Source organism: Oncorhynchus tshawytscha, unplaced genomic scaffold (assembly GCF_018296145.1).
Source record: "Oncorhynchus tshawytscha isolate Ot180627B unplaced genomic scaffold, Otsh_v2.0 Un_contig_2793_pilon_pilon, whole genome shotgun sequence".
NCBI lineage: Eukaryota > Metazoa > Chordata > Actinopteri > Salmoniformes > Salmonidae > Oncorhynchus > Oncorhynchus tshawytscha.
The window spans coordinates 1-65,000 of record NW_024609181.1 but is presented as its reverse complement, the minus strand read 5'-3'; the positions used below and the strand labels follow the sequence as shown (position 1 = coordinate 65,000).

General features: G+C 46.9%; 2 protein-coding genes and 1 pseudogene across 3 annotated transcripts; all 3 read right to left on the bottom strand.

The window, feature by feature from the left end:
• Window positions 1-20,281, bottom strand: part of LOC121844393 — a 44,610-nt pseudogene extending 24,329 nt beyond the window's left edge.
• Window positions 20,282-33,312: 13,031 nt separating this feature from the next.
• samd1b (sterile alpha motif domain containing 1b) lies at window positions 33,313-41,612 on the bottom strand. Of its 2 annotated transcripts, none has more exons than XM_042314424.1 (6): window positions 40,177-41,612; window positions 38,502-38,765; window positions 37,743-37,803; window positions 35,671-35,779; window positions 34,650-34,764; window positions 33,313-33,684 (listed from the first exon to the last, which is right to left on the bottom strand). In XM_042314424.1, the coding sequence occupies exons 1-6, from the start codon at window positions 41,440-41,442 to the stop codon at window positions 33,544-33,546; spliced, it is 1,956 nt and encodes a 651-aa protein (XP_042170358.1). In that variant the 5' UTR covers window positions 41,443-41,612; the 3' UTR covers window positions 33,313-33,543. The 2 variants fall into 2 exon arrangements, with proteins under 2 accessions (XP_042170358.1, XP_042170359.1); XM_042314425.1 differs by having other exon boundaries at window positions 35,671-35,776; window positions 40,177-41,610.
• A 5,301-nt stretch (window positions 41,613-46,913) lies between these two features.
• On the bottom strand, window positions 46,914-58,408 carry LOC112241966 (cAMP-dependent protein kinase catalytic subunit alpha; the record flags this gene model as incomplete). The annotated part of the gene is given in 4 exon segments (XM_042314422.1): window positions 46,914-47,137; window positions 50,371-50,535; window positions 57,859-57,981; window positions 58,313-58,408. Coding segments are annotated over 4 exon segments (510 nt in total), but the record flags the coding sequence as incomplete, so codon positions are not given.
• Window positions 58,409-65,000: the final 6,592 nt, after the last annotated feature.

Genomic DNA, 65,000 nt, shown 5'->3' with positions numbered 1-65,000 from the left:
TCTGATCTGGTGGACTCACTAAACAGAGAACATCCCTGATCATCCCTACTGCCTCTGATCTGGTGGACTCACTAAACAGAGAACATCCCTGTTCATAAGTACTGACTCTGATCTGGTGGACACACTAAACAGAGAACATCCCTGATCATCCCTACTGCCTCTGATCTGGTGGACTCACTAAACAGAGAACATCCCTGTTCATCCCTACTGACTCTGATCTGGTGGACTCACTAAACAGAGAACATCCCTGTTCATCCCTACTGACTCTGATCTGGTGGACTCACTAAGCAGAGAACATCCCTGTTCATCCCTACTGCCTCTGATCTGGTGGACTCACTAAACAGAGAACATCCCTGATCATCCCTACTGCCTCTGATCTGGTGGACTCACTAAACAGAGAACATCCCTGATCATCCCTACTGACTCTGATCTGGTGGACTTACTAAACAGAGAACATCCCTACTGACTCTGATCTGGTGGACTCACTAAACAGAGAACATCCCTGTTCATCCCTACTGCCTCTGATCTGGTGGACTCACTAAACAGAGAACATCCCTGTTCATAAGTACTGACTCTGATCTGGTGGACACACTAAACAGAGAACATCTCTGATCATCCCTACTGCCTCTGATCTGGTGGACTCACTAAACAGAGAACATCCCTGTTCATCCCTACTGCCTCTGATCTGGTGGACTCACTAAACAGAGAACATCCCTGATCATCCCTACTGACTCGGATCTGGTGGACTCACTAAACAGAGAACATCCCTGTTCATCCCTACTGCCTCTGATCTGGTGGACTCACTAAACAGAGAACATCCCTGTTCATAAGTACTGACTCTGATCTGGTGGACACACTAAACAGAGAACATCCCTGATCATCCCTACTGCCTCTGATCTGGTGGACTCACTAAACAGAGAACATCCCTGTTCATCCCTACTGCCTCTGATCTGGTGGACTCACTAAACAGAGAACATCCCTGATCATCCCTACTGACTCTGATCTGGTGGACTCACTAAACAGAGAACATCCCTACTGACTCTGATCTGGTGGACTCACTAAACAGAGAACATCCCTGATCATCCCTACTGACTCGGATCTGGTGGACTCACTAAACAGAGAACATCCCTGTTCATCCCTACTGCCTCTGATCTGGTGGACTCACTAAACAGAGAACATCCCTGTTCATAAGTACTGACTCTGATCTGGTGGACACACTAAACAGAGAACATCCCTGATCATCCCTACTGCCTCTGATCTGGTGGACTCACTAAACAGAGAACATCCCTGTTCATCCCTACTGACTCTGATCTGGTGGACTCACTAAACAGAGAACATCCCTGTTCATCCCTACTGACTCTGATCTGGTGGACTCACTAAGCAGAGAACATCCCTGTTCATCCCTACTGCCTCTGATCTGGTGGACTCACTAAACAGAGAACATCCCTGATCATCCCTACTGCCTCTGATCTGGTGGACTCACTAAGCAGAGAACATCCCTGTTCATCCCTACTGCCTCTGATCTGGTGGACTCACTAAACAGAGAACATCCCTGATCATCCCTACTGCCTCTGATCTGGTGGACTCACTAAACAGAGAACATCCCTGATCATCCCTACTGACTCTGATCTGGTGGACTCACTAAACAGAGAACATCCCTACTGACTCTGATCTGGTGGACTCACTAAACAGAGAACATCCCTGATCATCCCTACTGACTCGGATCTGGTGGACTCACTAAACAGAGAACATCCCTGTTCATCCCTACTGCCTCTGATCTGGTGGACTCACTAAACAGAGAACATCCCTGTTCATAAGTACTGACTCTGATCTGGTGGACACACTAAACAGAGAACATCCCTGATCATCCCTACTGCCTCTGATCTGGTGGACTCACTAAACAGAGAACATCCCTGTTCATCCCTACTGCCTCTGATCTGGTGGACTCACTAAACAGAGAACATCCCTGATCATCCCTACTGACTCTGATCTGGTGGACTCACTAAACAGAGAACATCCCTACTGACTCTGATCTGGTGGACTCACTAAACAGAGAACATCCCTGATCATCCCTACTGACTCGGATCTGGTGGACTCACTAAACAGAGAACATCCCTGTTCATCCCTACTGCCTCTGATCTGGTGGACTCACTAAACAGAGAACATCCCTGTTCATAAGTACTGACTCTGATCTGGTGGACACACTAAACAGAGAACATCCCTGATCATCCCTACTGCCTCTGATCTGGTGGACTCACTAAACAGAGAACATCCCTGTTCATCCCTACTGACTCTGATCTGGTGGACTCACTAAACAGAGAACATCCCTGTTCATCCCTACTGACTCTGATCTGGTGGACTCACTAAGCAGAGAACATCCCTGTTCATCCATACTGCCTCTGATCTGGTGGACTCACTAAACAGAGAACATCCCTGATCATCCCTACTGCCTCTGATCTGGTGGACTCACTAAACAGAGAACATCCCTGTTCATAAGTACTGACTCTGATCTGGTGGACACACTAAACAGAGAACATCCCTGATCATCCCTACTGCCTCTGATCTGGTGGACTCACTAAACAGAGAACATCCCTGTTCATCCCTACTGACTCTGATCTGGTGGACTCACTAAGCAGAGAACATCCCTGTTCATCCCTACTGCCTCTGATCTGGTGGACTCACTAAGCAGAGAACATCCCTGTTCATCCCTACTGCCTCTGATCTGGAGGACTCACTAAACAGAGAACATCCCTACTGCCTCTGATCTGGTGGACTCACTAAACAGAGAACATCCCTGTTCATCCCTACTGACTCTGATCTGGTGGACTCACTAAACAGAGAACATCCCTGATTATCCCTACTGACTCTGATCTGGTGGACTCAATAAACCGAGAACATCCCTACTGCCTCTGATCTGGTGGACTCACTAAACAGAGAACATCCCTACTGCCTCTGATCTGGTGGACTCACTAAACAGAGAACATCCCTGGTCATCCCTACTGACTCTGATCTGGTGGACTCACTAAACAGAGAACATCCCTGTTCATCCCTACTGACTCTGATCTGGTGGACTCACTAAACAGAGAACATCCCTGTTCATCCCTACTGACTCTGATCTGGTGGACTCACTAAACAGAGAACATCCCTGTTCATCCCTACTGACTCTGATCTGGTGGACTCACTAAGCAGAGAACATCCCTGTTCATCCCTACTGCCTCTGATCTGGTGGACTCACTAAACAGAGAACATCCCTGATCATACCTACTGCCTCTGATCTGGTGGACTCACTAAACAGAGAACATCCCTACTGCCTCTGATCTGGTGGACTCACTAAACAGAGAACATCCCTGATTATCCCTACTGACTCTGATCTGGAGGACTCACTAAACAGAGAACATCCCTACTGCCTCTGATCTGGTGGACTCACTAAACAGAGAACATCCCTGATCATCCCTACTGCCTCTGATCTGGTGGACTCACTAAACAGAGAACATCCCTGATCATCCCTACTGACTCTGATCTGGTGGACTCACTAAACAGAGAACATCCCTACTGACTCTGATCTGGAGGACTCACTAAACAGAGAATGTCCCTACTGCCTCTGATCTGGTGGACTCACTAAACAGAGAACATCCCTGATTATCCCTACTGACTCTGATCTGGTGGACTCAATAAACCGAGAACATCCCTACTGCCTCTGATCTGGTGGACTCACTAAACAGAGAACATCCCTACTGCCTCTGATCTGGTGGACTCACTAAACAGAGATCATCCCTACTGCCTCTGATCTGGTTGACTCACTAAACAGAGAACATCCCTGTTCATCCCTACTGACTCTGATCTGGTGGACTCACTAAACAGAGAACATCCCTGATCATCCCTACTGCCTCTGATCTGGTGGACTCACTAAACAGAGAACATCCCTACTGCCTCTGATCTGGTGGACTCACTAAACAGAGAACATCCCTGATTATCCCTACTGACTCTGATCTGGAGGACTCACTAAACAGAGAACATCCCTACTGCCTCTGATCTGGTGGACTCACTAAACAGAGAACATCCCTGTTCATCCCTACTGACTCTGATCTGGTGGACTCACTAAACAGAGAACATCCCTGATTATCCCTACTGACTCTGATCTGGTGGACTCAATAAACCGAGAACATCCCTACTGCCTCTGATCTGGTGGACTCACTAAACAGAGAACATCCCTGGTCATCCCTACTGACTCTGATCTGGTGGACTCACTAAACAGAGAACATCCCTGTTCATCCCTACTGACTCTGATCTGGTGGACTCACTAAACAGAGAACATCCCTGGTCATCCCTACAGACTCTGATCTGGTGGACTCACTAAACAGAGAATGTCCCTACTGCCTCTGATCTGGTGGACTCACTAAACAGAGAACATCCCTGATTATCCCTACTGACTCTGATCTGGTGGACTCAATAAACCGAGAACATCCCTGATTATCCCTACTGACTCTGATCTGGTGGACTCAATAAACCGAGAACATCCCTACTGCCTCTGATCTGGTGGACTCACTAAACAGAGAACATCCCTACTGACTCTGATCTGGAGGACTCACTAAACAGAGAATGTCCCTACTGCCTCTGATCTGGTGGACTCACTAAACAGAGAACATCCCTGATTATCCCTGCTGACTCTGATCTGGTGGACTCAATAAACCGGGAACATCCCTACTGCCTCTGATCTGGTGGACTCACTAAACAGAGAACATCCCTACTGCCTCTGATCTGGTGGACTCACTAAACAGAGATCATCCCTACTGCCTCTGATCTGGTTGACTCACTAAACAGAGAACATCCCTGTTCATCCCTACTGACTCTGATCTGGTGGACTCACTAAACAGAGAACATCCCTGATCATCCCTACTGCCTCTGATCTGGTGGACTCACTAAACAGAGAACATCCCTACTGCCTCTGATCTGGTGGACTCACTAAACAGAGAACATCCCTGATTATCCCTACTGACTCTGATCTGGAGGACTCACTAAACAGAGAACATCCCTACTGCCTCTGATCTGGTGGACTCACTAAACAGAGAACATCCCTGATTATCCCTACTGACTCTGATCTGGTGGACTCAATAAACCGAGAACATCCCTACTGCCTCTGATCTGGTGGACTCACTAAACAGAGAACATCCCTGGTCATCCCTACTGACTCTGATCTGGTGGACTCACTAAACAGAGAACATCCCTGTTCATCCCTACTGACTCTGATCTGGTGGACTCACTAAACAGAGAACATCCCTGGTCATCCCTACAGACTCTGATCTGGTGGACTCACTAAACAGAGAACATCCCTGTTCATCCCTACTGACTCTGATCTGGTGGACTCACTAAACAGAGAACATCCCTGTTCATCCCTACTGCCTCTGATCTGGTGGACTCACTAAACAGAGAACATCCCTGATCATCCCTACCGCCCCTGATCTGGTGGACTCACTAAGCAGAGAACATCCCTGTTCATCCCTACTGACTCTGATCTGGTAGACTCACTAAACAGAGAACATCCCTGGTCATCCCTACTGACTCTGATCTGGTGGACTCACTAAACAGAGAACATCCCTGTTCATCCCTACTGACTCTGATCTGGTGGACTCACTAAACAGAGAACATCCCTGTTCATCCCTACTGACTCTGATCTGGTGGACTCACTAAACAGAGAACATCCCTGTTCATCCCTACTGCCTCTGATCTGGTGGACTCACTAAACAGAGAACATCCCTGATCATCCCTACTGCCCCTGATCTGGTGGACTCACTAAACAGAGAACATCCCTGTTCATCCCTACTGACTCTGATCTGGTGGACTCACTAAACAGAGAACATCCCTGATCATCCCTACTGACTCTGATCTGGTGGACTCACTAAACAGAGATCATCCCTGATCATCCCTACTGCCTCTGATCTAGTGGACTCACTAAACAGAGAACATCCCTGTTCATCCCTACTGACTCTGATCTGGTGGACTCACTAAACAGAGAACATCCCTGATCATCCCTACTGACTCTGATCTGGTGGACTCACAAAACAGAGAACATCCCTGATCATCTCTACTGACTCTGATCTGGTGGACTCACAAAACAGAAAACATCCCTGATCATCTCTACTGACTCTGATCTGGTGGACTCACAAAACAGAAAACATCCCTGTTCATCCCTACTGACTCTGATCTGGAGGACTCACTAAACAGAGAACATCCCTACTGACTCTGATCTGGTGGACTCACTAAACAGAGAACATCCCTGTTCATCCCTACTGACTCTGATCTGGAGGACTCACTAAACAGAGAACATCCCTACTGACTCTGATCTGGTGGACTCAATAAACCGAGAACATCCCTACTGCCTCTGATCTGATCTGGTGGACTCACTAAACAGAGAACATCCCTACTGCCTCTGATCTGGTGGACTCACTAAACAGAGATCATCCCTACTGCCTCTAATCTGGTTGACTCACTAAACAGAGAACATCCCTGATCATCCCTACTGCCTCTAATCTGGTTGACTCACTAAACAGAGAACATCCCTGTTCATCCCTACTGCCTCTGATCTGGTGGACTCACTAAACAGAGAACATCCCTACTGCCTCTGATCTGGTGGACTCACTAAACAGAGAACATCCCTGATTATCCCTACTGACTCTGATCTGGAGGACTCACTAAACAGAGAACATCCCTACTGCCTCTGATCTGGTGGACTCACTAAACAGAGAACATCCCTGATCATCCCTACTGCCTCTGATCTGGTGGACTCACTAAACAGAGAACATCCCTGATCATCCCTACTGACTCTGATCTGGTGGACTCACTAAACAGAGAACATCCCTACTGACTCTGATCTGGAGGACTCACTAAACAGAGAATGTCCCTACTGCCTCTGATCTGGTGGACTCACTAAACAGAGAACATCCCTGATTATCCCTACTGACTCTGATCTGGTGGACTCAATAAACCGAGAACATCCCTACTGCCTCTGATCTGGTGGACTCACTAAACAGAGAACATCCCTACTGCCTCTGATCTGGTGGACTCACTAAACAGAGATCATCCCTACTGCCTCTGATCTGGTTGACTCACTAAACAGAGAACATCCCTGTTCATCCCTACTGACTCTGATCTGGTGGACTCACTAAACAGAGAACATCCCTGATCATCCCTACTGCCTCTGATCTGGTGGACTCACTAAACAGAGAACATCCCTACTGCCTCTGATCTGGTGGACTCACTAAACAGAGAACATCCCTGATTATCCCTACTGACTCTGATCTGGAGGACTCACTAAACAGAGAACATCCCTACTGCCTCTGATCTGGTGGACTCACTAAACAGAGAACATCCCTGTTCATCCCTACTGACTCTGATCTGGTGGACTCACTAAACAGAGAACATCCCTGATTATCCCTACTGACTCTGATCTGGTGGACTCAATAAACCGAGAACATCCCTACTGCCTCTGATCTGGTGGACTCACTAAACAGAGAACATCCCTGGTCATCCCTACTGACTCTGATCTGGTGGACTCACTAAACAGAGAACATCCCTGTTCATCCCTACTGACTCTGATCTGGTGGACTCACTAAACAGAGAACATCCCTGGTCATCCCTACAGACTCTGATCTGGTGGACTCACTAAACAGAGAATGTCCCTACTGCCTCTGATCTGGTGGACTCACTAAACAGAGAACATCCCTGATTATCCCTACTGACTCTGATCTGGTGGACTCAATAAACCGAGAACATCCCTGATTATCCCTACTGACTCTGATCTGGTGGACTCAATAAACCGAGAACATCCCTACTGCCTCTGATCTGGTGGACTCACTAAACAGAGAACATCCCTACTGACTCTGATCTGGAGGACTCACTAAACAGAGAATGTCCCTACTGCCTCTGATCTGGTGGACTCACTAAACAGAGAACATCCCTGATTATCCCTGCTGACTCTGATCTGGTGGACTCAATAAACCGGGAACATCCCTACTGCCTCTGATCTGGTGGACTCACTAAACAGAGAACATCCCTACTGCCTCTGATCTGGTGGACTCACTAAACAGAGATCATCCCTACTGCCTCTGATCTGGTTGACTCACTAAACAGAGAACATCCCTGTTCATCCCTACTGACTCTGATCTGGTGGACTCACTAAACAGAGAACATCCCTGATCATCCCTACTGCCTCTGATCTGGTGGACTCACTAAACAGAGAACATCCCTACTGCCTCTGATCTGGTGGACTCACTAAACAGAGAACATCCCTGATTATCCCTACTGACTCTGATCTGGAGGACTCACTAAACAGAGAACATCCCTACTGCCTCTGATCTGGTGGACTCACTAAACAGAGAACATCCCTGATTATCCCTACTGACTCTGATCTGGTGGACTCAATAAACCGAGAACATCCCTACTGCCTCTGATCTGGTGGACTCACTAAACAGAGAACATCCCTGGTCATCCCTACTGACTCTGATCTGGTGGACTCACTAAACAGAGAACATCCCTGTTCATCCCTACTGACTCTGATCTGGTGGACTCACTAAACAGAGAACATCCCTGGTCATCCCTACAGACTCTGATCTGGTGGACTCACTAAACAGAGAACATCCCTGTTCATCCCTACTGACTCTGATCTGGTGGACTCACTAAACAGAGAACATCCCTGTTCATCCCTACTGCCTCTGATCTGGTGGACTCACTAAACAGAGAACATCCCTGATCATCCCTACCGCCCCTGATCTGGTGGACTCACTAAGCAGAGAACATCCCTGTTCATCCCTACTGACTCTGATCTGGTAGACTCACTAAACAGAGAACATCCCTGATCATCCCTACTGACTCTGATCTGGTGGACTCACTAAACAGAGAACATCCCTGTTCATCCCTACTGACTCTGATCTGGTGGACTCACTAAACAGAGAACATCCCTGTTCATCCCTACTGACTCTGATCTGGTGGACTCACTAAACAGAGAACATCCCTGTTCATCCCTACTGCCTCTGATCTGGTGGACTCACTAAACAGAGAACATCCCTGATCATCCCTACCGCCCCTGATCTGGTGGACTCACTAAGCAGAGAACATCCCTGTTCATCCCTACTGACTCTGATCTGGTAGACTCACTAAACAGAGAACATCCCTGATCATCCCTACTGACTCTGATCTGGTGGACTCACTAAACAGAGATCATCCCTGATCATCCCTACTGCCTCTGATCTAGTGGACTCACTAAACAGAGAACATCCCTGTTCATCCCTACTGACTCTGATCTGGTGGACTCACTAAACAGAGAACATCCCTGATCATCCCTACTGACTCTGATCTGGTGGACTCACAAAACAGAGAACATCCCTGATCATCTCTACTGACTCTGATCTGGTGGACTCACAAAACAGAAAACATCCCTGATCATCTCTACTGACTCTGATCTGGTGGACTCACAAAACAGAAAACATCCCTGTTCATCCCTACTGACTCTGATCTGGAGGACTCACTAAACAGAGAACATCCCTACTGACTCTGATCTGGTGGACTCACTAAACAGAGAACATCCCTGTTCATCCCTACTGACTCTGATCTGGTGGACTCAATAAACCGAGAACATCCCTACTGCCTCTGATCTGATCTGGTGGACTCACTAAACAGAGAACATCCCTACTGCCTCTGATCTGGTGGACTCACTAAACAGAGATCATCCCTACTGCCTCTAATCTGGTTGACTCACTAAACAGAGAACATCCCTGATCATCCCTACTGCCTCTAATCTGGTTGACTCACTAAACAGAGAACATCCCTGTTCATCCCTACTGACTCTGATCTGGTGGACTCACTAAACACATGCTTGGTTATTAAATGATGTCTGAATGTTGGAGCGTGACCCTGGCTATCTGTAAATAAAATAAAAACAAGAAAATCTTGGCGTCTGGAATGGTTTTATACTTTTACTTTTGATACTTAAGTACATTTTAGCAATGCCATTTACTTTTCATAATTAAGTATATTTAAAACCTATTTTATTTTTTTACTTTTACTGATCTAGTATTTTACTGGGTGACTTTCACTTTTACTTGAGTCATTTTCTGCTAAGGTATCTTTACTTTTACTCAAGTATGACAATTGGGTACTTTTCCCACCACTGCATTAGATCAGACACAGTTATAACACACACACACACACACACACACACACACACACACACACACACACACACACACACACACACACACACACACACACGCTTTTCTTTCTCCCCACTTGTATTCTACTGTTCTTCTCTCTGCCCCTTTCCCTCCCTCCTCACCTTCTCTCTCTTAGGAGCGATAGAATCCAATCTTTCCCTCCCTCCTCACCTTCTCTCTGCTCCTGTCCCTCCCTCCTCACCTTCTCTCTCTTAGGAGCGATAGAATCCAGTTCGTCTATGAAAATAATGGCGGGAGAGTTTTTCTCTGCCTCCTCGAAGGCTTTCCTCAGGTTGCTCTCTGACTCCCCGGCCATCTTACTCATGATCTCAGGACCTGGGGACACAATACAGCGTAACACACAGGAGACAGAAGGAAGATAATCCCCGAACCAAAATGTATTTTCCCTCCTACCTAACCGCAAGACTGGGAGAGGGAGTTAGAATACGTTATGACCTATGAATAGGTGTATGGGGATGGATTGGGATTGGGGTAAACTGGGGGACTGGAATGGCCGTTACACACAGGAAATACATGACCGGATGCCCCTCATCGCTGAATCAGAAGAAGGCTCCAGTATTGTTAGATTGGGGGTTAGATGGGTTAGAGGTTTGAGGTCAGGAGTTAGAGGTAAAAGGTTAGAGGGTTTAGGAGGTCAGGGGTTGGAGGTCAGAGGTCTCACCATTGATGAGGAAGAAGAATGCTCCAGTCTCGTTGGCGACGGCCCGGGCAACCAGTGTCTTCCCTGTACCTGGAGGTCCATACAGCAGAATACCCCTGGGAGGCTAGGGAGGAGGAGAGGAGAGGAGAGGAGAGGAGGGGAGGGGAGGGGGGAGGAGAGGTGAGGGGAGGGGAGGAGAGGAGAGGAGGCTGGATGAATGATTTTTTAAAAATCCTTTACTTAACCTGGCAAGTCAGTTAAGAACAAATTCTTATTTTAAAATGACATCCTACCCCAGCCAAACCCTCCCTAACCCGACGGCGCTGGGCCAAACCCTCCCCTAACCCGACGGCGCTGGGCCAAACCCTCCCCTAACCCGACGGCGCTGGGCCAAACCCTCCCCTAACCCGACGGCGCTGGGCCAAACCCTCCCCTAACCCGACGGCGCTGGGCCAAACCCTCCCCTAACCCGACGGCGCTGGGCCAAACCCTCCCTAACCAGACGGCGCTGGGCCAAACCCTCCCCTAACCAGACGGCGCTGGGCCAAACCCTCCCCTAACCCGACGGCGCTGGGCCAAACCCTCCCTAACCCGACGGCGCTGGGCCAAACCCTCCCCTAACCAGACGGCGCTGGGCCAAATGCGCGCCACTCTATGGGACTCCATATCACGGCCGGTTGTAAAAGAGCCCGGGATCGAACCAGGTCTGTACTGACGCCTCTAGCACTGAGATGCAGTGCCTTAGACCGCTGCGCCACTCGGAGCTTTGAAATGGGATGGGTGGACGGACAGAACAGACAGATAGAGGTATAAATAGAGGGATGGATATATCACCTTGACTCCTATAGCCTTGAATAGTCCAGGATGTCTGAGGGGAAGCTCCACCATTTCTTTGATTTGAGCTAACTGTTTACGACAACCTCCAATGTCATCATAGCCTACGTCAGTCAGACTCTCCTCCTCGTCCTATCAGGGGCAGGGGAAAGACAATATGAGACCCTCACAGGGAGAACATTCTGTCAATCATTCAGACTTTCCTCCTCGTCCTATCAGGGGCAGGGGGAGGGGCAAGGAAGACAATATGAGACCCTCACAGGGAGAACATTCTGTCAATCATTCAGACTTTCCTCCTCGAACCCATCAGGGGCAGGGGAGGGGCAAGGGAAGACAACATGAGACCCTCACAGGGAGAACATTCTGTCAATCATTCAGACTCTCCTCCTCATCCTGTCAGGGGCAGGGGAGGGGCAAGGGAAGACAATATGAGACCCTCACAGGGAGAACATTCTGTCAATCATTCAGACTTTCCTCCTCGACCCATCAGGGGCAGGGGGAGGGGCAAGGGAAGACAATATTAGACCCTCACAGGTACAACATGCTGTCAATCAGTCAGTCAGACATTCAGTTTGGGAAATGTTCACAACATTTTAGAGCAGGGTTGTCAAACTCAATTCCTGTAAGACCGTGTGTCTGTGCCTGTAGGTTTTCTCTCCTCCCTTGTACTTGATCCCTTGTGCATGTAATTAATTAGTTAGGAACTCTCCTCACCTGGGTGTCTAGGTCTTAAAAGAAGACACCAAAACCAGCCGACACTGGGCCCTCCATGGAATGAGTTGGACTCCCCTGTTGTAGAGTTTGTTTTGGCCCAATTCAATAAAAAAGTGTGATTTTACAAAGAGACCTCTCTGTTGATTGGCTGTCCCTCGCAGTGGATGACGGTATCCGGGGCGACGATGCAGTGGGGGGCGGGGTCTGTCTCCACCACCTTGAACTCCACAGCCCGCATGCCCCCTCGCACCAGGAAGATGTCGCCTAGCAACACAACAATGATGACAGCTACTCAACAACTAACAACTAAACAGCTACTTCCAAATAGTGAACTGCTAGTTGAATTACAGTGTTGTAATAAATTATCAGCTGTAGGACTTCAAGTCTTGTTGCCAGTTTATAGAATGTCAGAAATGTTAGAAAAAGTTATTACAACTTGATGGAATATCAGAAGTTATATAATAATTATACGTTATATAAACAATTCATAGACAAAGGTTATGAGTACCTTTGTGTAAGGGCCAGTAGGGTCGGTCTACCTTTTTGTACAACAGTTATGAGTACCTTTGTCAAAGGGCCAGTAGGGTCGGTCTACCTTTTTGTACAACAGTTATGAGTACGCCTGTGTAAGGGCCAGTCTACCTTTTGTACAACAGTCATGAGTACCTTTGTGTAAGGGCCAGTAGGGCCGGTCTACCTTTTTGTAAAACAGTCATGAGTACCTCTGTGTAAGGGCCAGTAGGGTCGGTCTACCTTTTTGTACAACAGTTATGAGTACCTCTGTGTAAGGGCCAGTAGGGTTGGTATACCTTTTTCTACAACAGTTATGATTACGTCTGTGTAAGGGCCAGTAGGGTCGGTCTACCTTGTTGTACAACAGTCATGAGTACCTTTGTGTAAGGGCCAGTAGGGTCGGTCTACCTTTTTGTACAACAGTTATGAGTACCTCTGTGTAAGGGCCAGTAGGGTCGGTCTACCTTTTTGTACAACAGTTATGAGTACCTCTGTGTAAGGGCCAGTAGGGTCGGTCTACCTTTTTGTACAACAGTTATGAGTACCTCTGTGTAAGGGCCAGTAGGGTCGGTCTACCTTTTTGTACAACAGTTATGAGTACCTCTGTGTAAGGGCCAGTAGGGTCGGTCTACCTTTTGTACAACAGTTATGAGTACCTTTGTGTAAGGGCCAGTAGGGTCGGTCTATCTTTTTGTACAACAGTTATGAGTACCTTTGTGTAAGGGCCAGTAGGGTCGGTCTACCTTTTTGTACAACAGTTATGAGTACCTCTGTGTAAGGGCCAGTAGGGTCGGTCTACCTTTTGTACAACAGTTATGAGTACCTTTGTGTACAGGCCGATAGGCTTCCAAGAAATAGGGTTTCAGGAAGACATCGAACAGGTTTCCGTTAACCCTTCAATGGTGTCATCTATCGGCAGGACATGGATACGCACGCCGTACTTCACATCTGGGCATGCATGGACACTAGACACACACACACACACACACACACACACACACACACACACACACACACACACACACACACACACACACAGACACACACACACAGACACACACACACAGAGAATCTTCATTGAAAGTGCTTTTTAGGCCAAAAATAGACTCAATTTGCGACTGACTAAAATGTAAATGTAATCCGGTTCAGAGTAAGCAGACATTTTATTTTTTAGTCATTTAGCAGACGCTCTTATCCAGAGTGACTAACAGGAGGAATCAGGGTTAAGTGCCTTGCTCAAAGGCACATCAGCATTCAATGTGATTTGTTTTTAGACTTTTCACCTAGTCGTCTCGGGGATTCGGACCAGCGACCTGTTGGTTAAAAGCCAATGGCTCTTAACTGCTAGGCTTCCTACCTGCATCCATATAGAGTCAGCACACAGGCATTTCCCACATTTCCCAGAAATCCTGGTTAGAACCTTCCTGGAATCCTCCGACCAGGATGTCTGGAAAACCTGGAAACTTACCAGAATTGTATATCTCTAATGAGAAATCTACCCGATGTCATCACACAGGTGATCAGTACAGTAGTCTACCCGATGACATCACACAGGTGATCAGTACAGTAGTCTACCCGATGTCATCACACAGGTGATCAGTACAGTAGTCTACCCGATGACATCACACAGGTGATCAGTACAGTAGTCTACCCGATGTCATCACACAGGTGATCAGTACAGTAGTCTACCCGATGACATCACACAGGTGATCAGTACAGTAGTCTACCCGATGACATCACACAGGTGATCAGTACAGTAGCCTACCCGATGACATCACACAGGTGATCAGTACAGTAGTCTACCCGATGACATCACACAGGTGATCAGTACAGTAGTCTACCCGATGACATCACACAGGTGATCAGTACAGTAGCCTACCTGATGACATCACCGAGGCGTACCCGCAGGTTGTTGCGTGTGACGCGGTTCATGCGGACGCGTTCGTCTGGACAGGTGTCGTCTGTCAACACGATACACACCGTCTCACGCCGCTTCCTCCCCCCACAGCAGGACAACCGTGTCGCCACGGAACAACTGCAGCTCCTCTGTCTTCGCCTGGGAGACACAGGAAGTAATACACACGCTGGAGACTGGAGACACAGGAAGTAATACACACGCTGGAGACACAGGAAGTAATACACACGCTGGAGACCGGAGACACAGGAAGTAATACAGACGCTGGAGACACAGGAAGTAATACACACGCTGGAGAATGGAGACACAGGAAGTAATACACACGCTGGAGACTGGAGACACAGGAAGTAATACACACGCTGGAGACCGGAGACACAGGAAGGAATACACACGCTGGAGACACAGGAAGTAATACACACGCTGGAGACTGGAGACACAGGAAGTAATACACACGCTGGAGACACAGGAAGTAATACACACGCTGGAGACTGGAGACACAGGAAGTAATACACACGCTGGAGACCGGAGACACAGGAAGTAATACACACGCTGGAGACCGGAGACACAGGAAGTAATACACACGCTGGAGACACAGGAAGTAATACACACGCTGGAGACCGGAGACACAGGAAGTAATACACACGCTGGAGACCGGAGACACAGGAAGTAATACACACGCTGGAGACACAGGAAGTAATACACACGCTGGAGACCGGAGACACAGGAAGTAATACACACGCTGGAGACACAGGAAGTAATACACACGCTGGAGACACAGGAAGTAATACACACGCTGGAGACACAGGAAGTAATACACACGCTGGAGACCGGAGACACAGGAAGTAATACACACGCTGGAGACTGGAGACACAGGAAGTAATACACACGCTGGAGACTGGAGACACAGGAAGTAATACACACGCTGGAGACTGGAGACACAGGAAGTAATACACACGCTGGAGACTGGAGACACAGGAAGTAATACACACGCTGGAGACTGGAGACACAGGAAGTAATACACACGCTGGAGACTGGAGACACAGGAAGTAATACACACGCTGGAGACTGGCGACAGGAAGTAATACACACGCTGGAGACTGGAGACACAGGAAGTAATACACACGCTGGAGACTGGAGACACAGGAAGTAATACACACGCTGGAGACTGGAGACACAGGAAGTAATACACACGCTGGAGACTGGAGACACAGGAAGTAATACACACGCTGGAGACACAGGAAGTAATACACACACTGGAGACACAGGAAGTAATACACACGCTGGAGACTGGCGACAGGAAGTAATACACACGCTGGAGACACAGGAAGTAATACACACACTGGAGACACAGGAAGTAATACACACGCTGGAGACTGGAGACACAGGAGGTAATACACACGCTGGAGACTGGAGACACAGTGCCTTGACTTATTCCACACTTTGTTGTGTTGCAGCCTGAATTCAAAATGGATTAAATAGCATTTTTTTCTCACCCATCTACACACATTACCCCATTATGACCCAAAAAAAAGTGTGGTGTTCGCAAAATTAATGAAAATTAAATACAAAAATATCTAATTTTCTGAACTATTCACACCCCTGAGTCAATACTTTGTAGAAGCACCTTTGGCAGTGATTACAGCTGTGAGTCTTTCTGGGTAAATCTCTAAGAGCTTTGCACACCTGCATTGTGCAACATTTGCACATTTTTTAAAATAATATTCTTCAAGCTCTGTCAAATTGGTTGTTGTTCATTGCTATACAACCATTTTCACGTCTTGCCATATATTTCCAATGTGATTCAAATCAAAATTGTAACTCTGCCACTCTTGGTTGGTGAGCAACTCCGGTGTATATTTGGTCTTATGTTTTAGGTTATTGTCCTGCTGAAAGGTGAATTAATGTCCCAGTGTCTGGTGGAAAGAAGGCTGAACCCGGTTTTCCTCTAGGATGTTGCCTGTGCTTTGCTCCATTCCGTAGATTTTTTATCCTGAAAAATTCCCCGTCTTTAATGATTACAAGCATACCCATAACATGATGCAGTCACCACTATGCTTGAAAATATGGAGAGTGGTACTCAGTGATGTGTTGTGTAGCATAACACTTTGTATTCAGGACAAAAAGTGAATTGCTTTGCCACATATTTTGCAGTATTACTTCAGTGCTTTGTTGCAAACAGAATGCATGTTTTGGAATCTTTTTATTCTGTACAGACTAACTAAAATGTTGTTGATCCATCCTCAGTTTTCTCCTATCACAGCCATTAAACTCTGTAACTGTTTTAAAGTCACCATTGGTGAAAAACCCTGAGCGGTTTCCTTCCTCTCCGGCAACTGATTTGGGAAGGACGCCTGTATCTTTGTAGTGACTGGGTGTATTGATACACTATCCAAAGTGTAATTAATAACTTCGCCATGTTGAAAGGGACTTTCAATGTTGACTTTTGAAATGCTTACCCATCTACCAATATGTGCTCTTCTTTGCAAGGCATTGGAAAACCTTCCTGGTCTTTGTGGTTGAATCTGTGTTTGAAATTCACTGCTCGACTGTGGGACCTTACAGATAATAGCATGTGTGGGGTGAGGTAGTCATTCAAACATAGGCTTGCCATAACCAAGGGGTTGAACACTTATTGACTCAAGATATTTCATCTTTCATCTTGAATGAATTAGTAAACATTTAGAAAAACGATTCCACTTTGACAGGATGGGGTATTGTGTGTAGTTCAGTGATCCCCCCCAAAAAAAAATATGTTATACATTTTAAATTATGGTAACACACAGACACACCTGAGACTGGTAATACACACACCTGAGAGTGGTAATACACACACCTGAGACTGGCAACACACACACCTGAGACTGGTAATACACACACCTAAGACTGGTAATACACACACCTGAGACTGGTAATACACACACCTAAGACTGGTAATACACACACCTGAGACTGGCAACACACACAGCTGAGACTGGCAACACACACAGCTGAGACTGGCAACACACACAGCTGAGACTGGCAACACACACAGCTGAGACTGGCAACACACACAGCTGAGACTGGCAACACACACAGCTGAGACTGGCAACACACACAGCTGAGACTGGCAACACACACAGCTGAGACTGGCAACACACACAGCTGAGACTGACAACACACACAACTGAGACTGACAACACACAAATCAAATCAAATCAAATCAAATTTATTTATATAGCCCTTCGTACATCAGCTGATATCTCAAAGTGCTGTACAGAAACCCAGCCTAAAACCCCAAACAGCAAGCAATGCAGGTGTAGAAGCACGGTGGCTAGGAAAAACTCCCTAGAAAGGCCAAAACCTAGGAAGAAACCTAGAGAGGAACCAGGCTATGTGGGGTGGCCAGTCCTCTTCTGGCTGTGCCGGGTGGAGATTATAACAGAACATGGCCAAGATGTTCAAATGTTCATAAATGACCAGCATGGTCGAATAATAATAAGGCAGAACAGTTGAACTGGAGCAGCAGCACAGTCAGGTGGAAGTTGAAACTGGAGCAGCAGCATGGCCAGGTGGACTGGGGACAGCAAGGAGTCATCATGTCAGGTAGTCCTGGGGCATGGTCCTAGGGCTCAGGTCAGTTGAAACTGGAACAGCAGCATGGCCAGGTGGACTGGGGACAGCAAGGAGCAACACACAGCTGAGACTGGCAACACACACAGCTGAGACTGGCAACACACACAGCTGAGACTGACAACACACACAGCTGAGACTGGTAACACACACAACTGAGACTGACAACACACACAGCTGAGACTGGCAACACACACAGCTGAGACTGGCAACACACACAGCTGAGACTGACAACACACACAGCTGAGACTGGTAACACACCTGTGAGAGGCTGACGATGCTGTTGTCTTCATTGTGGGCTTCATCCACCACCAGTCTATTGGGTCTGTGTTTCTGCTTCAGGATAGCAGTGGAGAAATCCTCCCCTTTAGGACTACCAGCACACATACAGTTACACACACACACACACACACACAGAGAGAATCACACACACACACAGAATCACACACACACACAGAATCACACACACACACAGAGAATCACACACCCACAGAATCACACACACACACACTCACAGAATCACACACACACACACAGAATGACACACAACACAGAGAATCACACACCCACAGAATCACACACACACACACACACACACACTTGCCCCACATAGCTCCTGTTTCTCCATGTGACGATGATCTGAATTTAGCCCAGTCTACAGCTCTGTTTACAAAGACTAGAGGACAGACCTGTCCTGGCCTCATCTCAGCCCTTATTGCTTCATGGATATAATAAGACCAAGTGCAGAATGGAAACGTGGGTCATAGTCATTAGTGCACAACTTAGCAAAACATTTTGAAATGAAAAACAAATGTGAGTGTTTCTTATTGGACAAGTTCAGGTAGTGCCAGTCCGTTTGATACCTAATGAATGTTACCCTGGTGAGTTAGTTAAGCTAGTTACAACACTGTTATAGTACTGTTACCCTGGTGATTTAGTTAAGCTAGTTACAACACTGTTGTAGTACTCTGCTACCCTGGTGATTTAGTTAAGCTAGTTATAACACTGTTATAGTACTCTGTTACCCTGGTGATTTAGTTAAGCTAGTTATACCACAGTTATAGTACTCTGTTACCCTGGTGATTTAGTTAAGCTAGTTACAACACTGTTATAGTACTCTGCTACCCTGGTGATTTAGTTAAGCTAGTTATAACACTGTTATAGTACTCTGTTACCCTGGTGATTTAGTTAAGCTAGTTACAACACTGTTGTAGTACTCTGCTACCCTGGTGATTTAGTTAAGCTAGTTATAACACTGTTATAGTACTCTGTTACCCTGGTGATTTAGTTAAGCTAGTTATACCACAGTTATAGTACTCTGTTACCCTGGTGATTTAGTTAAGCTAGTTACAACACTGTTATAGTACTCTGTTACCCTGGTGATTTAGTTAAGCTAGTTATAACACTGTTATAGTACTCTGTTACCCTGGTGATTTAGTTAAGCTAGTTACAACACTGTTGTAGTACTCTGCTACCCTGGTGATTTAGTTAAGCTAGTTATAACACTGTTAAAGTACTCTGTTACCCTGGTGATTTAGTTAAGCTAGTTATAACACTGTTATAGTACTCTGTTACCCTGGTGATTTAGTTAAGCTAGTTATAACACTGGTGTATTACTCACTCTGTTCCTCCAGAGGCAGGCATGGCTGGGTATGGAGAGTTCCTGTGTAACAGAACCCGCTCCTAGATCCTTTATGGGTCAGAGTACCCTGGTCTCTCCCTGGTTCTGGGGTTGGATGTCTGGGTCTAGTCCTGGGTCTGGGTGTTGGGTTTGGGTCAGAGTCCTGGGCCTAGTTAAAGAGCCCTGGGTCCTAGGTGTTGGGTCCTGGATGTCCGGGTCTAGTCCTGGGTCTGGGTGTTGGGTTTGGGTCAGAGTCCTGGGCCTAGTTAAAGAGCCCTGGGTCCTAGGTGTTGGGTCCTGGATTCTGGGTCTAGTCCTGAGTCTTTAGTTCTGGTCTCTCCTGGATATCTCTGAGGTAGAGCTCAGTAGTTTGGTCTTCTCTCTCTGCAGACGTTGTTCTCTGTGGCTGGGGTCAGGTCTGTCTAGGGAAAGTCCCTCTCTCTGCCTCCCTCCCCCTTGTTGAGCGTCTCTCCTCCCTCCCTCCCCGTCCCACCTCGGCCCCCACCCTTCACATACTCTGGAAAGTGGCCCAGTGCTGAACAGATATCATGCCATATGCCCCCACCCTCCTCTCCTCCCGGCCAGACACTCCCCGTTACTCCCTAACACCACACACACACCCGCCACACACACACACACACACACACACACACACACACACACACACACACACACACACACACACACTACAATACTCATACCATGTTCTGATATTGGTAATAGACAGGTTAGTACCATGTTCTGATATTGGTAATGGACAGGTTAGTACCATGTTCTGATATTGGTAATGGACAGGTTAGTACCATGTTCTGATATTGGTAATGGACAGGTTAGTACCATGTTCTGATATTGGTAATAGACAGGTTAGTACCATGTTCTGATATTGGTAATGGACAGGTTAGTACCATGTTCTGATATTGGTAATGGACAGGTTAGTACCATGTTCTGATATTGGTAATGGACAGGTTAGTACCATGTTCTGATATTGGTAATGGACAGGTTAGTACCATGTTCTGATATTGGTAATAGACAGGTTAGTACCATGTTCTGATATTGGTAATGGACAGGTTAGTACCATGTTCTGATATTGGTAATGGACAGGTTAGTACCATGTTCTGATATTGGTAATGGACAGGTTAGTACCATGTTCTGATATTGGTAATAGACAGGTTAGTACCATGTTCTGATATTGGTAATAAACAGGTTAGTACCATGTTCTGATATTGGTAATAGACAGGTTAGTACCATGTTCTGATATTGGTAATAGACAGGTTAGTACCATGTTCTGATATTGGTAATAGACAGGTTAGAACCATGTTCTGATATTGGTAATGGACAGGTTAGTACCATGTTCTGATATTGGTAATAGACAGGTTAGTACCATGTTCTGATATTGGTAATGGACAGGTTAGTACCATGTTCTGATATTGGTAATGGACAGGTTAGTACCATGTTCTGATATTGGTAATGGACAGGTTAGTACCATGTTCTGATATTGGTAATGGACAGGTTAGTACCATGTTCTGATATTGGTAATGGACAGGTTAGTACCATGTTCTGATATTGGTAATGGACAGGTTAGTACCATGTTCTGATATTGGTAATGGACAGGTTAGTACCATGTTCTGATATTGGTAATGGACAGGTTAGTACCATGTTCTGATATTGGTAATAGACAGGTTAGTACCATGTTCTGATATTGGTAATGGACAGGTTAGTACCATGTTCTGATATTGGTAATGGACAGGTTAGTACCATGTTCTGACATTGGTAATGGACAGGTTAGTACCATGTTCTGACATTGGTAATGGACAGGTTAGTACCATGTTCTGACATTGGTAATGGACAGGTTAGTACCATGTTCTGATATTGGTAATAGACAGGTTAGTACCATGTTCTGATATTGGTAATAGACAGGTTAGTACCATGTTCTGATATTGGTAATGGACAGTTCCATGTTCTGATATTGGTAATAGACAGGTTAGTACCATGTTCTGATATTGGTAATGGACAGTACCATGTTCTGATATTGGTAATAGACAGGTTAGTACCATGTTCTGACATTGGTAATGGACAGGTTAGTACCATGTTCTGACATTGGTAATGGACAGGTTAGTACCATGTTCTGATATTGGTAATAGACAGGTTAGTACCATGTTCTGATATTGGTAATAGACAGGTTAGTACCATGTTCTGATATTGGTAATGGACAGTACCATGTTCTGATATTGGTAATAGACAGGTTAGTACCATGTTCTGATATTGGTAATGGACAGTACCATGTTCTGATATTGGTAATAGACAGGTTAGTACCATGTTCTGACATTGGTAATAGACAGGTTAGTACCATGTTCTGATATTGGTAATGGACAGTACCATGTTCTGATATTGGTAATAGACAGGTTAGTACCATGTTCTGATATTGGTAATGGACAGGTTAGTACCATGTTCTGATATTGGTAATGGACAGGTTAGTACCATGTTCTGATATTGGTAATAGACAGGTTAGTACCATGTTCTGATATTGGTAATGGACAGGTTAGTACCATGTTCTGATATTGGTAATGGACAGGTTAGTACCATGTTCTGATATTGGTAATGGACAGGTTAGTACCATGTTCTGATATTGGTAATAGACAGGTTAGTACCATGTTCTGATATTGGTAATGGACAGGTTAGTACCATGTTCTGATATTGGTAATGGACAGGTTAGTACCATGTTCTGACATTGGTAATGGACAGGTTAGTACCATGTTCTGACATTGGTAATGGACAGGTTAGTACCATGTTCTGACATTGGTAATGGACAGGTTAGTACCATGTTCTGATATTGGTAATAGACAGGTTAGTACCATGTTCTGATATTGGTAATAGACAGGTTAGTACCATGTTCTGATATTGGTAATGGACAGTTCCATGTTCTGATATTGGTAATAGACAGGTTAGTACCATGTTCTGATATTGGTAATGGACAGTACCATGTTCTGATATTGGTAATAGACAGGTTAGTACCATGTTCTGACATTGGTAATGGACAGGTTAGTACCATGTTCTGACATTGGTAATGGACAGGTTAGTACCATGTTCTGATATTGGTAATAGACAGGTTAGTACCATGTTCTGATATTGGTAATAGACAGGTTAGTACCATGTTCTGATATTGGTAATGGACAGTACCATGTTCTGATATTGGTAATAGACAGGTTAGTACCATGTTCTGATATTGGTAATGGACAGTACCATGTTCTGATATTGGTAATAGACAGGTTAGTACCATGTTCTGACATTGGTAATGGACAGGTTAGTACCATGTTCTGACATTGGTAATGGACAGGTTAGTACCATGTTCTGACATTGGTAATGGACAGGTTAGTACCATGTTCTGACATTGGTAATGGACAGGTTAGTACCATGTTCTGACATTGGTAATGGACAGGTTAGTACCATGTTCTGATATTGGTAATGGACAGGTTAGTACCATGTTCTGACATTGGTAATGGACAGGTTAGTACCATGTTCTGATATTGGTAATAGACAGGTTAGTACCATGTTCTGATATTGGTAATAGACAGGTTAGTACCATGTTCTGATATTGGTAATGGACAGTACCATGTTCTGATATTGGTAATGGACAGGTTAGTACCATGTTCTGATATTGGTAATGGACAGGTTAGTACCATGTTCTGATATTGGTAATGGACAGGTTAGTACCATGTTCTGATATTGGTAATGGACAGGTTAGTACCATGTTCTGATATTGGTAATGGACAGGTTAGTACCATGTTCTGATATTGGTAATGGACAGGTTAGTACCATGTTCTGATATTGGTAATGGACAGGTTAGTACCATGTTCTGATATTGGTAATAGACAGGTTAGTACCATGTTCTGATATTGGTAATAGACAGGTTAGTACCATGTTCTGATATTGGTAATGGACAGGTTAGTACCATGTTCTGATATTGGTAATGGACAGGTTAGTACCATGTTCTGATATTGGTAATGGACAGGTTAGTACCATGTTCTGATATTGGTAATGGACAGGTTAGTACCATGTTCTGATATTGGTAATGGACAGGTTAGTACCATGTTCTGATATTGGTAATAGACAGGTTAGTACCATGTTCTGATATTGGTAATGGACAGGTTAGTACCATGTTCTGATATTGGTAATGGACAGGTTAGTACCATGTTCTGATATTGGTAATGGACAGTACCATGTTCTGATATTGGTAATAGACAGGTTAGTACCATGTTCTGATATTGGTAATAGACAGGTTAGTACCATGTTCTGATATTGGTAATGGACAGGTTAGTACCATGTTCTGATATTGGTAATGGACAGGTTAGTACCATGTTCTGATATTGGTAATGGACAGTACCATGTTCTGATATTGGTAATAGACAGGTTAGTACCATGTTCTGATATTGGTAATGGACAGGTTAGTACCATGTTCTGATATTGGTAATGGACAGGTTAGTACCATGTTCTGATATTGGTAATGGACAGGTTAGTACCATGTTCTGATATTGGTAATGGACAGGTTAGTACCATGTTCTGATATTGGTAATGGACAGGTTAGTACCATGTTCTGATATTGGTAATGGACAGGTTAGTACCATGTTCTGATATTGGTAATGGACAGGTTAGTACCATGTTCTGATATTGGTAATGGCCAGGTTAGTACCATGTTCTGATATTGGTAATGGACAGGTTAGTACCATGTTCTGATATTGGTAATGGACAGGTTAGTACCATGTTCTGATATTGGTAATGGACAGGTTAGTACCATGTTCTGATATTGGTAATGGACAGGTTAGTACCATGTTCTGACATTGGTAATAGACAGGTTAGTACCATGTTCTGATATTGGTAATAGACAGGTTAGTACCATGTTCTGATATTGGTAATGGACAGGTTAGTGCCATGTTCTGATATTGGTAATGGACAGTTTGAGATGTGCGACCGGCAGCAGAGTCACACAGCGGTACAGAGTCACACAGCGGTACAGAGTCACACAGCGGTACAGAGTCACACAGCGGTACAGAGTCACACAGCGGTACAGCTGTAGCTAACTGGAATGTTTTTCTTTAGACTTTTATTCCAAAAGCATCTCATTGTTTACAATAGAAAACATAAAACGAGCAACCAGGGGATTTGACTTCACAGACAGAATAGTACTCCCAGAATGGTGTGGAGACCCGCTAGGACAGTCAGAACAGAGACCTGCAAGGACAGTCAGAACAGAGACCTGCAAGGACAGTCAGAACAGAGACCTGCAAGGACAGTCAGAACAGAGACCTGCTAGACAGTCAGAACAGAGACCTGCAAGGACAGTCAGAACAGAGACCTGCTAGACAGTCAGAACAGAGACCTGCTAGGACAGTCAGAACAGAGACCTGCTAAGACAGTCTGACACAGTAACAGACAGAACAGAGACCAAATAGAGGACAGTCTGAACAGAGACCTGCTAGGACAGTCTGACACAGTGACAGACAGAACAGAGACCTGCTAGGACAGTCTGACACAGTGACAGACAGAACAGAGACCTGCTAGGACAGTCTGACACAGTGACAGACAGAACAGAGACCTGCTAGGACAGTCAGAACAGAGACCTAATAGGACAGTCTGAACAGAGACCTGCTAGGACAGTCTGACACAGTGACAGACAGAACAGAGACATGCTAGGACAGTCTGACACAGTGACAGACAGAACAGAGACATGCTAGGACAGTCTGACACAGTGGCAGACAGAACATAGACCTGCTAGGACAGTCAGAACAGAGACCTAATAGGACAGTCTGACACAGTAACAGCTGACGTCAATTTACAACAAATAACTCAATGGGAACAATTGACACAGTGTGAGATGAAAGCCTACAACTGCCAAACTCATCCAATGAGAGCCCAGAACTGCAAAACGTATCCAATCACAACACAGCTGTGAAACACGGAGACATGAACTCAGTCCTGTAGGAAATGCTGGTGGTGAGTGATTGATTCATTTGACAGGTGTAATACCCTGTGGTGAAATGCATTACATTCGCTTCAATGGGCTTTACATTTATTTCAATGTGTGTTTACATTTCATTTATATTATTTACATATACACTGAGGGTACAAAACATTATGAACACCTGTTCTTTCAATGACATTTATTTTACCTTTATTTAACTAGGCAAGTCAGTTAAGAACAAACTGCCTTGTTCAGGGGCAGAACGACAGATTTTGACCTTGTCAGTTCGGGATTCAATCTTGCACCCTTTTGGTTACTAGTCCAACGCTCTAACCACTAGGCTCCCTGCCGCCCCTGGACTGACCAGGTGAAAGCTATGATCCCTTATTGACGTCTCTTGTTAAGTCCATTTCAATCAGTGTATTGATTGCAATTGATTGCAAAGTCCCTCTTTGCCATGCAAATGAACTGAATCCCCCAAAAAACATTTCCACTGCATTTCTTCCCTGCCACAAAAGCACCAGCTGACATCATGCCAGTGATTCTCTCGTTAACACAGGTGTGAGTGTTGACGAGGACATGGCTGGAGATCACTCTGTCATGCTGATTGAGTTCGCATAACAGACTGGAAGCTTCCAAATGAGGGTGGTGCTTGGAATCATTGTTCTTCCTCTGTCAGCCATGGTTACCTGCAAAGAAACAAGTGCCGTCATCATTGCTTTGCACAAAAAGGGCTTCACAGGCAAGGATATTGCTGCCAGTAAGATTGCACCTAAATCAACCATTTATAGGATCATCAAGAACTTCAAGGAGAGCGGTTCAATTGTTGTGAAGAAGGCTTCAGGGCGCCCAAGAAAGTCCAGCAAGCGCCAGGACCGTCTTCTTAAGTTGATTCAGCTGCAGGATCGGGGCACCACCAGTACAGAGCTTGCTCAGGAATGGCAGCAGGCAGCTGTGAGTGCATCTGCACGCACAGTGAGGCGAAGACTTTTGGAGGATGGCCTGGTGTCAAGAAGGGCTGCAAAGAAGCCACTTCTCTCCAGGAAAAACATCAGGGACAGACTGATATTCTGCAAAAGGTACAGAGATTGGACTGCTGAGGACTGGGGTAAAGTCATTTTCTCTGATGAATCCCCCTTTCCGATTGATTGAGGCATCCAGAAAAAAGCTTGTCTGGAGATGACAAGGTGAGCGCTACCATCAGTCCTGTGTCATGCCAACAGTAAAGCATCCTGAGACCATTCATGTGTGGGGTTGCTTCTTAGCCAAGGGAGTGGGCTCACTCACAATTTTGCCTAAGAACACAGGCATGAATAAAGAATGTTACCAACACATCCTCCGAGAGCAACTTCTCCCAACCATCCAGGAACAGTTTGGTGACGAACAATGCCTTTTCCAGCATGATGGAGCACCCTGCCATAAGGCAAAAGTGGCACAAAACATTAATATTTTGGGTCCATGGCCAGGAAACTCCCAGACCTTAATCCCATTGAGAACTTGTGGTCAAACCTCGAGGCGGGTGGACAAATAAAACCCCACAAATTCTTACAAACTCTAATTATTGATAATGCAAGAATGGGCTGCCATCAGTCAGGATGTGGCCCAGAAGTTCATTGGCAGCATGCCAGGGCGGATTTCAGAGGTCTTGAAAAAGAAGGGGGTACGGGGGTACGGTAGTGGTTATGGGGTACGGTAGAGGGTATATTAGTGGGTATGGTAGTGGGTATGGTAGGGGGTATGGTAGGGGGTATGGTAGGGGGTATGGTAGGGGTATGGTAGGGGGTATGGTAGTGGGTATGGTAGGGGGTATGGTAGTGGGTATGGTAGGGGGTATGGTAGGGGGTATGGTAGTGGGTATCGTATGGGTATGGTAGGGGGTATATTAGTGGGTATATTAGTGGGTATGGTAGTGGGTATGGTAGGGGTACGGTAGTGGGTACGGTAGGGGGTACGGTAGGGGGTACGGTAGAGGGTACGGTAGTGGGTACGGTAGTGGGTACGGTAGTGGGTATGGTAGTGGGTATGGTAGGGGGTATGGTAGGGGGTATGGTAGTGGGTATGGTAGTGGGTATGGTAGTGGGTATGGTAGGGGGTATGGTAGGGGTATGGTAGGGGTATGGTAGTGGGTATGGTAGTGGGTATCGTAGGGGGTATGGTAGTGGGTATGGTAGTGGGTATGGTAGGGGTATGGTAGTGGGTATGGTAGTGGGTATGGTAGGGGTATGGTAGTGGGTATGGTAGTGGGTATCGTAGGGGGTATGGTAGTGGGTATGGTAGGGGTATGGTAGTAGGTATGGTAGGGGTTATGGTAGGGGTATGGTAGGGGTTATGGTAGTAGGTATGGTAGGGGTTATGGTAGTGGGTATGGTAGGGGTATGGTAGTGGGTATGGTAGTGGGTATGGTAGTAGGTATGGTAGGGGATATGGTAGGGGGTATGGTAGTGGGTATGGTAGTAGGTATGGTAGGGGGTATGGTAGTGGGTATGGTAGTAGGTATGGTAGTGGGTATGGTAGGGGGTATGGTAGGGGGTATGGTAGTGGGTATGGTAGTGGGTATGGTAGTAGGTATGGTAGTGGGTATGGTAGGGGGTATGGTAGTGGGTATGGTAGTGGGTATGGTAGTAGGTATGGTAGTGGGTATGGTAGGGGTATGGTAGTGGGTATGGTAGTGGGTATGGTAGAGGGTACGGTAGGGGGTATGGTAGTGGGTATGGTAGGGGGTACGGTAGTGGTTATGGGGTACGGTAGAGGGTATATTAGTGGGTATGGTAGGGGTATGGTAGTGGGTATGGTAGTGGGTATGGTAGTGGGTATGGTAGGGGTTATGGTAGGGGTATGGTAGTGGGTATGGTAGTGGGTATGGTAGGGGGTATGGTAGGGGTATGGTAGTGGGTATGGTAGGGGTATGGTAGTGGGTATGGTAGTGGGTAAGGTAGTGGGTATGGTAGTGGGTATGGTAGTAGGTGACGGGTGCACCGTTGTGTCAAGAACTGCAACGCTGCTGGGTTTTTTACTCTCAACAGTTCCCGTGTGCATCAAGAATGTAGAAAGAATTGGAGTCAACATGGGCCAGCATCCCTGTGGAACGCTTTCAACACCTTGTAGAGTCTATACCCCGACACATTGAGGCTGTTCTGAGGGGGAAAGGGGGAGGGGTGCAAGTCAATATTCGGAAGGTGTTCTTAATGTTTTGTCCACTCATTGTATGTCATTCAGTTTACGACGTTGACTCCTATTTTCTCCCCAGTTCTCTGGTGATTTAGTCATCACATTTCTCCTGTTATTTTCCCAGACCTGTCAGGAATAGGTTCGACCAGCTGAAATGAGGGTAGCGGCTGGGCTGGGTATATCCTGTCAGGAATAGGTTAGACCAGCTGAAGTGAGGGTAGAGGCTGGGCAGGGCTGGGTATATCCTGTCAGGAATAGGTTCGACCAGCTGAAGTGAGGGTAGCGGCTGGGCTGGGTATATCCTGTCAGGAATAGGTTAGACCAGCTGAAGTGAGGGTAGCGGCTGGGCTGGGTATATCCTGTCAGGAATAGGTTAGACCAGCTGTAGTGAGGGTAGCGGGGGCTGGGTATATCCTGTCAGGAATAGGTTAGACCAGCTGAAGTGAGGGTAGAGGCTGGGCAGGGCTGGTTATATCCTGTCAGGAATAGGTTAGACCAGCTGAAGTGAGGTTAGAGGCAGCTGGGTATATCCTGAGGGGTTAGACCAGCTGAAGGAGGGTAGCGGGGCTGGGTATATCCTGTCAGGAATAGGTTAGACCAGCTGAAGTGAGGGTAGCGGCTGGGCTGGGTATATCCTGTCAGGAATAGGTTAGACCAGCTGAAGTGAGAGGTAGCGGCTGGGCTGGGTATATCCTGTCAGGAATAGGTTAGACCAGCTGAAGTGAGGGTAGAGGATGGGCTGGGTATATCCTGTCAGGAATAGGTTAGACCAGCTGAAGTGAGGGTAGAGGCTGGGCAGGTCTGGGTATATCCTGTCAGGAATAGGTTAGACCAGCTGAAGTGAGGGTAGAGGCAGGGCAGGGCTGGGTATATCCTGTCAGGAATAGGTTAGACCAGCTGAAGTGAGGGTAGAGGCAGGGCTGGGTATATCCTGTCAGGAATAGGTTAGACCAGCTGAAGTGAGGGTAGAGGATGGGCAGGTCTGGGTATATCCTGTCAGGAATAGGTTAGACCAGCTGAAGTGAGGGTAGAGGATGGGCTGGGTATATCCTGTCAGGAATAGGTTAGACCAGCTGAAGTGAGGGTAGAGGCAGGGCAGGGCTGGGTATATCCTGTCAGGAATAGGTTAGACCAGCTGAAGTGAGGGTAGAGGCAGGGCAGGGCTGGGTATATCCTGTCAGGAATAGGTTAGACCAGCTGAAGTGAGGGTAGAGGCTGGGCAGGTCTGGGTATATCCTGTCAGGAATAGGTTAGACCAGCTGAAGTGAGGGTAGAGGCTGGGCAGGTCTGGGTATATCCTGTCAGGAATAGGTTAGACCAGCTGAAGTAAGGGTAGAGGCTGAGCAGGGCTGGGTATATGTTTGGGATTGGGAGGCCTTAGGCTCAGGGGACAAGGGGTTTTGGGTATTTAAAGCGGCTTCACTTTTGTATAAAATCTATCCTTTACATTCCCCCCCCCAAAAAAACACGGACACAAAAAACTGTCCTGTTCTGGTCCCGTGTCTCTCTCTCCCTCTATCATCTTAGAGGTCCACTGTTTGTTCTAAACAACCCTTAGACCGTGTTATAAAACCACATAGTACCTGCTAACAACAACAACAGTTTAGTCCGGAGGTTACAAAGTCTTCCAATGTCAACATCGTCCCCAGCCTCTTAATGTCCCAAACCCCCAGCCTCTTAAAATGTCTTAATGTCCCAGCCCCCCAGCCTCTTAATGTCCCCAGCCTCTAACTCCAACAGAGAGGTTACAAAGTGTTCCAGTGTCAACATCGTCCCCAGCCTCTTAATGTCCCAGACCCCAGCCTCTTAATGCCCCCAGCCTCTAACTCCAACAGAGAGGTTACAAAGTGTTCCAGTGTCAACATCGTCCCCAGCCTCTTAATGTCCCAGACCCCCAGCCTCTTAATGCCCCCAGCCTCTAACTCCAACAGAGAGGTTACAAAGTGTTCCAGTGTCAACATCGTCCCCAGCCTCTTAATGTCCCAGACCCCCAGCCTCTTAATGCCCCCAGCCTCTAACTCCAACAGAGAGGTTGCATAATGATTTGAATGAATGTTAGTTTTCTGTCGGACCAAAGGTTGTTCTGAATGAAGCACGTTGAACACTGTCCTCCTGTCTGTGAGGTTACACAGGTGCTGCTCACTGTCTTCCTGTCTGTGAGGTTACACAGGTGCTCCTCATTGTCTTCCTGTCTGTGAGGTTACACAGGTGCTGCTCACTGTCTTCCTGTCTGTGAGGTTACACAGGTGCTCCTCACTGTCTTCCTGTCTGTGAGGTTACACAGGTGCTGCTCATTGTCTTCCTGTCTCTGAGGTTACACAGGTGCTGCTCACTGTCTTCCTGTCTGTGAGGTTACACAGGTGCTGCTCACTGTCTTCCTGTCTGTGAGGTTACACAGGTGCTGCTCACTGTCTTCCTGTCTGTGAGGTTACACAGGTGCTGCTCACTGTCTTCCTGTCTGTGAGGTTACACAGGTGCTGCTCACTGTCTTCCTGTCTGTGAGGTTACACAGGTGCTGCTCACTGTCGACACTCCTGAACACTGCCCTGCATCCTAGTAGGTGACTCAGATTGCGTCCCAAATGCACCCTATTTCCTAGTGCACTACTTTTGACCAGGGCCGTGCACTGAGTCCTATAGGCCCTGGTCAGAAGCAGTGCACTGAGTCCTATAGGTCCTGGTCAGAAGCAGTGCACTATAAAGGGTGCCAGGGTGCCAGTCGGGACACTCAGAGGAGGATGAAGTTTTCCTTAAACAATCAAAAGGAACCATTAAAAGACCAGTTTATGTTGTTGTCTTTAGACACTGATCTATGATCAGTTTTGCTTGTAAAACCCCTATTGGATATGGGGAGGATAAGCTGATCCTGGATCTGTAATCTGAGTGAGGAGGATCCCTTCAGCCAGGTGGACACAGTGGCCACCATATACTGAAACCATTCCATGCCTTCTAAATCCACCAGGGTACATGGACACACTTCAGGAGAATTGGAATGAAGCCAATGTTTCACTGACAGCCACTGATCAGGTGATTGGCTGATTGTTCAGGAGAATTGGAATGAAGCCAATGTTTCACTGACAGCCACTGATCAGGTGATTGGCTGATTGTTCAGGAGAATTGGAATGAAGCCAATGTTTCACTGACAGCCACTGATCAGGGGATTGGTTGATTGTTCAGGAGTCTAAAGCAGCGGCTAATGTCCTTCAAAAAGGTTCAAAGGTCAAAGCAGAACTTTACCTCAAATAAACACATGCCAGACCAAAGCCTGTTAAACACATTCAATAGCATCATCTTCTCTTCTCTCTCTTTCCCTATTTCCTTATTTCCTCTTCTCTTCTTCTCTTTCTCTCTCTTTCATTTCATCTCTTCTCTTCTCTTCTCTTCTCTTTATTTCCTTATTTCTATTTCCTTATTTCCTTATTTCCTTTTCTTCTTCTCTCTCTGTTTGGTTTGGTGGTCTGTCCTTCAAAACATCCTCAGGGAAAAATCCAAGGATTCTCTATTCCATTGTCTTCTCTCTCTCTCTGTCTATCTCTCTCTCTATGTGTTCTCTCCCAAAGAGTAGAGTCCAGGAGAGGGGGATGTGAGAGGAGAGGAGAGTTGTGGCTTGGAGAGGGGGATGTGAGAGGAGAGGAGAGTTGTGGCTTGGAGAGGGGGATGTGAGAGGAGAGGAGAGTTGTGGCTTGGAGAGGGGGATGTGAGAGGAGAGGAGAGTTGTGGCTTGGAGAGGGGGATGTGAGAGGAGAGAGAGAGTGTGGCTTGGAGAGGGGGTTGTGAGAGGAGAGATGTGGCTTGGAGAGAGGGATGTGAGAGGAGAGATGGATGAAGGAGGAGAGGAGAGTTGAGTCCAGGAGAGGGGGATGTGAGAGGAGAGATGTGGCTTGGAGAGGGGATGTGAGAGGAGAGTGAGTCCAGGAGAGGGGGTTGTGAGAGGAGAGATGTGGCTTGGAGAGAGGGATGTGAGAGGAGAGATGGATGAAGGAGGAGAGGAGAGTTGAGTCCAGGAGAGGGGGATGTGAGAGGAGAGATGTGGCTTGGAGAGAGGGATGTGAGAGGAGAGATTTGGAGGGGGATGAGAGGAGAGATGGATGAAGGAGGAGAGGAGAGTTGAGTCCAGGAGAGGGGGATGTGAGAGGAGAGATGTGGCTTGGAGAGAGGGATGTGAGAGGAGAGATGGATGAAGGAGGAGAGGAGAGTTGAGTCCAGGAGAGGGGGATGTGAGAGTTGGGGCCTAGAGAGGGTTGGTCAGTTTAGAGTTCAGGGGTCAGGGTTTGGGGATTGGAATGTTCCGTAGTTAAAGTTGAGAGAGGAGGAGGAGTGTGTGTGTCTCTCTCTCCAGGTAAAGTCATCAGTCGTCCTCTTCAAAGTGTGTTCTCTGCAGAACCTTCACATGGCGCTCATAGATCTTCAGGGCGGGGCCTAATCTGATTGAGAGGCCTGTCAGGACATCGTTACGCTGCATCAGGAGGAGGGACTTCCCATCTATCTCCTGATTGGGTGGAGAGAGAGAGAGAGAGAGAGAGAGAATATATTTAGTTATAAAGTTATAATATAGTAGGTACACGGAGTAGTTACATAGTAAGTAGATCTAGATAAGACACATAGTAGTTACCCAATACAGTAACGACACAGTAAATACAACAATGTCACACTGCTAAAGGGTTGACAGGTGTGATTGCTGAATCTCTGATGCTCCCTGGTGATCTGAAGGCCTGCTGTCTGTCTCATCTGACCTGAGTCCTGAAGGCCTGTTCTGGAACCCTGCTGTCTGTCTCTTCTCACCTGAGTCCTGAAGGCCTGGCCTGTTCTGGAACCCTGCTGTCTGTCTCATCTGACCTGAGTCCTGAAGGCTAAGGCCTGTTCTGGAACCCTGCTGTCTGTCTCATCTGACCTGAGTCCTGAAGGCTAAGGCCTGTTCTGGAACCCTGCTGTCTGTCTCATCTGACCTGAGTCCTGAAAGGCTAAGGCCTGTTCTGGAACCCTGCTGTCTGTCTCATCTGACCTGAGTCCTGAAGGCTAAGGCCTGTTCTGGAACCCTGCTGTCTGTCTCATCTGACCTGAGTCCTGAAGGCTAAGGCCTGTTCTGGAACCCTGCTGTCTGTCTGTCTGTCTGGAACATCTGACCTGAGTCCTGAAGGCTAAGGCCTGTTCTGGAACCCTGCTGTCTGTCTCATCTGACCTGAGTCCTGAAGGCTAAGGCCTGTTCTGGAACCCTGCTGTCTGTCTCATCTCACCTGAGTCCTGAAGGCTAAGGCCTGTTCTGCAAACCCTGCTGTCTGTCTCATCTGACCTGAGTCCTGAAGGCTAAGGCCTGTTCTGGAACCCTGCTGTCTGTCTCATCTGACCTGAGTCCTGAAGGCTAAGGCCTGTTCTGGAACCCTGCTGTCTGTCTCATCTCACCTGAGTCCTGAAGGCTAAGGCCTGTTCTGCAAACCCTGCTCTGTCTCTTCTCACCTGAGTCCTGAAGGCTAAGGCCTGTTCTGCAAACCCTGCTGTCGTGAAATAACAGACCACATCAGACACTGTCCAGTTGACTGGGTTTAGACTGCCCAGCTCAGACTTCACAAACCTAGAAAAAGAGAGGGGGGGGGGATTTAAGTGTTTGCAACTTGTAACTGTCATTTAGTTAAAGGGACTAGACTATACTTTCATATTTCACACACTGCATCTCTTGCCGCCCTCCCTCCCTCCCTCATCCCATACACTCATCTGCTCCTCCCTCCCTCCCTCATCCCATACACTCATCTGCTCCTCCCTCCCTCCCTCCCTCATCCCATACACTCATCTGCTCCTCCCTCCCTCATCCCATACATTCATCTGCTCCTCCCTCCCTCCCTCATCCCATACATTCATCTGCTCCTCCCTCCCTCATCCCATACACTCATCTGCTCCTCCCTCCCTCCTGCTCCTCCCTCCCTCATCCCATACACTCATCTGCTCCTCCCTCCCTCATCGCATACACTCATCTGCTCCTCCCTCCCTCCCTCATCCCATACACTTATCTGCTCCTCCCTCCCTCATCCCAAACTCATCTGCTCCTCCCTCCCTCATCCCATACACTTATCTGCTCCTCCCTCCCTCATCCCAAACACTGCATCTCTTGCCGCCCGCCCTCCCTCCCTCCCCATACACTCATCTGCTCTCCCTCCCTCATCCCATACACTCATCTGCTCCTCCCTCCCTCATCCCATACACTCATCTGCTCCTCCCTCCCTCATCCCATACACTCATCTGCTCCTCCCTCCCTCATCCCATACACTCATCTGCTCCTCCCTCATCCCATACACTCATCTGCTCCTCCCTCCCTCATCCCTCTTTCCTCCAGCTCACTCAGACTTCCTCATTTACTCATCTCTCATTCATGTGAAATATATTGACTCTCCTTGCTTCATTCATCCCCTCTGTCTCTCATCTGCTCCTCCCTTCTCTCTCTCCTCCTACTTCCTTCCCACTCTCTCGCTGAGGTGATACTCACACTCCTCCGTTCATCCCTCTCTCCTCTGCCAGGCCAGAGTCTCTAGGTGAGGCGGTGGGGGTGAGGAGACAGGAGGACACACCCACCTCTGTCTTACAGGCCGAACCTGCTGGAACGGAGGAGAGGGGTTAGCACTGCACACACACAGAGGGGTTAACACTGCACACACACAGAGGGGTTAACACTGCACACACACAGAGGGGTTAACACTGCACACACACAGAGGGGTTAGCACTGCACACGCACACACAAAGAGGGTTAGCACTGCACACACACAGAGGGGTTAGCACTGCACACACACAGAGGGGTTAGCACTGCACACACACAGAGGGGTTAGCACTGCACAGAGGGGTTAGCACTGCGGGTTAGCACTGCACACACAGAGGGGCACACGCACACACAGAGGGGTGACACTGCACTGCACACACAGAGGGGTTAGCACTGCACACGCACACACACAGAGGGGTTAGCACTGCACACACACAGAGGGGTTAACACTGCACACGCACAGAGGGGTTAGCACTGCACACACACAGAGGGGTTAGCACTGCACATGCATAGAGGGGTTAGAAATACAAACACACAGAGGGGTTAGCACTGCACACACACAGAGGGGTTAACACTGCACACGCACAGAGGGGTTAGAAATACAAACACACACAGAGGGTTAGCACTGCACACACACAGAGGGGTTAGCACTGCACACACACAGAGGGGTTAGCACTGCACACACACAGAGGGGTTAACACTGCACACACATAGAGGGGTTAGCAACACACAGAGGGGTTACAAACACACAGAGGGGTTAGCACTGCACACACACAGAGGGGTTAGCACTGCACACACACAGAGGGGTTAGCACTGCACACGCACACACACAGAGGTGTTAGCACTGCACACACACAGAGGGGTTAGCACTGCACACACACAGAGGGGTTAGCACTGCACACACACAGAGGGGTTAGCACTGCACACACACAGAGGGGTTAACACTGCACAAACACAGAGGGGTTAGCACTGCACACACACAGAGGGGTTAACACTGCACACACACAGAGGGGTTAACACTGCACACGCATAGAGGGGTTAGAAATACAAACACACACAGAGGGGTTAGCACTGCACACACACAGAGGGGTTAGCACTGCACTGCACACACAGAGGGGTTAGCACTGCACACACACAGAGGGGTTAGCACTGCACACACACAGAGGGGTTAGCACTGCACACACACAGAGGGGTTAACACTGCACACACACAGAGGGGTTAGCACTGCACACAGAGGGGTTAGCACTGCACACGCACACACAGAGAGGGGTTAGCACTGCACACACACAGAGGGGTTAGCACTGCACACACACAGAGGGGTTAGCACTGCACACACACAGAGGGGTTAGCACTGCACACACAGAGAGGGGTAGCACTGCACACACACAGAGGGAGGGGTTAGCACTGCACACACACAGAGGGGTTAGCACTGCACACACACAGAGGGGTTAGCACTGCACACACACAGAGGGGTTAGCACTGCACACACACAGAGGGGTTAGCACTGCACTGCACACACACAGAGGGGTTAGCACTGCACACACACAGAGGGGTTAGCACTGCACACGCACACACACAGAGGGGTTAGCACTGCACACACACAGAGGGGTTAGCACTGCACACACACAGAGGGGTTAGCACTGCACACACACAGAGGGGTTAGCACTGCACACACACAGAGAGGGGTTAGCACTGCACACACACAGAGGGGTTAGCACACACACAGAGGGGTTAGCACTGCACACACACAGAGGGGTTAGCACTGCACACACACAGAGGGGTTAGCACTGCACAGACACACAGAGGGGTTAGCACTGCACACACACAGAGGGGTTAGCACTGCACACACACAGAGGGGTTACACTGCACACACACAGAGGGGTTAACACTGCACACACACAGAGGGGTTAGCACTGCACACACACAGAGGGGTTAGCACTGCACACACAGAGGGGTTAGCAATACAAACACACATGTATGAACATGCACTCCCACACAGTCAGGCGTTCTAAAGCAGAACTCACAGTTGTGGTTGTGGACAGAGGAAGTGTGGCTCTCTCTCTCTGACTGTACCACATTCTGATCCTGAGAGAGAGAGAGAGAGAGAGACTAACTATTTGCACATTGTTACAGCACTGTATATAGACATAATGACATTTGAAATGTCTTTATTCATTTGGAACTTTTGTGAGTGTAATGTTTACTGTTCATTTTTTTTGCTTATTTCACTTTTGTTTATTATCTATTTAACTTGCTTTGGCAATGTTACCATATGTTTCCTATCATTGAATTGAGAGAGACAGAGACAAAGAGAGAGAGAGACAGACAGAGGGAGACAGACAGAGAGAGACAAAGAGAGAGACAGAGAGAGAGACAGAGACACAGAGAGAGACACAGAGAGTGACAGACAGAGACAGACAGAGACAGAGGGAGACAGAGAGAGAGACAGAGACACAGAGAGAGACACAGAGAGAGACACAGAGAGAGACAGACAGAGACAGACAGAGGGAGACAGACAGAGACAGAGGGAGACAGACAGAGGGAGACAGACAGAGGGAGACCGAGAGAGACAGAGACACAGAGAGAGACACAGAGAGAGACAGACAGAGACAGAGGGAGACAGACTGGGGGAGACAGACAGAGGGAGACAGACAGAGGGAGACAGAGAGAGACAAAAGAGAGTGATTTTCCCAGGAAATGACTCAATATGAAAAAGGGAAATGAAAAGCAAGAAACAGACCAACAGAGAGAAATACATAGAGATGTGAAGGGGAAGCCTGTACCTGTGTGTCTGTGTGTTCCGGTTGTTTGTCCTCCTGCTTCACCCCCGCCTGTCCCTCAGAACCTCCAGTGATGTCATCACCATTCCTGGGTTCCGTTTCCATGGGAACCGGGGCAGGGCAAGTCCCCCCTTTAGAACCCTCCTCACCCCCTGAGGTTTGGGTGTCACTCTGCCCCCCATCCTCAGCATCCCCTGTTCCCTTCTCCTCTTCATCCTCCTCCTCCTCTCCACTCTCTGTCTCCATTGGCTCCTCCTCTTTCACCTCCTAGGAAGACAGAGAGGGGGTGGGGGGGGGGTTCAGAGAGAGAAAGAATTCAGTGTTTCAGCATAGTATGAATGAGCAGATCAGAGTTAACAGAGTAAGAAAGGCATATGTGACATGCAGTCAGACATGTCTTTATTTTCAGGAAACAGGCTACATAACTAGGTAGCCAACAGTCGCTCACTCGTTTAACGTATAGCGGCGAAATAGGCTGAATCATACTTTGGCGCGCGCATGTTTGTTGCTCTCTCTCCCTCCCTACATTACTGCGACCTCTTTTGTCCACTGGTTCATTATAGACAGGCAGCGCAGCTCGAGTTAAGCGCAGACGGCGCGTCCTTTGTAATGACCCAGGCAGCAACCGGCTGCATCGACAGCGCTAGACCCGCCACAACAGTCCCGTGTTCGGCTTAAATACACGCACTGCCCGCTCGGTTTTACAATCAATATAACATTTCATGAGAGAATCAGTGCGTCTTGCTTGGTGACTGGGTGTGCATATGGCTACAGTTACATCACCGAGAGAGAGAGAGAGAGAGAGAGAGAGAGAGAGAGAGCATGCGTTTGTTCCGTTAAAAAAAGGTAGCCGCCTAGAAAGGGCGTAATGAGGAACGAAACATGAGAGATAGGCGGGGATAGAGGAAGAGAGAAAAGAACGGAACTAAGAAGATTATAACGGGGGAAACAAGCTGCTGTGATGCGAATACAGCCTTGGCGCAGACAGACTTTCCGACGTGGAAAGTATGCTTTCATTTTCACAAACTATTCCACCGAATTAACCACGTAACGCCCCCGTCCGTACGTCTGTCTGCATAATTTACAGCCAGCTAGACACAGTCTATGATATAGGGACGGTAGCCTATAGCCGAACTTTCACCGCGCCAAACACAGAGGAACCACTACAGCGCATTACGGTCTCGACGTGCTCCTGTGTGTGCGGTGAATCTGGAACAAGAGAAGCGAGCGGACGAGAGAGCGCTGTTGAAAGCCCGCACCTTTTGTGCTGCCTGGATGGCAGTGGAGCCCTACAGGAAACAGAGAGCAGGCAGCAAGACACAGTTGCGTGTCGAGGACAAAAAAATCAGGATGTCTGTTCTGCAAGCGCACTGGTTCACGTTACCATTGGCTACCGTTCACACAAAACACACCAGCCCAGAAACGTCATTTTAAACCCAAGATTAATTTAGGGCAAATGATAGATTTGCCTTCAGAATAGTTTTTACATGCGATTTAGCTGAGTTAGGCTGAATGAGAGAGAATCAGGGATTATATCCAGGGAGAAAAGAGAAAGACGTCTGTCTGCGCTGTTTTGATATCTTGATCATTAATTCATAAGCAGACAGGGTGTAGTGAGTCTGTTCAGCTCTTCCTCTCTCTGTGTAGTCTATAGGACGTGTTGGAAATATTAAGTTACCTTTTTCCCAATGTGCTTATCCTGCAGTGCGCTCTTCAGCAGTCTGTTAGCGGGGCCGGGTGGCTTCGCTGGGGTTGACGCTGTCTCCACTCCCCTCACCGGGAGAGTGATGTTCCCACACCGGGTCCTCCGCAGCCGACCTCTCGCCACCTCTCTCTCCAGAACCACCTTGACCCTGTTACGGGTCAGCTTACCCTCAGATGAGGGGCCGTCTTGGCTGGTCAGGTAACCCAGGATCTCCTTCAGTCCCAGTGGCTTGTGGCCCCCGCGGGTCTCCCCTCTTAACGCGGAGGCTCGGTTCTGCTCGGCTAGTCTGCGGACGGAGGCGATCAGTCTTTCGCCCAAATCCGAGCTGGTTTGCCCGCTACCCCCGACCCCCGGGTTCCCCTCACCTCGTCCGGCCCGGAGTTTGGGTTTGACAGGTGGAGATTCTGGCTGAAGCTGTTTCGGCCGCAGGAGCTGGCTGTTGCTGTTGGAGCTTCCCTGGTTCATTTTATTTTCCGTTTCAGCAGCAACACCGACGCAGCTACTGCTGCCCTCCTGCCCCGTCGTCTCCACCCCCCCTCCTCCACCCCAGACACCCTTTGCTTTGCTCGGAGCGCCGCTCCCATCTTGGCCCGGTTTTGTTTCGTGGTTGCCGGCCAAAGCGCTGCTGCCACCCCCCTCCTGACCTCCTCCTCCTCTTTCTCCTAATCTCTTGTCTTTTGACGCACTTGCTTTCCCACTGCAACCTCTCCCGGCAGCACAGCCCGTTTCGCCACAACCCGGGCAGTAGCCAGGGCCGTTTCCGCTATTCAGTGGAAAAAGCTTTTGTTTTTTCTCGGAGGTGATACCCGGGGTTTCGGGCCGGGGGTCAGGGCACTCACTCGGCTCGGAGACAGAATCCTCCTCTCGGTCCCGGCTCTCCACCTCCTCTAGGTCGGTAAAGCTGTGCGCGCTGTCCCCGTTGTTGTTCAAACTGGAGTGTTTGGCTTGCTCTCCCTCCACCTCGCTACCGCCGCCGCTACCCGGCGTGAAGTCACTCTTCTTTCGACTCTTTCTCTGCACCTTCGCCGCATTCCTGTAGGATATGGAGCCCTTGTAGCTAACTTTGAGCACTGTTTGCTCCTGGATCAGTTTCTCCAGTTCCTCCCGGGTTCTGTCTGGATCCGAGCCGTGTCTTCTCCGGACCATACGACATATTCTCTCAAGGTCCGGTCGGGCTTTCCGTGAGCGTAGAGAGTCGATGGTCTCGAGGATCCAGTCCCGGTACTTGGATTCGGACATTGTTGTTGTTGTTTTCCCAGCGGTTGAGTTTGGGTTTGGCCGAGTGCGTCTTTTCTCTCTTGTTGTTTCTGAAGTGACGCTGTAAGTCGCTCTCCTATACCGACCCAGCGCGAGCAGAGAGCGAGCCCGGCAGAGCGGAGAATGAACAACGGAAGCCTCGATGTGCGCATGCGTTGGCCACATTGTGCGCTTAAGGTGGACCGACGAAGATGGCGTCCCCTTCAGTTCACCCACAGCAGACATACGCGGACGGTAGTTTATTTAAGGTAGAGTTTTTTTCTTTTTTTCTGCGCATCTCAAGCACATCGCTCTTTGTTCACATTCCCGCTGCTTTTGGGAAACGTAAACACGCTTTTATTGGTTGTAATACATACACAGATTTGGAAATGGTATTCTTTTGGATTTCTGCATATGAACACGTCTTAGGTGGGTCTCTCCAGAGTCCAGACTAAAGAGCCAACAGTTGTCTGCATGACTGCATTGGGAGACGATGCCTCTAGGCTAAACGGGCTTACAGGAAACGCGTCTCACAGACCTACACAGAGTCTGTTCGTCTCTAATTAAATATTCAAGATGGATTGAAAAGGTCTACAGGTATGTGTGTGTCAGTCCCCAATAGTTTTAAAGTGAGTTTAGGCTATGTCCGTGGTTTTCAAACCTCTCCTCAGGGAGCCCCAGCCAGTCCACATATTTGATCTGTTCTACAGTTAGCGTCCCAAGGTCAACTAGTTCAGGGTTTCAACAAAGTGGTGAAATGTCTGGGGGTCCACAACGAGAGGTTTGGGAAAAAAACTGGTGCTATATCACGCAAACAAACAGCACACACAATCCCTTGTGTTGGTCATTTTAACAAGTAAAACTTTATTGTACTGATACTCAAGTTGCAAAATATGACACTTTGTGTTTTATTGTTTTTCTTTTCATGTGGTGGTATTAGACAGGGTCTTTAAACACCTCCCTTTGGAGTGCTGAGGATCCTATAGGGCTGCTGCAGCCCCCAACTTTCCCCAAATTATCACTTTTCCCAGAAATCCTGGTGGAAGGAGTCCCGGAGTTCCTGCTTATTCCCCTCATATTCCCAGGAATCTTCCAGCCAGGATTTGTGTAAAACCAGGGAATTAAGAATTGTGTGATCCCAGTCATATGGTTTAAAAAGACTACAGGCCTTATGTATTTTCCTAGAAAGTGCAACAGTATGTATATAGTACATATATATACACCAGCATTGTGCCTGTCCACGGCTGAGAGGAGGATGGCCTAGAAATACATTGAGGAGACTGTGAAGGAGGGGATAAACAGCGGTCCACGGGTTGCGTCCCAAATGGAACACTGTGCCCTACTTTGTGCACTACTCTTGGCCAGAGAGCTCTATAGGCCTGGGTCAAAAGTAGTGCACTAAGTAGGGAATATGGTGCCATTTGGGACATGCCCTATGATATTAGGCGACGGAACACGACATTAAAGAGTAGAAGAGAATATGGAATTGTATTCAAAGGAGAAGAGTGTTAAGACAATGTAATTATAATAATAATAGTAATAATGACAATATAATGTTATTTTCAAACCTGGACAACGGAGTCAGAGCATGTAATGACACCTTTCTAATAGAAGATGTTAAATGAGTTGTGATGTGTTTAACGTGAGAATGAGTAAACTACGAGGCTGGATTTGACAGAAGGAATGCAGGTCATTAAGAAGACAGAACATGAACTGGTTCCACGACGCTCAGTTGATAAGAGCATCACGACACGAGAGGTTCCCGCTGGGCACACCCAGACAACAGAACCCCTGACCGTCGCGTTGGAAAGAAGTATCTGCTATGTGCCTTATTATTATTATTATTATTCATCTGAATGGAACTAGTGTCAAGACAGAAGTGTACAGTTGAGTGTATGTATTAACACAAGGACAGGAAGAACACACCACACTGGAAACAATAAGATCAAGACCTTCTGTAGCTTCCTCGAGCTTGGTCCACCGGGGGGGATGACGACACACGCCAAGGGGGTAGGAGAGGGGGAGGGTGGGGAGGTGAGTGCAGAGTGTTGTGCGTTTGTCCCAAATGGCACCCTATTCCCTTTAGAGTGCACTACTTTTGACCAGAGCCCATAGGGTTCTGGTCGAAAGTAGTGCACTATTTAGGGAACAGGGGTCCATTCAGAACAAATACCAGTATGTGTGGAGCAATATGCTAGCCTAGTACATAGGAGACAGTTGTTACAGAGACAGGCGCCTGTCCCAATATGGTAGTTAGGAGACAGTTGTTACAGAGACAGGCGCCTGTCCCAATATGGTAGTTAGGAGACAGTTGTTACAGATAATGGCCCTGTCCCAATATGGTAGTTAGGAGACAGTTGTTACAGAGACAGGTGCCTGTCCCAATATGGTAGTTAGGAGACAGTTGTTACAGAGACAGATGCCTGTCCCAATATGGTAGTTAGGAGACAGTTGTTACAGAGAATTGCCCTGTCCCAATATGGTAGTTAGGGGACAGTTGTAAAGGGGATGTCCCTGTCCCAATATGGTAGTTAGGAGACAGTTGTTTCGGAGACAGGTGCCTGTCCCAATATGGTAGTTAGGAGACAGTTGTTACAGAGACAGGTGCCTGTCCCAACATGCTAGTTAGGAGACAGTTGCTACAGAGAATTTCCCTGTCCCAATATGGTACTTAGGAGACAGTTGTTACAGAGAATGGCCCTGTCCCAATATGGTAGTTAGGAGACAGTTGTTACAGAGAAAGGCCCTGTCCCAATATGGTAGTTAGGAGACAGTTGTTACAGAGAACGGCCCTGTCCCAATATGGTAGTTAGGAGACAGTTGTTACAGAGACAGGTGCCTGTCCCAATATGGTAGTTAGGAGACAGTTGTTACAGAGACAGATGCCTGTCCCAATATGGTAGTTAGGAGACAGTTGTTACAGAGAATGGCCCTGTCCCAATATGGTAGTTAGGAGACAGTTGTTACAGAGACAGGTGCCTGTCCCAATATGGTAGTTAGGAGACAGTTGTTACAGAGAATGCCCTGTCCCAATATGGTACTTAGGAGACGGTTGTTACAGAGAATGGCCCTGTCCCAATATGGTAGTTAGGAGACAGTTGTTACAGATAACTGCCCTGTCCCAATATGGTAGTTAGGAGACAGTTGTTACAGATAATTGCCCTGTCCCAATATGGTAGTTAGGAGACAGTTGTTACAGAGAATGCCCTGTCCCAATATGGTAGTTAGGAGACAGTTGTTACAGAGACAGGTGCCTGTCCCAATATGGTAGTTAGGAGACAGTTGTTACAGAGAATGGCCCTGTCCCAATATGGTAGTTAGGAGACAGTTGTTACAGAGAATTGCCCTGTCCCAATATGGTAGTTAGGAGACAGTTGTTACAGAGACAGGTGCCTGTCCCAATATGGTAGTTAGGAGACAGTTGTTACAGAGAATGGCCCTGTCCCAATATGGTAGTTAGGAGACAGTTGTTACAGAGAACGGCCCTGTCCCAATATGGTAGTTAGGGGACATTTGTTACAGAGAATGGCCCTGTCCCAATATGGTAGTTAGGAGACAGTTGTTTCAGAGACAGGTGCCTGTCCCAATATGGTAGTTAGGAGACAGTTGTTACAGAGACAGGTGCCTGTCCCAATATGGTAGTTAGGAGACAGTTGTTACAGAGACAGGTGCCTGTCCCAATATGGTAGTTAGGAGACAGTTGTTACAGAGAATTTCCCTGTCCCAATATGGTAGTTAGGAGACAGTTGTTACAGAGACAGGTGCCTGTCCCAATATGGTAGTTAGGAGACAGTTGTTACAGAGAATGGCCCTGTCCCAATATGGTAGTTAGGAGACAGTTGTTACAGATAATGGCCCTGTCCCAATATGGTAGTTAGGAGACAGTTGTTACAGAGACAGGTGCCTGCCCCAATATGGTAGTTAGGAGACAATTGTTACAGAGACAGGTGCCTGTCCGAATATGGTAGCTAGGAGACAGTTGTTACAGAGAATTGCCCTGTCCCAATATGGTAGTTAGGGGACAGTTGTAAAAGAGAATGTCCCTGTCCCAATATGGTAGTTAGGAGACAGTTGTTACAGAGACAGGTGCCTGTCCCAATATGGTAGTTAGGAGACAGTTGTTACAGAGAATGGCCCTGTCCCAATATGGTAGTTAGGAGACAGTTGTTACAGAGAAAGGCCCTGTCCCAATATGGTAGTTAGGGGACATTTGTTACAGAGAATGGCCCTGTCCCAATATGGTAGTTAGGAGGCAGTTGTTACAGAGACAGTGCCTGTCCCAATATGCAGTTAGAGACAGTTGTGCAGGTGCCTGTCCCAATATGGTAGTTAGGAGACAGTTGTTACAGAGACAGGTGCCTGTCCCAATATGGTAGTTAGGAGACAGTTGTTACAGAGAATGTCCCTGTCCCAATATGGTAGTTAGGAGACAGTTGTTACAGAGACAGGTGCCTGTCCCAATATGGTAGTTAGGAGACAGTTGTTACAGAGACAGGTGCCTGTCCCAATATGGTAGTTAGGAGACAGTTGTTACAGAGACAGGTGCCTGTCCCATTATGGTAGTTAGGAGACAGTTGTTACAGAGACAGGTGCCTGTCCCATTATGGTAGTTAGGAGACAGTTGTTACAGAGACAGGTGCCTGTCCCATTATGGTAGCTAGGAGACAGTTGTTACAGAGACAGGTGCCTGTCCCATTATGGTAGCTAGGAGACAGTTGTTACAGAGACAGGTGCCTGTCCCATTATGGTAGCTAGGAGACAGTTGTTACAGAGACAGGTGCCTGTCCCATTATGGTAGCTAGGAGACAGTTGTTACAGAGACAGGTCCCACTCCAACACTCCATAAAGGATGAAACATAAAAATACACTACATAATAAATAAATAACAGTAGAAAAACACAAATGGGACAGAAAAGGCAACACTGCTGGTTTACTCTCCTCTCTCTTCTTCTCTCCCATCTTCTTCTCTCCTCTCTCTTCTTCTCTCCGCATCTTCTTTTCTCCCTCTCTTCTTCACTCCGCATCTTCTCTCCCTCTCTTCTTCTCTCTGCATCTTCTTCTCTCCCTCTTCTTCTCTCCCTCTTCTTCTCTCCCTCTTCTTCTCTCCCTCTTCTTCTTCTCCCTCTTCTTCTCTCCGCATCTTCTCTCCCTCTCTTCTTCTTCTCTCCGCATCTTCTCTCCTCTCTCTTCTTCTCTCCGCATCTTCTTCTCTCCTCTCTCTTCTTCTCTCCGCATCTTCTCTCCCTCTCTTCTTCTTCTCTCCGCATCTTCTCTCCCTCTCTTCTTCTCTCCGCATCTTCTTCTCTCCCTCTCTTCTTCTCTCCCTCTCTTCTTCTATCCCTCTCATAGCTGGTGCTTGTGATTCAACAGGAGACAGTACTCCAGTCTACCTTCCCTCTCTCTCCTCCCTCCCTCCCATCTCTTCTCCCTATCCTTCCTTCCTTCCTTCCTTCCTTCCTTCCTTCCTTCCTTCCTTCCTTCCTTCCTTCCTTCCTTCCTTCCTTCCTTCCTTCTCCTTTCTTCCCTCTCCTTCTCTATCTTCTTCCTTCAATCCCTCTCTCTCTGGTTGGGTCTAGAAGTCAGTGAACTCCTTGGCACACTGTTCACTGATGGAGACTCTGATCTCCTCCTCTTCGTACTCCTCAAAGTTGCTGGTGTCACCTGGGCCTTTGAACTTAGGAACGAACGGGGCCTCCACCTACACACACACACACACACACACACACACACACACACACACACACACACACACATACACACAGGAAGAGGAAGAGGAAAAATCTATCAAACAATCATCGCATTTTACTAAACCAGATTCCTGTAAAATTATCATATTGAAACTTAGCAATACATTTGTTTACATGATATTCATTTAGCTCTAAACCAGAGCTCCTTACGGGAGAAATGAGGGTTAAGTGCCTTGATCAAAGGGTATTTCTGTCCTTTTGAGAAAGTTACCTGGAATTGTACTGTACACTGCATATCAGTTAGACCCCTCACCTTTATCTGGTATACTGTACCCTACATATCAGTTAGACCCCTCACCTTTATCTGGTATACTGTACCCTACATATCAGTTAGACCCCTCACCTTTATCTGGTATACTGTACCCTACATATCAGTTAGACCCCTCACCTTTATCTGGTATACTGTACCCTACATATCAGTTAGACCCCTCACCTTTATCTGGTATACTGTACCCTACATATCAGTTAGACCCCTCACCTTTATCTGGTATACTGTACACTGCATATCAGTTAGACCTCTCACCTTTATCTGGTATACTGTACCCTACATATCAGTTAGACCCCTCACCTTTATCTGGTATACTGTACCCTACATATCAGTTAGACCCCTCACCTTTATCTGGTATACTGTACCCTACATATCAGTTAGACCCCTCACCTTTATCTGGTATACTGTACCCTACATATCAGTTAGACCTCTCACCTTTATCTGGTATACTGTACCCTACATATCAGTTAGACCCCTCACCTTTATCTGGTATACTGTACACTGCATATCAGTTAGACCCCTCACCTTTATCTGGTATACTGTACCCTACATATCAGTTAGACCTCTCACCTCTCACCTTTATCTGGTATACTGTACCCTACATATCAGTTAGACCCCACCTCTCACCTTTATCTGGTATACTGTACCCTACATATCAGTTAGACCTCTCACCTCTCACCTTTATCTGGTATACTGTACCCTACATATCAGTTAGACCTCTCACCTTTATCTGGTATACTGTACCCTACATATCAGTTAGACCCCTCACCTTTATCTGGTATACTGTACCCTACATATCAGTTAGACCCCTCACCTTTATCTGGTATACTGTACCCTACATATCAGTTAGACCTCTCACCTGGTATACTGTATCTATCAGGTATACTGTACCCTACATATCAGTTAGACCTCTCACCTTTATCTGGTATACTGTACCCTACATATCAGTTAGACCTCTCACCTTTATCTGGTATACTGTACCCTACATATCAGTTAGACCTCTCACCTTTATCTGGTATACTGTACCCTACATATCAGTTAGACCTCTCACCTTTATCTGGTATACTGTACCCTACATATCAGTTAGACCTCTCACCTCTCACCTTTATCTGGTATACTGTACCCTACATATCAGTTAGACCTCTCACCTCTCACCTTTATCTGGTATACTGTACCTTTATCTGTTAGACCTCTCATTTATCTGGTATACCCCTACATATCAGTTAGACCTCTCACTTTTATCTGGTATACTGTACCCTACATACCAGTTAGACCCCTCACCTTCATCTGGTATACTGTACCCTACATATCAGTTAGACCTCTCACCTCTCACCTTTATCTGGTATACTGTACACTACATATCAGTTACACCTCTCACCTTCATCTGGTATACTGTACCCTACATATCAGTTAGACCTCTCACCTCTCACCTTTATCTGGTATACTGTACACTACATATCAGTTAGACCCCACCTCTCACCTTTATCTGCTATACTGTACCCTACATACCAGTTAGACCCCTCACCTTCATCTGGTATACTGTACCCTACATATCAGTTAGACCTCTCACCTTTATCTGGTATACTGTACCCTACATATCAGTTAGACCCCACCTCTCACCTTTATCTGCTATACTGTACACTACATATCAGTTAGACCTCTCACCTCTATCTGGTATACTGTACCCTACATATCAGTTAGACCTCTCACCTTTATCTGGTATACTGTACCCTACATATCAGTTAGACCTCTCACCTCTCACCTTTATCTGGTATACTGTACCCTACATATCAGTTAGACCCCTCACCTTTATCTGGTATACTGTACCCTACATATCAGATAGACCCCACCTCTCACCTTTATCTGGTATACTGTACCCTACATATCAGTTAGACCTCTCACCTTTATCTGGTATACTGTACCCTACATATCAGTTAGACCCCTCACCTTTATCTGGTATACTGTACCCTACATATCAGTTAGACCTCTCACCTCTCACCTTTATCTGGTATACTGTACCCTACATATCAGTTAGACCTCTCACCTTTATCTGGTATACTGTACCCTACATATCAGTTAGACCCCTCACCTTTATCTGGTATACTGTACCCTACATATCAGTTAGACCTCTCACCTTTATCTGGTATACTGTACCCTACATATCAGTTAGACCTCTCACCTTTATCTGGTATACTGTACCCTACATATCAATTAGACCTCTCACCTCTCACCTTTATCTGGTATACTGTACCCTACATATCAGTTAGACCCCACCTCTCACCTTTATCTGGTATACTGTACCCTACATATCAGTTAGACCTCACCTCTCACCTTTATCTGGTATACTGTACCCTACATATCAGTTAGACCTCTCACCTTTATCTGGTATACTGTACCCTACATATCAGTTAGACCTCACCTCTCACCTTTAGCTGGTATACTGTACCCTACATATCAGTTAGACCTCTCACCTTTATCTGGTATACTGTACCCTACATATCAATTAGACCTCACCTCTCACCTTTATCTGGTATACTGTACCCTACATATCAGTTAGACCCCACCTCTCACCTTTATCTGGTATACTGTACACTACATATCAGTTACACCTCTCACCTTTATCTGGTATACTGTACACTACATATCAGTTAGACCCCACCTCTCACCTTTATCTGCTATACTGTACACTACATATCAGTTAGACCCCACCTCTCACCTTTATCTGCTATACTGTACCCTACATATCAGTTAGACCCCACCTCTCACCTTTATCTGCTATACTGTACACTACATATCAGTTAGACCCCACCTCTCACCTTTATCTGCTATACTGTACACTACATATCAGTTAGACCCCACCTCTCACCTTTATCTGCTATACTGTACCCTACATATCAGTTAGACCCCACCTCTCACCTTTCTCTGGTATACGGCGATCCAATCAGTGGTGGCAAACCACTTGTGTCCCTTGATGTCGTTGACGCCGTTCTTCAGGTTGCCATAGCGCTTGGTCAGGTCCACCTGTAGTAGATTCCTCAACAGATCCTTCAGGTCAGAGCTGAAGTGGGAGGGGAAACGCACCTGGGGGAGGAGAGGAGAGGAGGAGTGGTGGTGTGGGGGGAGGAGAGGAGAGGGGGAGTGGTGGTGTGGGAGAGTAGAGAAGGAGATGGGGGAGGAGAGGAGGGAAGAGAGGAGAGGGGAGGAGGGAGTGGTGGTGTGGGGGGGAGAGGAGAGGAGAGGGGGAGGGGGAGTGGTGGTGTGGGGGAAGGAGAGGAGAGGGGGAGGAGGAGAGGGAGGGGGGGAGGAGGAGTGGTGGTGTGGGAGAGTAGAGAAGGAGATGGGGGAGAGAGGAGGGAAGAGGGAGAGGAGGAGGAGAGGAGGGGGGAGAGGAGGAGTGGTGGTGTGGGGGAGGAGAGGAGAGGGGGAGGAGTGGTGGTGTGAGAGAGTAGAGAAGGAGATGGGGGAGGAGAGGGGGGAAGAGAGAGAGGGGGAATAGAGGATGAGGGGGAGGGGTAGTGGTAGTGTGGGAGAGTAGAGAAGGAGATGGGGGAGGAGAGGAGAGGGGGAGGAGGAGTGGTGGTGTGGGAGAGGAGAGAAGGAGATGGGGAGGAGAGGAGAGGGGGAAGAGAGGAGAGGGGGAATAGAGGAGGAGGGGAAGGGGGAGTGGTAGTGTGGGAGAGTAGAGAAGGAGGGGGGGAGGAGAGGAGGGCAGAGGAGGGTGAGGGGGAGAGGGGAGGAGGGTAGAGAGGGGAGGAGAAGAGGGAGGGTGGAGAGATGTTAGAAGGAAGAGGCAAACCAGGTTCTCATCTCAGTGCTGATCTAAAATTACTAGACAGGCAAATATACATATATATATATATACATACACACACTACCGTTCAACAGTTTGGGGTCACTTAGACATGTTCTTGTTTTTGAAACAAAAGCACATTTTTGTCCATTCATTTGGGGTCACTGAGACCCCATTTGGGGTCACTGAGACATATTTCACTAAGGTGTATTGACTTCTGACTTCGACTGTGTATATATACACTGCTCCAAAAAATAAAGGGAACACTTAAACAACACAATGTAACTCCAAGTCAATCACACTTCTGTGAAATCAAACTGTCCACTTAGGAAGCAACACTGATTGACAATAAATTTCACATGCTGTTGTGCAAATGGAATAGACAACAGGTGGAAACTATAGGCAATTAGCAAGACACCCCCAATAAAGGAGTGGTTCTGCAGGTGGTGACCACAGACCACTTTTCAGTTCCTATGCTTCCTGGCTGATGTTTTGGTCACTTTTGAATGCTGGCGGTGGTTTCACTCTAGTGGTAGCATGAGACGGAGTCTACAACCCACACAAGTGGCTCAGGTAGTGCAGCTCATCCAGGATGGCACATCAATGCGAGCTGTGGCAAGAAGGTTTGCTGTGTCTGTCAGCGTAGTGTCCAGAGCATGGAGGCGCTACCAGGAGACAGGCCAGTACATCAGGAGACGTGGAGGAGGCCGTAGGAGGGCAACAACCCAGCAGCAGGACCGCTACCTCCGCCTTTGTGCAAGGAGGAGCAGGAGGAGCACTGCCAGAGCCCTGCAAAATGACCTCCAGCAGGCACAAATGTGCATGTGTCTGCTCAAACGGTCAGAAACAGACTCCATGAGGGTGGTATGAGGGCCCGACGTCCACAGGTGGGGGTTGTGCTTACAGCCCAACACCGTGCAGGACGTTGGGCATTTGTCAGAGAACACCAAGATTGGCAAATTCGCCACTGGCGCCCTGTGCTCTTCACAGATGAAAGCAGGTTCACACTGAGCACATGTGACAGACGTGACAGAGTCTGGAGACACCGTGGAGAACGTTCTGCTGCCTGCAACATCCTCCAGCATGACCGATTTGGCGGTGGGTCAGTCATGGTGTGGGGTGTCATTTCTTTGGGGGCCGCACAGCCCTCCATGTGCTCGCCAGAGGTAGCCTGACTGCCATTAGGTACCGAGATGAGATCCTCAGACCCCTTGTGAGACCATATGCTGGTGCGGTTGGCCCTGGGTTCCTTCTAATGCAAGACAATGCTAGACCTCATGTGGCTGGAGTGTGTCAGCAGTTCCTGCAAGAGGAAGGCATTGATGCTATGGACTGGCCCGCCCGTTCCCCAGACCTGAATCCAATTGAGCACATCTGGGACATCATGTCTCGCTCCATCTACCAACGCCATGTTGCACCACAGACTGTCCAGGAGTTGGCGGATGCTTTAGTCCAGGTCTGGGAGGAGATCCCTCAGGAGACCATCCACCACCTCATCAGGAGCATGCCCAGGCATTGTAGGGAGGTCATACAGGCACGTGGAGGCCACACACACTACTGAGCCTCATTTGGACTTGTTTTAAGGACATTACATCAAAGTTGGATCAGCCTGTAGTGTGGTTTTCCACTTTAATTTTGAGTGTGACTCCAAATCCAGACCTCCATGGGTTGATAAATTGATAATTTATCATTTTTGTGTGATTTTGTTGTCAGCACATTCAACTATGTAAAGAAAAAAGTATTTAATAAGAATATTTCATTCATTCAGATCTAGGATGTGTTATTTTAGTGTTCCCTTAATTTTTTTGAACAGTATATATATATATATATATATATTGTTTCTATGTACTGTATTTCTGATGAATTTGATGTTATTTTAATGGAGAACAAATGTGCTTTTCTTTCGCCAAAAAAAGAAGAAGATATTTCTCAGTGAAACTGTTGAACGGTAGTGCATATAGAAATACATATATATATGCCTTAAAATGGTTTCACTTGGGTCAAACGTTTCAGGGATCCTTCCACAAGCTTCCCACAATAGGTTGGGTGAATTTTGGCCCATTCCTCCTGACAGAGCTGGTGTAACTGAGTCAGGTTTGTAGGCCTCCTTGCTCTCGCACGCTTTTGCAGTTCTGCCCACACATTTTCTATAGGATTGAGGTCAGGGCTTTGTGATGGCCACTCCAATACCTTGTCTTTGTTGTCCTTCGGCCATTTTGCCACAACTTTGGAAGTATGCTTGGGGTCATTGTCCATTTGCGACCAAGCTTTAACTTCCTGAAATAAGTCTTGAGATGTTGCTTCAATATATCCATATCATTTTACTGCCTCATGATGCCATCTATTTTGTGAAGTGCACCAGTCCCTCCTGCAGAAAAGCACCCCCACAACATGATGCTGCCACCCCCGTGCTTCAAGGTTGGGATGGTGTTCTTCGGCTTGCAAGCCTCCCCTTTTTCCTCCAAACATAACGATGGTCATTATGGCCAAACAGTTCTATTTTTGTTTCATCAGACCAGAGGACATTTCTCCACAAAGTATGATCTTTGTCCCCATGTGCAGTTGCAAACCGTAGTCTGGCTTTTTTATGGCGGTTTTGGAGAAGTGGCTTCTTCCTTTCTGAGCGGTCTTTCATGTTATGTCGATATAGGACTCGTTTTACTGTGGATATAGATACTTTTGTACCTGTTTCCTCCAGCATCTTTACCAGGTCCTTTGCTGTTGTTCCAGTATTGATTTGCACTTTTCGCACCAAAGTACGTTCATCTCTAGGAGACAGAACGAGTCTCCTTCCTGAGCGGTATGACGGCTGTGTGGTCCCATGGTGTTTATACTTGCGTACTAATGTTTGTACAGGTGAATGTGGTACCTTCAGGTGTTTGGAAATTGCTCCCAAGGATGAACCAGACTTGTGGAGGTCTACAATTTTTTTTCTGAGGTCTTGGCTGATTTCTTTTGATTTTCCTATGATGTCAAGCAAAGAGGAACTAAGTTTGAAGGTAGGCCTTGAAATACATCCACAGGTACACCTCCAATTGACTCAATTGATGTCAATTAGCCTATCAGAGGCTTCTAAAGTCATGACATCATTTTCCTGGAATTTTCCAAGCTGTTTAAAGGCACAGTCAACTTAGTGTATGTAAACTTCTGACCCACTGGAATTGTGATACAGTGAATTATAAGTGAAATCATCTGTCTCTAAGCCATTGTTGGAAAGATGACTTGTGTTATGCATGAAGTAGATCTCCTAACCGACTTGCCAAAACTATAGTTTGTTAAAAATACATTTGTGGAGTGGTTGAAAAATGACTTCAACTATATATATATATATAACTATATATATATAACTATATATCTATATATATCTATATCTATCTATATATCTATATCTATCTACATCTATCTATATCTATATATATCTATCTATATCTATATATAGTAGGGTAGGGAGAAGTCCCAAATGGCATCCTATGCCCTAAATAGTGCACTACATTTGAACAGGGCCCCATAGGGATCCATCCTAGGAGTGTCAGAACACTGAAGCACTGTGTCCAAAGAGAGACTACCCAGGGATGCAAACGGGTCACTTTTAGGCGACACTCAGCGTCTCTATAGAAGAGGTGTGAACAGATCCTTTTCCTGTGTGACCCGACCTTCTCTGACGGCTGTGTCATCACTCCACGCAACACACTTTGTTCCTGACTGGGACGTCTGGAATGCAACGCGAGTTGTGTTTCTGAAATAATGCTGTGATTATAGTCGATATATTATAGTTGCATGTATGTTTCAATAGCGCAAAGTATTACACACAAAGTTATTAAAGTTAGCTAGCTATGATCTCAGCTCAGCAATGTCACGCCAATGGGCCCTGGTCAAAAGTAGTTCATACAGGGAAACGTGTGATATGGCCCTGGTCAAAAGTAGTTCCCACAGGGAAACGGGTGATATGGCCCTGGTCAAAAGTAGTTCCCACAGGGAAATGGGTGATATGGCCCTGGTCAAAAGTAGTTCCCACAGGGAAATGGGTGATATGGCCCTGGTCAAAAGTAGTTCCCACAGGGAAATGGGTGATATGGCCCTGGTCAAAAGTAGTATACACAGGGAAACGGGTGATATGGCCCTGGTCAAGAGTATTCATAAAGGGAAACGGGTGATATGGCCCTGGTCAAAAGTAGATCCCACAGGGAAACGGGTGATATGGCCCTGGTCAAAAGTAGTTCCCACAGGGAAACGGGTGATATGGCCCTGGTCAAGAGTATTCATAAAGGGAAACGGGTGATATGGCCCTGGTCAAGAGTATTCATAAAGGGAAACGGGTGATGTGGCCCAGGTCAAGAGTATTCATAAAGGGAAACGGGTGATATGGCCCTGGTCAAAAGTAGATCCCACAGGGAAACGGGTGATATGGCCCTGGTCAAAAGTAGTTCCCACAGGGAAACGGGTGATATGGCCCTGGTCAAGAGTATTCATAAAGGGAAACGGGTGATATGGCCCTGGTCAAGAGTATTCATAAAGGGAAACGGGTGATGTGGCCCTGGTCAAGAGTATTCATAAAGGGAAACGGGTGATGTGGCCCTGGTCAAGAGTATTCATAAAGGGAAACGGGTGATGTGGCCCTGGTCAAGAGTATTCATAAAGGGAAACGGGTGATGTAGCCCTGGTCAAAAGTAGTTCCCACAGGGAAATGGGTGATATGGCCCTGGTCAAAAGTAGTTCCCACAGGGAAATGGGTGATATGGCCCTGGTCAAAAGTAGTTCACACAGGGAAACGGGTGATATGGCCCTGGTCAAAAGTAGTTCACACAGGGAAACGGGTGATATGGCCCTGGTCAAAAGTAGTATACACAGGGAAACGGGTGATATGGCCCTGGTCAAAAATAGTATACACAGGGAAACGGGTGATATGGCCCTGGTCAAAAGTAGTTCATACAGGGAAACGGGTGATATGGCCCTGGTCAAAAGTAGTTCACACAGGGAAACGGGTGATATGGCCCTGGTCAAAAGTAGTATACACAGGGAAACGGGTGATATGGCCCTGGTCAAAAGTAGTTCACACAGGGAAACGGGTGATATGGCCCTGGTCAAAAGTAGTTCACACAGGGAAACGGGTGATATGGCCCTGGTCAAAAGTAGTATACACAGGGAAACGGGTGATATGGCCCTGGTCAAAAATAGTATACACAGGGAAACGGGTGATATGGCCCTGGTCAAGAGTATTCATAAAGGGAAACGGGTGATATGGCCCTGGTCAAAAGTAGATCCCACAGGGAAACGGGTGATATGGCCCTGGTCAAAAGTAGTTCCCACAGGGAAACGGGTGATATGGCCCTGGTCAAGAGTATTCATAAAGGGAAACGGGTGATATGGCCCTGGTCAAGAGTATTCATAAAGGGAAACGGGTGATGTGGCCCTGGTCAAGAGTATTCATAAAGGGAAACGGGTGATGTAGCCCTGGTCAAAAGTAGTTCCCACAGGGAAATGGGTGATATGGCCCTGGTCAAAAGTAGTTCCCACAGGGAAATGGGTGATATGGCCCTGGTCAAAAGTAGTTCACACAGGGAAACGGGTGATATGGCCCTGGTCAAAAGTAGTTCACACAGGGAAACGGGTGATATGGCCCTGGTCAAAAGTAGTATACACAGGGAAACGGGTGATATGGCCCTGGTCAAAAATAGTATACACAGGGAAACGGGTGATATGGCCCTGGTCAAAAGTAGTTCATACAGGGAAACGGGTGATATGGCCCTGGTCAAAAGTAGTTCACACAGGGAAATGGGTGATATGGCCCTGGTCAAAAGTAGTATACACAGGGAAACGGGTGATATGGCCCTGGTCAAAAGTAGTTCACACAGGGAAACGGGTGATATGGCCCTGGTCAAAAGTAGTTCACACAGGGAAACGGGTGATATGGCCCTGGTCAAAAGTAGTATACACAGGGAAACGGGTGATATGGCCCTGGTCAAAAATAGTATACACAGGGAAACGGGTGATATGGCCCTGGTCAAGAGTATTCATAAAGGGAAACGGGTGATATGGCCCTGGTCAAAAGTAGATCCCACAGGGAAACGGGTGATATGGCCCTGGTCAAAAGTAGTTCCCACAGGGAAACGGGTGATATGGCCCTGGTCAAGAGTATTCATAAAGGGAAACGGGTGATATGGCCCTGGTCAAGAGTATTCATAAAGGGAAACGGGTGATGTGGCCCTGGTCAAGAGTATTCATAAAGGGAAGCGGGTGATGTGGCCCTGGTCAAGAGTATTCATAAAGGGAAACGGGTGATGTGGCCCTGGTCAAGAGTATTCATAAAGGGAAACGGGTGATGTGGCCCTGGTCAAGAGTAGTTTGTAAAGGGAAAGGTGCCACTTGCAACACAACCTAGTGAAACCTAGTCAGTATGCTAGTTTAGCTTTTCCCCTCTCTGACTACAACTCCGGGTAAACTATCCCAAACCCAGAGCCCTCAGCCTCGCTAACACACGTGACCACTCTCCTTGACAACGCGCCAACCAGTTGTGCTATAGAAAAGCATCCTATTCGATAGCTCCATTGGCAACATTTGAAGCTAGCTATGGAGTGATCTCACGCACTTATGTCCGTTACACTGGCCCAGCTCACCTTCCCAGAGACAATCTTTTCGTAAATTTGTATGGGCTGGTCAGCGAAGAAGGGAGGATAACCGGCTGCCATCTCATAGACCAACACACCCAACGCCCACCAGTCTACCGCCTTGTTATACCCCTGGAGAGGGAGAGAGGGGAGGAGGGGAGGGGGAGGGAGGGGAGGAGGGGGAAGAAGGGGGGAATGAGGGGAGTGGGAGAGGGAGAATGGATGGAGTGGGGAAGGAGGGAAAGGAGGGAGGGGGAGAGGGAGGGAGGGAGGTAAAAGAGGGAGAGAGGAGATTTAACATGTTGAGTGTTACATTGAGGTTTGGAGGTAGAGAGAGAAAGTAACTGAGGTCTGTAGTAAAGTAATGCCTCAGGGACAGCTGCCTCCTCCATTTTGATACCAGTAAAGTAGTTGCACAGAATCCCATTCAGTGCTAAGCCACTGGGCCTCCATTGCGGCTCACCTTGCTGAGGATGATCTCTGGGGCCAGGTACTCTGGGGTTCCACACAGTGTCCAGGTTCGACCTTTCACACGCTTAGCAAAACCAAAATCTGTCACCTGAGAGAGAGTGACCATTGAAAATACAACCCAGATTTATTTGCATATCTATAACACTGTACATAGCCATAATGACATTTGAAATGTCTCTATTCCTTTGAAAATTCTGTGAGTGTAATGTTTTCTGTTAATTTTTGATTGCTTATTTAACTTTTGTTTATTATCTATTTTACTTGCTTTGGCAATGTTACCATTTGTTTCCCATGCCAATAAAGCCCTTTGAATTGAGAGAGAGACAGGAGGAGGGAAATATTTAGTAATAAAGACACAGTAGTTACGCAGTAGTTAAATAGTGGCTTCAGAGGAATCTGCAGTACCACTGTTCCCCACTAGGGGGAAGCAGAGACTGCACTATAAACCACTGTTGTAGAGCCTGGTACACAGACATATACAGTAAGCGCATGTAATAGAACCCTTTCCAGTACGACACACTGACGTCACGCAAAGATGCGCAAAACTCTTGGCGGCAGTGAGAAAGCCTTCGCTATCTGCGCCCATTGTCTGCGCCCATAGCTTTGATTTAAGTTTGTATTACTTCTAAACAAATTAACTTTTGGGGGTTCTCAAATGCTTACAATGATGTTTTGATTCTTGCTTGAACAGTCACAGATCCTATTTGGTCGTGATCTCTGCTAAATAACTGTTTTGGATGGAGCAGTTGTTAGCTAGAATGCTCTAGAAGAAAAAGAAACGCAAACCTATTTAGGCGAGGTGCTGGCGAACGGAATAGACAACTCTAAAATAAAAGAGAGCCGCACACTCTAGGAGGTCAGTTGCAAAAATGTAATTACCAACGTTTCGACAGCCAAGCTGTCTTCATCAGGGTATAATCACAAACACTGCGGGATGATTTGTTTATATTATAGTCAAAAGACACAGGTGTCTGGATTCATAGCCAAGAGTGGCCTAATATCATTGGTTAATTATCAAACATTAAAATGGCATACAAACAAATGGATTAGCATACGATCATAAATACATTTTCGACCACACAAGCTTTGTATGGCATTTTAATATTTGATAATTAACCAATGATATTAGGCCACTCTTGGCTATGAATCCAGACACCTGTGTCTTTTGACACTATATAAACGAGTCATCCCGCAGTCCTTGTTCCTGGCCTGCACTGCCCCTTCCACTATTCCAATTGTTTCTTATGGACAGAAAAGAGCAGAGGCTCTGAGCTGTCCGATCAGGTCCATTGTCTACTTGTTTGTGATGATACCCTGATGAAGACAGCTTGGCTGTCGAAATGTTGGACATTACATTTTTTTGCATCTGAGCTCCGAGAGTGTCCGGCTCTCTTTATTTTTTAAATTAGCTAGAATGCTAACACTCATTGATATAGGCTGTAGCAAAAGCTAGCCAAGGAGCCCTTTTACTGGTTGAAGCGGAAGGGTTTTTTATGCATAATGCAGTTGATTTGCGATGATGACACAAACATTACATTAAGCAGGACATTCATATAAAATCCAATTATAATCCAAAAGTAGTGTGAAATTCACTCATAAGCAACATGTAAATAAAGGCTTTTTTTTCTGCAGTTCTACAAGAACTCCCCCTGGGCCGCATCTCCCTCGAAAGGCAACGTTTGCAAACACAGGAAGGGGATCACACCATAGACGTCTGACAACAGCACAAAAAACCGATGCGCGGGCGTTGATGGGGCAGAAGGCCTTGTGTTGTTGTGATTCTGAACAGCCAGAAAGCAACAATGACAAGAAGCTGCCGTGTGGGGAACGTGAGGTGGTCAGTAGGTGGTCAGTAGGTGGTCAGTAGGTGGTTAGTAGGTGGTCAGTAGGTGGTCAGTAGGTGGTCAGTAGGTGGTTAGTAGGTGGTCAGTAGGTGGTTAGGTCAGTAGGTGGTTAGTAGGTGGTCAGTAGGTGGTCAGTAGGTGGTTAGTAGGTGGTCAGTAGTGGTTAGTAGGTGGTCAGTAGGTGGTCAGTAGGTGGTTAGTAGGTGGTCAGTAGGTGGTTAGTAGGTGGTCAGTAGGTGGTCAGTAGGTGGTTAGTAGGTGGTCAGTAGTGGTGGTGGTCAGTAGGTGGTCAGTAGGTGGTTAGTAGGTGGTCAGTAGGTGGTTAGTAGGTGGTTAGTAGGTGGTCAGTAGGTGGTTAGTAGGTGGTCAGTAGGTGGTTAGTAGGTGGTCAGTAGGTGGTCAGTAGGTGGTCAGTAAGTGGTTAGTAAGTGGTTAGTAGGTGGTCAGTAGGTGGTCAGTAAGTGGTCAGTAGGTGGTCAGTAGGTGGTTAGTAGGTGGTCAGTAGGTGGTTAATAGGTAGGTGGTTAGTAGGTGGTCAGGAAGTGGTTAGTAGGTGGTCAGTAGGTGGTTAGTAGGTGGTCAGTAGGTGGTCAGTAGGTGGTTAGTAGGTGGTCAGTAGGTGGTCAGTAAGTGGTCAGTAGGTGGTTAGTAGGTGGTCAGTAGGTGGTTAGTAGGTGGTCAGGAAGTGGTTAGTAGGTGGTCAGTAGGTGGTCAGTAGGTGGTTAGTAGGTGGTCAGGAAGTGGTTAGTAGGTGGTCAGTAGGTGGTCAGTAGGTGGTCAGTAGGTGGTTAGTAGGTGGTCAGGAAGTGGTTAGTAGGTGGTCAGTAGGTGGTCAGTAGGTGGTCAGTAGGTGGTCAGGAAGTGGTTAGTAGGTGGTCAGTAGGTGGTCAGTAGGTGGTCAGTAGGTGGTTAGTAGGTGGTTAGTATGTGGTTAGTTTCAACTAGTTTTATCTTGTTATTGATACCATGTCTTGTTTTGAGGTGTTTTGAATGTAACTTTAGACCGTCCCCTCGCCCATACCCGGGCGCGAACCAGGGACCCTCTGCACACATCAACAACAGTCACCCACGAAGCATCGTTACCCATCGCTCCACAAAAGCCACGGCCCTTGCAGAGCAAGGGGAACCACTACTTCAAGGTCTCAGAGCAAGTGACGTCACCGATTGAAACGCTATTTAGCGCGCACCGCTAACTAAGCTAGCCGTTACACTAATATGGCTCAAATCCGCTAGCTAGCTAACCAACAACTGTAACGATGTACTATACAGGGCATTGGGAAAGTATTCAGATCCCTTGACCTTTTTATAAAATGGATTAAATAAAAAGGTTCCTCATCATTCTCTACACATTACCCCATAGTGACAAAGTGAAAAGGTTTAGACATTTTTGTAAATTTATAAAAAAGAAAACCTTATTTACAGACAGTATTTACATACAATACCAGTCAAACGTTTGGACACACCTACTCATTCAAGAATTTGTACTCTTTTATACATTGTAGAATAATAGTGAAGACATCAAAACTATGAAATAACACAAATGGAATCATGCAATAACCAAAAAAGTGTTAAACAAATCAAAATATATTTTAGATTCTTCAAAGTTGCCACCCTTTGCCTTGATGACAGCTTTGCACACTCTTGGCATTCTCTCAACCAGCTTCATGAGGAATGCTTTTCCAACAGTTTTAAAGGAGTTTCCACATATGCTGAGCGCTTGTTGGCTGCTTTTCATCCACTTTGCGTTCCAACTCATCCCAAACCATCTCAACTGGGTCGAGGTCGGGTGATTGTGGAAGCCAGGTCATCTGATGCAGCACTCCATCACTCTCCTTCTTGGTCAAATAGCCCTTTCACATCCTGGAGGTGTGTTTTTGGGTCATTGTCCTGTTGAAAAACAAAAGATAGTCCCACTAAGCGCAAACCAGATGGGATGTCGTATCGCTGTAGAATGCGGTGTCACTCCTCAGTAAAAGGCACATGACAGCCCGCTAGGAGGTTTCCCAGAAAGGAACCTAAATGGCACCTAAGGCACCAAAATGAGGCACCTAAATGACACCTAAGGCACCAAAATGAGGCACCAAAATGAGGCACCTAAGGCACCTAAATCAGAAACAAGATTCTCTGGTCTGATGAAACCAAGATTGAACTATTTGGCTTGAATGCCAAGCGTCACATCTGGAGGAAACCTGGCACCATCCCTACAGTGAAGCATGGTGGTGGCAGCATCATGCTGTGGGGATGTTTTTCAGCGGCAGGAACTGGGAGACTAGTCAGGATTGAGGGAAAGATGAATAGAGCACAGACAGATCCTTGATGAAAACCTGCTCCAGAGCACTCAGGACCACAAACTGGGGCGAAGGTTCACCTTCCAACAGGACAACTATCCTAAGCACACAGTCAAGACAACGCAGGAGTGACTTCGAGACAAGTCTCTGTATGTCCTTGAGTGATCCAGCCAGAGCCCGGACTTGAACACGATCGAACATCTCCGGAGAAACCTGAAAATAGCTGTGCGGCAATGATCCTCGTTCAACCTGACAAGAGCTTGAGAGGATCTGCAGAGAGGAATGGGAGAAACTCCCCAAATACAGGTGTGACAAGCTTATAGCATCATACCCAAGAAGACTCAAGGCTGTAATCACTGCCAAAGGAGCTTCAACAAAGTACTGAGTAAAGGGTCTGAATACTGATGTAAATGTGATATTAACGTTTTTCTTTTTAAAACTCTAAACCAGTTTTGCTTTGTCATTATGGGGTATTGTGTGGAGATTGATGAAGGGAAAAAACCATTTAATTCATTTTAGAATAGGGCTGTAACGTAACTACATTTGGGAAAAGTCAAAGGGTCAGGTGGTCAGTAGGTGGTCAGTAGGTGGTCAGTAGGTGGTCAGTAGGTGGTCAGTAGGTGGTTAGTAGGTGGTCAGTAGGTGGCCAGTAGGTGGTTAGTAGGTGGTCAGTAGGTGGTTAGTTTCAACTAGTTTTATCTTGTTATTGATACCATGTCTTGTTTTGAGGTGTTTTCGCTCGTCACGTCTATGCTAATGTAACTTTAGACCGTCCCTCGCCCATACCCGGGCGCGAACCAGGGACCCTCTGCACACATCAACAACAGTCACCCACGAAGCATCGTTACCCATCGCTCCACAAAGCCGCGGCCCTTGCAGAGCAAGGGGAACCACTACTTCAAGGTCTCAGAGCAAGTGACGTCACCGATTGAAACGCTATTTAGCGCGCACCGCTAGCTAAGCTAGCCGTTACACTAATATGGCTCAAATCCGCTAGCTAGCTAACCAACAACTGTAACGATGTACTATACAGGGCATTGGGAAAGTATTCAGATTCCTTGACGTTTTTATAAAATGGATTAAATAAAAAGGTTCCTCATCATTCTCTACACATTACCCCATAGTGACAAAGTGAAAAGGTTTAGACATTTTTGTAAATTTATAAAAAAAGAAAACCTTATTTACAGACAGTATTTACATACAATACCAGTCAAACGTTTGGACACACCTACTCATTCAAGAATTTGTACTCTTTTATACATTGTAGAATAATAGTGAAGACATCAAAACTATGAAATAACACAAATGGAATCATGCAATAACCAAAAAAGTGTTAAACAAATCAAAATATATTTTAGATTCTTCAAAGTTGCCACCCTTTTGCCTTGATGACAGCTTTGCACACTCTTGGCATTCTCTCAACCAGCTTCATGAGGAATGCTTTTCCAACAGTTTTAAAGGAGTTTCCACATATGCTGAGCGCTTGTTGGCTGCTTTTCATCCACTTTGCGTTCCAACTCATCCCAAACCATCTCAACTGGGTCGAGGTCGGGTGATTGTGGAAGCCAGGTCATCTGATGCAGCACTCCATCACTCTCCTTCTTGGTCAAATAGCCCTTTCACATCCTGGAGGTGTGTTTTTGGGTCATTGTCCTGTTGAAAAACAAAAGATAGTCCCACTAAGCGCAAACCAGATGGGATGTCGTATCGCTGTAGAATGCGGTGTCACTCCCCAGTAAAGGCACATGACAGCCCGCTAGGAGGTTTCCCAGAAAGGAACCTAAATGGCACCTAAGGCACCAAAATGAGGCACCTAAATGACACCTAAGGCACCTAAGGCACCTAAATCAGAAACAAGATTCTCTGGTCTGATGAAACCAAGATTGAACTATTTGGCTTGAATGCCAAGCGTCACATCTGGAGGAAACCTGGCACCATCCCTACAGTGAAGCATGGTGGTGGCGGCATCATGCTGTGGGGATGTTTTTCAGCGGCAGGAACTGGGAGACTAGTCAGGATGGAGGAAAGATGAACAGAGTACAGATAGATCCTTGATGAAAACCTGCTCCAGAGCGCTCAGGACCACAAACTGGGCGAAGGTTCACCTTCCAACAGGACAACTATCCTAAGCACACAGTCAAGACAACGCAGGAGTGACTTGAGACAAGTCTCTGTATGTACTTGAGTGATCCAGCCAGAGTCCGGACTTGAACACGATCGAACATCTCCGGAGAAACCTGAAAATAGCTGTGCAGCGACACTCCCCATCCAACCTGACAAGAGCTTGAGAGGATCTGCAGAGAGGAATGGGAGAAACTCCCCAAATACAGGTGTGACAAGCTTATAGCATCATACCCAAGAAGACTCAAGGCTGTAATCACTGCCAAAGGAGCTTCAACAAAGTACTGAGTAAAGGGTCTGAATACTGATGTAAATGTGATATTAACGTTTTTCTTTTTAAAACTCTAAACCAGTTTTGCTTTGTCATTATGGGGTATTGTGTGGAGATTGATGAAGGGAAAAAACCATTTAATTCATTTTAGAATAG

Coding starts and splice junctions, on each gene's coding strand:
- samd1b (XM_042314424.1), bottom strand. CDS start 41,442: ATGTCCGAATCCAAGTACCGGGACTGGATCCTCGAGACCATCGACTCT. Junction 37,804..38,501: donor CGGAACACACAGACACACAG/GTACAGGCTTCC, acceptor TCTCTCTCTCAG/GATCAGAATGTGGTACAGTC. Junction 35,780..37,742: donor CTCTGTCCACAACCACAACT/GTGAGTTCTGCT, acceptor CCTCCGTTCCAG/CAGGTTCGGCCTGTAAGACA.